General features: G+C 27.7%; 5 protein-coding genes across 10 annotated transcripts; 2 read left to right on the forward strand and 3 right to left on the reverse strand.

Annotated features, from left to right (window-relative positions):
- The first annotated feature begins 2,265 nt into the window (after positions 1–2,265).
- LOC111038698 (transformation/transcription domain-associated protein) lies at positions 2,266–34,600 on the forward strand. 2 transcript variants are annotated; one of them, XM_022321912.1, is made up of 57 exons: positions 2,266–2,500; positions 2,566–2,760; positions 3,259–3,369; positions 4,086–4,274; positions 4,354–4,548; positions 4,645–4,811; positions 4,878–5,113; positions 5,166–5,370; positions 5,443–5,640; positions 5,712–5,964; positions 6,103–6,309; positions 6,369–6,694; positions 7,154–7,460; positions 7,520–7,665; positions 10,459–10,606; positions 10,674–10,822; positions 10,889–10,980; positions 11,081–11,364; positions 11,427–11,624; positions 11,701–11,883; positions 11,990–12,188; positions 12,393–12,694; positions 13,813–13,996; positions 14,293–14,525; positions 14,626–14,746; positions 14,838–14,971; positions 15,045–15,206; positions 15,277–15,531; positions 15,605–15,881; positions 15,951–16,156; positions 16,565–16,735; positions 18,156–18,296; positions 18,372–18,698; positions 18,759–18,863; positions 18,930–19,280; positions 19,935–20,083; positions 20,243–20,481; positions 20,584–20,960; positions 21,064–21,336; positions 21,399–21,649; positions 21,709–21,880; positions 21,960–22,127; positions 29,392–29,640; positions 29,705–29,890; positions 29,973–30,069; positions 30,142–30,521; positions 30,582–30,726; positions 30,788–30,930; positions 31,660–31,834; positions 31,900–32,152; positions 32,229–32,322; positions 32,958–33,173; positions 33,251–33,433; positions 33,644–33,787; positions 33,875–34,016; positions 34,079–34,275; positions 34,340–34,552. In XM_022321912.1, the coding sequence occupies exons 2-57, from the start codon at positions 2,614–2,616 to the stop codon at positions 34,550–34,552; spliced, it is 11,355 nt and encodes a 3,784-aa protein (XP_022177604.1). In that variant the 5' UTR covers positions 2,266–2,500; positions 2,566–2,613. The 2 variants fall into 2 exon arrangements, with proteins under 2 accessions (XP_022177604.1, XP_022177605.1); XM_022321913.1 differs by lacking the exon at positions 2,266–2,500 and having other exon boundaries at positions 2,614–2,760; positions 34,340–34,600.
- On the reverse strand, positions 22,905–24,733 carry LOC111038699 (beta-1,4-N-acetylgalactosaminyltransferase bre-4-like). The gene has a single exon (XM_022321914.1). It carries the CDS (start codon positions 24,523–24,525, stop codon positions 23,536–23,538), a length of 990 nt encoding a protein of 329 aa, XP_022177606.1. The 5' UTR covers positions 24,526–24,733; the 3' UTR covers positions 22,905–23,535.
- A 1,455-nt stretch (positions 34,601–36,055) lies between the features above and the next one.
- LOC111038686 (vacuolar protein sorting-associated protein 8 homolog) lies at positions 36,056–46,505 on the reverse strand. 3 transcript variants are annotated; one of them, XM_022321890.1, is made up of 24 exons: positions 46,048–46,505; positions 45,504–45,626; positions 45,313–45,432; positions 44,959–45,132; positions 44,589–44,882; positions 44,269–44,487; positions 43,988–44,179; positions 43,558–43,794; positions 43,341–43,463; positions 43,170–43,283; positions 42,651–42,763; positions 42,319–42,487; positions 42,083–42,263; positions 41,777–41,975; positions 41,436–41,574; positions 41,142–41,365; positions 40,409–40,562; positions 38,823–38,950; positions 38,604–38,730; positions 38,416–38,529; positions 38,081–38,204; positions 37,890–38,009; positions 37,539–37,719; positions 36,057–36,240 (listed from the first exon to the last, which is right to left on the reverse strand). In XM_022321890.1, the coding sequence occupies exons 2-24, from the start codon at positions 45,579–45,581 to the stop codon at positions 36,159–36,161; spliced, it is 3,606 nt and encodes a 1,201-aa protein (XP_022177582.1). In that variant the 5' UTR covers positions 45,582–45,626; positions 46,048–46,505; the 3' UTR covers positions 36,057–36,158. The 3 variants fall into 3 exon arrangements, with proteins under 3 accessions (XP_022177581.1, XP_022177582.1, XP_022177583.1); XM_022321891.1 differs by lacking the exon at positions 36,057–36,240 and adding an exon at positions 36,370–36,588; XM_022321889.1 differs by lacking the exon at positions 46,048–46,505 and having other exon boundaries at positions 36,056–36,240; positions 45,504–45,581.
- Positions 46,506–46,995: 490 nt separating this feature from the next.
- On the forward strand, positions 46,996–49,451 carry LOC111038688 (transmembrane protein 65). 2 transcript variants are annotated; one of them, XM_022321895.1, is made up of 7 exons: positions 46,996–47,686; positions 47,901–48,026; positions 48,148–48,159; positions 48,271–48,312; positions 48,379–48,446; positions 48,539–48,742; positions 49,058–49,451. In XM_022321895.1, exons 1-7 carry the CDS (start codon positions 47,437–47,439, stop codon positions 49,169–49,171), a joined length of 816 nt encoding a protein of 271 aa, XP_022177587.1. In that variant the 5' UTR covers positions 46,996–47,436; the 3' UTR covers positions 49,172–49,451. The 2 variants fall into 2 exon arrangements, with proteins under 2 accessions (XP_022177587.1, XP_022177588.1); XM_022321896.1 differs by lacking the exon at positions 48,148–48,159 and having other exon boundaries at positions 46,997–47,686.
- A 225-nt stretch (positions 49,452–49,676) lies between these two features.
- LOC111038687 (synergin gamma-like) lies at positions 49,677–53,070 on the reverse strand. Of its 2 annotated transcripts, XM_022321892.1 has the most exons (7): positions 52,795–53,070; positions 52,484–52,564; positions 51,561–51,809; positions 50,483–51,301; positions 50,206–50,329; positions 49,994–50,136; positions 49,678–49,934 (listed from the first exon to the last, which is right to left on the reverse strand). In XM_022321892.1, the coding sequence occupies exons 1-7, from the start codon at positions 52,855–52,857 to the stop codon at positions 49,782–49,784; spliced, it is 1,632 nt and encodes a 543-aa protein (XP_022177584.1). In that variant the 5' UTR covers positions 52,858–53,070; the 3' UTR covers positions 49,678–49,781. The 2 variants fall into 2 exon arrangements, with proteins under 2 accessions (XP_022177586.1, XP_022177584.1); XM_022321894.1 differs by lacking the exon at positions 52,484–52,564 and having other exon boundaries at positions 49,677–49,934.
- Between the last annotated feature and the right edge of the window lie 10,532 nt (positions 53,071–63,602).

Here is a 63,602-nt window from a genome sequence, read left to right on the forward strand (position 1 = left end):
GATAGAATGGTTGAGCGACGATTCATACAATCCCACAGTACATTACGGCGGAAAAGTTTCTTATCAAATAAATGTTTTTACTTTTTACTCACTGACTGGATACTAGCGTTTCCAGTGCCACCATGGCCTATCACTAAATTATGGCGCCAAAAACAATAATTCTAGACGTCATTTTACTATTTACTATTTAGCCATACCACAGAATAGAAAATAAATATAACTCTATTCTGGAAGACTGTGAACATACTACAGAATGTAGCTATAGCCATACGCATAAAAAGAGATAAAGGATATGTTAATTCGCGCCAATTCTATTAACCATGATATTATAATAATTGTGGTTATTGTGAATTAATTATAAAATTGTCATACTTGTTTTTATATTAATTTAAAAATGCCAAGTTATTGTTGTGTACATGAGCCTCACGAGGCATCAAAATCTCTTTTTGGAGCCCCCAAAAATGCAGAGATTAAAATATTGTGGGAAGAAGCATTGGGGATGCAACTTAAAAAAAGTCATAGGGTCTGTGCAAAACATTTCTATGAAAGTGATATTATTAGTAGTTAGTACTTGGGACTCAGGTCAAGGATCCAGTAAATATACTGTAAATAAATTTTTTATAAATAATGTTAAGTTTTTGTATAATTAATCTTTTCTACATTTTATTAGGTGTGTTTAAAGAGATTGCAACTTAAAAAGGGTGCAATCACTGCAATCCCAATAAACATTAAAAATAATAATATTAATATTTGTAACGAAAATGTGGTACTACCACTAGGTCTTACCCACGGTTTAAATATTAATAAACAAATTGATTTTGGTAACGTCTCTAACTGTGAACAGACATTTATTGAACCATTTATACCTAGTAATGCATTGATTCCGCCACAACCTAAAAAAAGAAAGGTAAATTTCAAAAACAGATTACAAATTAAAATAGAATAAAATTATTCATAGTTAAATATTACTTTATTGTTTAAGCAGATTGACACATTAAACCCTTCAACTTCTTTATACCAATTGGTTTTAAACAACAGACAAATGATTGATGTACCAAAAAACTGGTTTCATAGTAATGAAATAGCTCTAATTGATATTGCTTTCCACACTCTGAGTACTTTCAAAAGCAATTATTCTAGATACATTGAAAAGCAACTCATTATTAAAAATGGTATATTACTATTTATTATATCAGTATTATAAAAGAACGGTATTAAATAATTAATTATACTTAAATGTGATATTTTTACAACTGGTTCTTATTTTTCTTTGTAAAATTAGTTAATACATCATACAGCTTGTATTAAATTGGAAAGCTATTAAAAGCCAAAATAAAATTGACATTTGTTAAAAAAAAAATACATTGTAAAGTACTTCTACGTTTTCAATCATAAAGTATTATGAAGTAGGTACTATATAATAATAATTATTTTAATTAATAATTATAATATAGTATTATTATTATTTAATAAATTTAAAGTATATCAAGATTATCGTTGTAATTTAGTAGATCGCGCATTCGCGCCACGGGGCAGTGAGTTTTTCATATTTTTGATAAGAAACTCTACCGCCGTAATATCAGACTTCTATCTTAAACCGTGAATAGCACTAATAGCATAATATTGTTCTGTGCTAATAGCAGGCATCAATCAAGGTTTATAGATAATATTATCTATAAACCTTGGGCATCAATGGCCAAATATGCACTCAATGCTGCATTTCTGGTTCCATCTTCCATTGGAACAACCAGTAACCACCATGGTTTAAGATAGATCTTAAACCGTGGTTCTTAGTTCTTTCTCTGTTATCTTCATATTGTTCTATGTTATCATCAACACTGGGCATTTAAATGATTTCAGCGCTACCGGTGGTTTTATACAGATGGCGTTGGAACACTCAATGCCAATTGTGCCCCCTTCCAACCACAACATAAATTGTCCCTTGAGCATACAATTTGGTGCCACTGATAGGCGACAGCTTGCCCTTTTCCAGCACATTATACATTATAATATGTGATTATGTCGATGAATTAAGGTATCTTAATTCGTACCAGTCGTGGGTATACCTAGTATACCTATCTTAAATCTTTTATCGTGTTCTACATGTCCACACATGTCCCAAAGATATTTACAGCACCATTTTGATAAATATATTATTAAACCTACGGCCCTCCCTGCAGCAGCTGTCCAAAAACTGTTCGTAGTTTTGTATTTTCCTTGAGATAATTCGAAGATTGAGGTTAATGTCTAAATTTTTCCGCTATTTGAAAATTGATAATAAATATTAAATTTTGTTTGAATCTTTGAGAATAATTCTTCAAAATGTAAATTATTCTGTTATTCAGTATTCTATGTTGCTATTTTCTTTATTTATTATTAAAATTAGTAATATTTACCATAAACATTATATAGTGGCAAGTAACCTGAACATTCTTGAACATTATTATTATTAATACTAATATACAACGAAACTACTCAAATGATGAAGTTATAATTAAAAGTTAGAATCATTACTGTTTATTGAAGTATATTTAATCTATATATTGTTATTATTTATTATTATAGTGAAGTAAATAAATTGGAAGTGGATGGTTATTTAAACAATCATTTATAATGGCGGCGGTTGTTAAAGTAGAGCCGACGTTGGATCATGAATCAACAATGGAAAAATATCGTTCAGATATTACATTGTTAACAGATCCAAATGTAGAAGATGAACAAAAATTAAAAATTGTTCAAACTTTGAATGAAAACTTTGAGGTAAAAAATTAATTTTGTACTTGATAAGTAATGATAATTATCGTTATTGTATTAGTATATGTTGTTACATTAAGCCCTATAACATATTTTATAGTGCATAATATGCATTATATGGATATTTTTATTTGTAATTATTATTTACATCTACAGTAAAATAAAATTGAATATTCACAACTAAATCGTAACTACACACATGATTTATTCTTAACTGCCTAGTTGACTACTATTTTGATGAATTTTTTCAATTGTTATAGGTAACTTATCTTTTAGCAGAGCTAATCATTTTCAAACTCAATAATTTAATTAGTTTCAACTTTGATACGATTTGGACTATAATTAAAAAAAATATAAATGTTTTAAAACACTTTAAAAAAAAGATTTTTGGGAGCTTCTACATTTACGTATTACAAATTTCATCTAATTTTCACTATAAAATATAAGTTCATGGTATAACTAAGAACACTAATGTATTTATTTTTATTATTTAAAATTGTTTAGATGATTGTGGATTCTCTTCAATATCCAACATTTTTAGAACATATGATCAAACATTTTATTCGCATTTTAGTTGAAGGAGAACCATATTTCATAGCGGAATATCATATATTTGTAAGTTTTGAAAAACACATGGCTAAAGATAATTTTATGAAGTTTTATTTTTGTATTCTAAGTGAAAATTCAACTTCGATAGTTATTAATGTTATGCACTTTTTATATGATGGATCTATAGGTACAATTTTAAATATAAACATTTCTTTTAGCTAAACTTGAAATTTTTATGCTACTCAATTTTTTTTTTTTGTATGTATAGTTAATTAAATATAAGGTGTTCCTTATGCATGTTAGAGGATTTGACATTACAGTTGGGCTACAGGTTTTTAGCCTATTATAATTTCCTATAGTCCATTTAGATCAATATTATTCTCAGTGGCTCATTTCAGTGCAAAGGGGTAGACAGTATACTTATTTATATGCTTAAAAATAATAATCTACCAGTAGGTAGTAAATTTGTTTGACTGAACCTGACAAAATGTGTTGCAGCCGAGAGACACTGTTAACTAAATATATATTATATATTAAAATTCAATGTAATGATATTTATTTAAAAAAAATCATTGTTGTATATGAACCAGTCATTTGATATGAATTTTCTGTAGATTATCTGCACTTAATTTTGCATTATATAGCAAACACTAATTGTTTAATGTTAAATGTATGTAAACTATCACTTGAGTCCTAATAGAAAAGACTTACTAACCTAACTAGATTATTACTACAACAATAATAAAATAATATTTTTATTTTATAATGTAAACTGTTAATAGCAAGTAAGAAAACTGGTATTAGAAATGATATATAGACTACCATGTAATGAATTTCTAAAACCTCATGTCGATCGACTTGTAACATTGTGTATGAAGCTCATTGAAACTGATAATGAACAAAATGGAATTTTATGTATACGTATTATTGTAGAATTACAAAAAAACTTCAGACCTCCGTATAATACTGAAGTAAGTTTATGATCATTTTTAATTAATCAAACACAATCATGTAATAGTTAAAATGTGTATTGTGTATATTATTAAATAGATAAGTCATTTCCTTCAACATACAAAAAAAATTTATTGGGACATACCTGACAACATGGAAAAAATATTTAGCATGAGAACCCAACAAAGACTGCGTATTAATGATCTGTCGACAGTTGATATAAGTGAAATTCTGGATAATACGTATTCAACAATCGTTATTAACTGTGGAACATCAGAAAATAATACTGAGACGGTAAATTTAGTATTATATTACCTATATTGAATAAGTAAATTGAAAATTAGAATCTATTTTATTTTGTTCATTATGGTATGACTATATTTTGTTTAGTATAATGTTATTCCCCGAAGTATTTCGTCATTGAAAATATTGCAAGAATTACCAATAGCAATTGTACTTATTTATCAACTTTATAAAGATAATGTTAAAAGAGAACTCAGTGAATATATTCCAACCATTATACGGATTATACCTCTACAACCATCAACTCTTTACAAGTATAAAACAGAGTATACATCATTGTTAAGTAACTATTGATTCATAATTGTATAAAATATTTACAGATCACAGTCAAATTATAACAAGGAAATTTTGGTTGAGTTGGTATCAGCCCAAATTAAAGTTTTATCTTATCTGGCATTTGTTATTAAGCCGTTTGCAGAAATTGTAACTCTTAATTCTACCCAATTAGTAGAAGGAATGATTGGAATGTTGGAATCATGTCCTATGGAAGTAACACATCTTAGAAAAGAACTTTTGATTGCATCAAGACATATTCTTAATACAGACTTGCGAATAAGTAAAAATAAATTGTTGTTATTTAAATTTAAAATTAATACTTTATTTTTTAGAATTTATTCCATATATGGACAAATTACTTGATGAAAATACTCTACTTGGCCAAGGATGGACTACTACAGAAAATTTAAAACCACTGGCATACAGTACTATTGCTGATCTTATTCATCATGTTCGAGTTCATTTATCATTGTCAACAATTGTAAAAGCCATTAATCTTTTTGCAATCAATGTCCATGACCATACTTTAACTCCTAGGTAAGAGAAAATAAAACAATTATCACATAAATAAAAACTCAAATGCAATTTAAAATTTAAAAATATTTTCAGTATCCAGTTAATGTGCTGTAAAATGTTAATGAATTTAGTAGACTGTATTAGACAGAGAAATGGTGAAGATGTTCCCAATTTAAAATGCACTCAAGGAGAAACGGTCAGTTTTGATCTTTTAATACGTATTGTTCAAGCTTATGTGCTAAAACTCAAAGTAGTTTCTAAATTATACATACCAGCAATAATTTCAAAAAAGTAAACTTTATTAAATAAAATGTATTTATTATCAGGTGTTAAAATATTTTAAGTATAAATTACTATTTTAGTGCCACTAAATCGTTGTTATCAGAATCATCACAAATTCTAGACATCAATGAGGGTGAAATTATTGACGACATTGTAAAAAAAGAACAAAAAGAGTTTACTAATAGTCCTGGTGGAAAAAAACTTCAAGAAAAAACAAAATATGTGTTTTCTTCATCGCCGATAGTTTTATTTTCATTGCCAGAGTGTAGAACATTAGTCAAAGTTATAATTTGTGGTATAAAAACAGCAGTGTGGGGTATTGCCACAGTTAAGGTACATTACAATTAAGTACTTTATTACTATATAACAGTTGAGATTAAACCTATACACAAATATCTCAATATTGTGGATTAGTATTTAAATAATGATATACCATTTATTTATATTTACAATTTGTATCTTAAATTTCAGACTAACAAAGAAGATGATTCAGGAAGTACACCAAAATTACCAGTAAAACCTCAACTTGTAAAAATTTATTTAGGTCTTATTAAATGGGCTTTACAAGCTATGGATGTGCATATGGTAAATCCATTAAATAATCAAAATTGCAATGCCAATGTTTTAAGACCACGATCAAAAGAAGAAAAAGAAGCAATGGACCATTTAAGTAGTATTGTAAGTATTATTTGAATTAAAATATTAATGCAATAATCATATAATTTTTTTTTCTTTAGTTTACCTTATTACCCCCAAGTACATTCAGAGAAATATTTTCCACTACAATAGCTTATTTTGTTGAGCGAGTAGAAAAAAATCATGCTTTGATGTATATTAGTGAATCACTTTTAAATAATAGCCTCAACACATCAGACACATCTTCCATATTTGCAACATTGTTATTAGAACATTTAATCAGCAAAATGGAAGACATGGGCAGTGGAAATGCGGAACGAAGTAATTTGTATTTAAAACTTTTTAAGCAAGTTTTTGACACGGTTAATCAGTATTCAATTGAAAGCGAACAAACACTTCAACCTTACTTAAATCAAATTGTTAATAGGTAAGTTTAAAGAGGACGTCGTTCCTGCATGTGTAATCTTCATCTTACACACATACAACGAACCTAATTTTTGTTTACCGGTTTCAATAGTGTACTGTTAGTTTTGATATTAGAGTGATTTGACTTTTTATAAAATTTAAAGTTAAGATTATTATCTATGGTCCCACTTTTACTAATATTATTTTATTGACCGTATTAAAAAGCTCATAACTTACTTAAAAATAATATCAATAAAAGTCTACGGGAGAGCTTAAATAATAATCTTATATTTAAATCTTATAATAGGTCGATACACTCTAAAATCAAAACTAACAGCACACTATTGAAACTGTTGAACGAAAATTTGGTAGTGTCGTATATGTGTTAGATGGAGACAAAACATGTGGTTACGTTGCTTTCTTAAAAAATTAATTTAATTTAGTTATATATTTAATTTGACAATATGTTATTAATTTTCAGTTCAATGAAACTAGCTTTAACTGCCAAAGATCCATACTACTATTTTTTACTATTACGTCCTCTATTTCGTTGCATTGGTGGTGGTGCACATGGAGTTTTATATCAAGAATTTTTACCTCTTTTACCAAACTTATTAAAAAGCTTAAATAGCTTACAATCAGGTTTACATAAACAAGATATGAAAGATTTATTTGTGGAATTGTGTCTTACTGTACCTGTTCGTTTAAGTTCACTATTGCCTCATTTACCTCTACTTATGGATCCATTAGTTTCTGCTCTGAATGGATCTCCATCATTAATTATTCAGGTTAATAAATTTTGTTTGTAAATAAGTTGTACAAATTTAATTTTCTTATTGATATTTAGGGTCTTAGAACTTTGGAACTTTGTGTTGATAACCTGCAAACAGATTTTTTGTATGAACATATTCAACCTGTAAGAGCTGACTTGATGCAAGCTCTATGGCGATCGTTGCATAATACTAATGATAATGTTTATCCAGTAGCATTCAGGTAATATTTTATTTAGATTTGAAAACATTTCAAAAACCAATTTATTATTATCTATCAGTAAGATAGGCATTTGTTGTCTCTGTCCTACACGGGTGTAACATACCATATTGAAGTTTCGAGAAATTACGTTTAGGTTTGTTAGTTTAAAAATTAGGGTGAATAAACCTAAAATTAAACTTAGTGGTAAGAACTTCATCTATATTTGTATAAGAATTTCTTCGATAATTCAAGTTTTTGACAGGTTTTGTGTAAATTAAAAATTGTAACCTACTTAAAAACTTAATTGTTGTAAAAAGATGCAGATAAAGTTTTTACCGTTGAGTTTCATACTAGATAAATTCACTCTAATGTTTAAAGTAATGATCAACTGAGTGTAAATGTTCATACTATACAGTTGTTAGCCGGGGACATAAAATGCCTACATAACGTCCTCTTAATTAATCAAGTTTGATAAAAAAAAAAACCAAGAAAGTCACACTGCTGTTTAATTTACACTTACTTATACTATGTGTACCTCATCTTAGGTCACTGCAGTGAGTTTACTTAAATTCTTGTGTCATAAAAATGTTTCTGAGCAGAGATATTCTGTCAATGTATATTTCCAAAAATATTTTATAAATTACTTATTTAGGTATATTATCTTTAGTAATTATTTTTCTATTGGTAATAATATGGTAAGTTAATCTAATTTTTTCCAACAACTAAACAGAATATATTATATCATTAACTATTATAATACTAAATGATATATTATTAACTTATAGGTTAACACAATAGAATGGTCCATAGTGGCTTACAATTGTCAATTATTCTATATTAATCTAATATTTTAGATTTTGCACTTTTGGTAAAAAAAACTCCACCTTTTCTGCCTCTGGGTTATTGTGACCTTCCTTCTCGATCTTTTAAATTTTTCCGTTTAAGGATTTCCGGTGGGCAAGACAGTGCTGAGCGCTGTTCGTATTCTGCACCTTCCAGATGACAGGATAGCAGCCTCGTCTGATACAGTGTTATCCCTGATCACCCTAAGTGCTTGGCTTACCTCTGAGGCCTTATTAGATTTGCCCTGGTCCTCATTACCGTAATGGTGGTTTAGGCTCATACTGAGAAGGCGTACAGCAGTTGGTTTTTGACCTCATTTGCAAGAAGCTTTCTCGCCACAATTAGTCATTAGTCTAGCAAGCTCCATTGCAGACCTAGATGTCATAGCTACTACTGTTCTAAAGTGCTAGTTGAACATTAACCAATCTAATGGCTACGGTATCTGATGTGGCGACTAAGAGTTATGTGATGGCCAGCTTTTGGTTAGTCAAACAGCCTTGCTCTTGCGGTGCCTTATCATCCATTCATCGACATGTCTGATAACTGAATTTGTTGGAGAAGTTTGCCAGTTTTGGCAACGCCCACAATTTGCGAGGTGGTCAGAAAAGTCAATGAGCCGAACGCGGACTGGAACATCCGTAGACAAGTACTTACCAAGAACTACGTTACACAAGGTCCGACCTAGGAGTCCTGAGGAATGGCACATGTGATCATCTTAGATAAATGACCTCCCCAACCAGGAGTATCCTATCTGACAGCCAGGAGGTGTATATACGGACGAGGTATTCAGGAATGAACTGGCTCCTGATGGCATCTTCAACTATAAATCACTTCAATGTATTAAATGCTTTTTATATGTGGGAGGGTTACCAGATGTATACATTTTTATTGACTGCTGCTCGGGCTACAATATAAGTAACGCATCAACTACAAACTCGGTCGACATACTCTGAATCCAAATTGGCTTGGCGCCCTCCTGTGACCTACCTGAGAGTCTTAAATCTTAATGGGTGTCTAGTCTCTCCAGGAGTTTACCTGTCGTGTCAAGCAAGCAAATCAGTCTGTAGCTAGACTGTGAATCAAGTGATTTCCTTGGCCCTTTGTGCAGGTGCACCAGTTTTTCCCTCTTCCATCCTCAGAGAAGCGTGTCACTTTAAGGCAGTTATTGAACACTTCTAAGTTGCGCCAGGGAAGTGCAGCCACATCATGCTTTAATACTTTTTTTGGGATACCTGAAGGGCCACTCGCCTTGCCTGCCGACAGCCAAGCGCATGCCTTGGTAAGGTGTGCAATGTATCTGAAAACAAGGTCGAAGGCGAGAAACGGGTTGAACACAGCGGTAGAAAGGAGTCCCAATAATTTTAAGTGGCTTCCGAAAACCGGTTGTCTGCTACAATATCATCTCTTCCCCTTAAGAGCCAGCTTGGTTGCAGAGTTTCCGAATTTGCGCGTATCGAAACAGTATTGACTGCCCACCTGTTCGCCGTTGTCCACCTTAGAGCCGAGTTTGCTCCAGCACTTTGCCTTGGGTCTCCTGATAAAAAAGTGGGAGTCGTTTCCAGGCCTAGTGTAAGCCACTTTAGTGTCTACGCTTCCATCCTTTCGTTCTTCTAAGACACCTCTGGTAATTCTTTCTATGACTAAAGACGGTATGGCATAGTTCAGCAATGTCCTCAATCTACCAATATGCAGGTTTTCTGTTTGTAGGTCCCAGTAGCCTTAGGGACATTGAAGCATTACAAGTGTTTGGGAAATACTCATCTAGAGACTCTGCTTAATAGGTACTTACATGCTTACAGATTTTGGCAGGTAGCATTCTCTATGAGTACCCCTATTTCATTTAAAAAAAAAATTATATGAATATGAATGAAAGAAAAAGTAGAAAATTTAAATGTCTATAAATAGCCCAAATATCTTTTTGTACATTTCATATTTTTGGTGATTAATAATTTAATTTTTATATTTACCCAGAGTCTTAGGGAAATTTGGTGGTGGTAATCGTAAGATGATGACTGAACCTCAACGACTGGATTATTCTATGCATAGACAGTCAACAAAACCAGCTATTATCATTAAGTTTAATGAACATACTGAATCAGTAACTTTTAATGTTGATATGGTTTGTAAATATTTATATGTGAATAGTTAAATTTAGTTTTTTAAATATATTTTATTATTATTTTAAGGCTATTGAAACTGCTGCAGAATCACTTAAAACATCAACTGATCCGTACTATCGTAAAAAATGTTGGGAAGTTATAAAGTCATTTTTAGCAGCATCTGTGTTATCAAATGATGATAAATCAGTTTTAATGAAATTTTTTTCTCATCCTAGGTGAGTACATTATTTCTAGAAATTAGTTTTAAAAGATCACACTAAATGTTTAAATTATCATTTAAGTTTCAAAGAAGGAAAAATATCAAACTTCCACTCGACAGTATACAAATATCCAGATCCAGTTGTAAGGAATACTTATGTAATGGCATTAAATGGTAAACATTTTTATCATCATTATTGTAAATTGTTTAATTTTTTCATAAATTACTTATGGACTAACTGATTCATTAAAATTGACTTATTTATTTGTGATAGGTATTTTTGTGAGTGCCGCAGTTAAAGAACTTAGAGACACAGCTCTTGGAACATTGCTTGATGTTGTTATGCGCTATACTATGGTGGCAATTTCTCAACAAGCTGGACCATTAGTAAACAGTGAAAAAAATGAAAAGTGTTCATTTGGTATGGATCCACTAGTATTAATTGACTCAATGGCAACTGTTATGAGCTATCAAGAAAAGGAACTCTTAAAACCAGCAAGACTGGCACTAACAATTATTTTAAACACTGCTACAATTATTATGGGATCCAAAGAAAGAGTAATTGAATGTTTATTATTTTTATATTGTTCAAAGGTATATTAAATTACTGTATTTTTCAGGCATGTCAATTACCTTATATGGAATACATGGTTGATAAGTTATGTGCTTTATGTTACGATCGTGCTTGGTATACCAAATTTGGAGGATGTTATGCAATACAATTTTTTTATAGCAGCATGTCTTCACAATGGGTGTTTGAACATTTATATTTATTTGTTAAAGCACAACTTTTTGTTATCATGGATTTATCTGGTGATGTATGTTGGATGAGAAAATAAACATTTTATGGAAATACTTTTTACTTACAAAATATTTAATGTTAATTTGTGATAGGTTTCTAATGGAGTTTTAGATGAAGCTAAAAAAAATTTAGAAAATATGTTAAGAAAAGCAGCATCCCCTTTAGATCAGAACTCTAGTCCTCAACTTCAAGCTTTACAGAAAAAGGCTATACATGAAGTTACTTATGAACTAATTCGTCAAGTGACAAGTCCTAATGATCTACTTAGAAATCATGTATGTATTTTTTATGCATATATATGTATTTACTATTTATATTCATGTATCTCAAATATTTATTTGATCATTATTTTCAATTCTTTATTAAATTATTGGTTTATAGTCCACGCATCTATTGGGTGTTATAGCATCTGCTCAAGGAATTACTGTAACTCAAGTTATGGAACCGCACAAAGAAGGATTATCAGAAATCATACCTTTAAGAAAGCATTTATTACGTCATCAAGGTTTTAAAGCACAAATTGGAATGATGGAAGGAAACACATTCTGTACCTCTTTGTTACCTCGATTATTTACAATAGGTAATTATATGGAAAAAGTGAATTTTATCTTATGGTATTGATTATGGTTAGTAACCAAACAATATTCTTTAGGTAACCCATTGATTTATGTAATAATAGAACATAATATAAATCAAATACCTTTATAAGTGATTTCCGGTTGATTATTTATTCTCTTAAATTTAAAAATGTATCATTAATTTAGATTTTTATTTTCAATAACAGATTTAAATATAAAAGAACACAATTTATTTTATCATGAAGTATCCAATCTTTGCGAAGCTAGTGATTCAGCTATGTCTAAGTTACCAGGATATAAAACAATGAATCCAGGACAAATGTTATTATTACGTCAAGCTGGAATGAGAGCTCTTGCTGCTTGTTATTATATTCCTCAACCCGAAGTTAAAAGTAGAATTTTTCATGCTTTATATGGTGCATTAGATAAAAACAATCCAGATTTACAGGAAACAGCATTTCAGTGTTTGAGAAAATTTGTTTCTACTTCTCAAATTGATATGCCAATGGTAAGAAACCTAATTACAATAGTTGATGTTCCTCCTGAACAAGACTGCCACCACTCAAAATTCACCAATTTGTATATATGACATTTTAGAATACTGAAAAAATAGCTTTGTAAAATGTAAGAACGCCGCATTATTGAATTAATACAAAGCTACTAAAAAGATGCGTCAGTGTTGTGTTATTTAATTTTTAGCTGATTTTCAAAGCAAGAGAGCCATACTTACTTTATGACAGTATGCCTATTTTAATGTATACAATGAACCACCCGAATTCAACACTTCCTTTAATTATTGTTTGAGTGCAAAACAACAATATTTAGAGTTGTGGCATTATTACATTTTATAATTTGTAATAATATTGAAGTTACAATATGCAATTTAATACTGCCATAGTTTAGTATATGACTCTCTTAAAAAATAATTTCTGTATGCAATCCAGCCACATTTACTTAAACAATTTTTAAAGGCCACTAGTCTAACTTTTTTGGATTTAAGAAAGTATTTCATAATATTTTAAAAAGTTATATTGTTAAGTATGTTGCAAGTATTTATGTTTTTAATTTCAAACACATAGATTAAAAACTCTTAAAAAATTCAAATCACTTTTGGGTTGTGGCAGTTTCGTTCTACAGGTGTGATAATATTACATGAACTTTATATTTTTGATCATAAAACTAAAGTTTTTGGTTTCTAAGCATAAGTTTAGCATTAGTTATCAGTCCATAGTTATGATTGTTTATATTAATATTCTATAACATCACTAATCAAGTAAATTCATTGTGGCTAGTATTAAAAAATATCAAAATATGAGTAGGTATTCAATATAAACTTATGGTAACCAATTTTTAAAAAAAGGTAACCAAATATAAAGGTTACCAAATAATTAATTTTAAATTTTATGGTATGGAATTATAGTTAGTTGTATTATATTAAAATATGTTTAGAAACTAAAAATTTAGTAGACTCAAAGAGTGAGTTTTCCTTGTGATTTTTTTAATAAAATAAACTTAGTTTACAGATTTAATTTGTGTAGTAATATTTTAACAGATAAAAAAATGTTCAAAAGCATAATTGATAATAAATTCAATCAGTCAACTAAATTTAAATATTATTTATTTTAGGTCCACGAATTGATGAAGAAACAATTAGGAGATTTAGGCGATTATAGAAACTTAACTTTAAGTGGAACAAGGCGTTTATGGTATTTAGTTCAGTTGTTTCCTACCAGCTTTAGTGATATGTTTTGTACACATTTGATGGAAATAATGAAAAAAATGTTTGAAGTTCTAATTCAAATGAAAAAAGGTATTTTTAAATAACTATCTAAGGAAAAATGTATATTTTTTACTATCATGTTGATTGATGTCTCAATTTGTCGCTACATTGTAGTTTTTACATTGAGTTTTTTCAAATTAAATTTGTGGACATCACTAACCAAATTTGTAAATGGACACATAATGGATGCAAAAATAAACTTGTACCTATATTTTTCCTTGGATAATCGTTTATGACCCATATAGTTACCATCTAGCAATCTTAGAATTTTACAAACCATAAAATTAATATTTTAAACTTATCAATCAATACATTTATTAAATTAGGAATTTCAAAGAGCGGGAATTATGAATCAATAATGGTGATTATTATTGAAATGTATAAACAATTACCTGTAGCCAATTATAGGCATATTGAATCACTATGTAGATTAGTTTTGGATAGTGAAAAAAGCCTTCAAGTTATTATACAATCTCCATTTCATACGCCACTTTTAGGATGTTTGCTAAAATATCCAACTCAAATTGTACAACTATTTTTACAAGATAATCACATAAAGGTAAGAAATTATTAATTAAATATTTAAGAGAAAAAATATCTTATTTTAATTATTTATAGACAAGAAGAATTAATAATATTATAACTATTTTATGATATAGGAACCTAATTGGATAAAATATTTACACATGATGATTGCCCATGAAAAATGCCAAACAATACGAGAAGCTCTTCAAGGTAGTGGGCGTAGGCTTAATGAGTTAATTACAACTTCTCATTCAGGTGACTAACTACTATAATGAATTTATTTTTAATTAAAATACATTAACAACTATAACTAATCAAGGAAATTTTTTTTGTTAAATTCTTTTAGATCCTACTAAAGTTATTGAATATGAAACTGTTAGGATTATCAATTCTATTGTACGATTAGATAAAAAATGGATTTCTAATCAAACAGATTTAATTATAGCATTGTCGGATCTATGGGCGTCTGAACACTACCAAGTAATATAATAAAATAAAATAAATAAATTATTAAAAATAATATAGATACAAATTAATTATGTAATTATTGAAGGAACATTTTTTGAATCCTGGATATCTTGAATTCTCTCACTGGAATGAGCCAAAAATGTTAGCAAAAGTGTTACTTCAGTATTTTATTCATAACCCTAATCAAGTAGATCTACTCTTCCATTTGATCAAAGCATTCTGTTTTAGATTTGTATCTGATTTTCAGGCAAGTTAAAAAATTAATAACTATTTTCTTTTATTCTATGTTTTTCTATATCAGTATTTTTTTTTTTTAGTTTTTAAGAATATATTTAGAAGAAACGGTTGCAAAAACCTTTCCTCCTCAATGGAAACGTTTAGCATTCTTTCGTTTTGCCGAAATATTTCAAGATAATAATATGAGTAATCATTTCAAATCCAAAATCTTGCAGTATATCATACTACCCTCAGTTTCGGCTAGTTATGAAAATGATGAACAACAAGCTTTAATTCATGGTACATCAGATCCATCAGATTCAACAGGAAACATCGTTACATCTTATATATGTCAGGTATTATACTATTATTTTGAAATAAGTTCAGCTTAAAATGTATGTCAAAATTAACTATTTACATTTTTTCTAGTTAATTGAACATGATGTACCACCAGGAATTGGTGAAGACTGCATACGTATTTATTTATTACAACTTGGATGTATGTTAGTTGATGATTTTCCTGTTAATAAAGAAAGTGCATTTAGTCCAGATGGACTCTGCGAAAATTTAAGACGAGTAATGAATTATGCTTGGCCATGCTTATTAGAAAAATCTTGTGTTGACCCAGTTGCTCGTTACACTGGCCATTTGTTATTAGCATACATAGTGGCTTCATATCATGTTAATAGTCGAATAATTTTACAAGGTATAAAAATAGAAAATTGTTTTGATAACAGATTTATTATATAGATTTTTTATATTTTGAATTTTATAGTATTTCATGAACTACTTAAAGCATATCATGTTGAAGTGAGATTTGTTGTTCGCCATGCATTGGATTTAATAACACCTGCACTATCTATCCGTATGAACAATGGAAATAAATTATTATGCCAGTGTACCAAGAAAATTATTATTGAAGAAGCACATTTGATGCAACAACTATTCCATGTATTGCATTTGGTTGTCCGACATTACAATGTAATTTTTAATTTATTTATATTAAAAAAATCTTTTTTTTTAAAGTCTTTTAGTCTTAAAAATATGTAAGTTTCAAAAATGAATGAATTAAAAAGTATATAAAATAAAAATTCCATGTTAAGAATCACAATATTTGTCACAAAACTCTATTGAAGCTTGAAAGGAACCTTGGTGGTGATACATTTTTGATGTCAGAGCAGTTTAGGGTGTAGCTATGTAGCAAGTAACTGATTTCTCTCACCAACTCCATTTGTAGTATGTTGTAAAGATCATTCCTTGTAAGATTTTTATTTTAACTTCAGTATTGAAACTAAAAATTAAACATGTAATACACATTTATACTTGTAATGAAAAAATATTATTTTAATTTTGTTTATTAGTATTACATGTTATGTTATTATTTTACAGATATATTATCCAATCAGACACAGACTTATTAAACATATGTTAAATGCAATGCAAAGATTGGGTTTTATGGCATCTGCCACTTTTGAACACAAAAAATTAGCTGTAGAAATGGCTGAAGTTATTATAAAATGGGAATTACAGCGAATAAGAGATGAAAATAATGCAGCCGAGGTAAATTTATGAAACCGTCATATTTATTAATACGGTCTTTACATTTCCCTTTTTTTGTTCGTCAGTTTTGTTTGAACTTTAAATTAAATTTTTTTTTTAACATCAAATAGCTATTATTTCTGTTTACAGTTTTTTTATGTTTATTTTACTGTATATAGTTAGATTTTTCTAATGAATTTTTTAAAATGTATGTACCACAATTTTAATATTTACAGAATTTTATTATAATTTTCATATTCGGCAGTTATTGTAATCAAAATCAATTAGCTATTATTATTATATTTATTTGTTTTTTTTTTAAATAATTAAGAGGACGCCACACCCATATGTGTTTTCTCGGTCTTACAAACACGTAACATACCAAATGTATGCTCAGTAGATCACATTTAATTAGTGTTGTCAAGTACTCGACTTCCAAAAAATATTCAAATTAAGTTCGAGTTCTTGGCTCGACTCTACAAAAATTTTTGTTATACTTGACCAAATTTGAGTATTATTTGTTTCTCTATTTTTTAAATTAAAAATACTGCAAATAATATTTTATTGAAAAACTATAAATAACAAAAAAAAACCAAATTCTAGTACAATTTAAAATATTCAAGCAATTCTCGGTACTCGATTCTATTTTTGAATACTTGGAATTTGTCAAGTACTTGACTTTTTTAATACTCGACACTTGCCGAGTAACTATAGGTATTTAATTCTGTTGTTTTAAAAATAACAGTGAATCAACCTGTTAGATCTGTGTTCCTATAATGGTTTTTATTAAAGTTTAATTTTTAGTTGAGTTGCGGGCGTTTTTAATTTATGTGATATTATATAGCATTACATGCTTAAAAATTAAACTATCATAAAAACAAACATAATAACATAAATAATATTCTTACTATCGGGTTTCATAATAGGTCTATTAATTCCATTTTAAGCTCAACAGATCATGTTTAATTACTTATTTTTTTTTTTACTCAATTGTTCAAGGGATTGCAAATGCCATAGCACGCAATAAATATAAATACTTAGTATATTATATTATTATTTTTAATAATTAATAATATTTAGTATTATCACAATATTTTTTTCTTTTTTATAAGTACATATAATATTTTTCATAATTTAATAATGGCATGTGGGATAAAAAAATTAGATAATTTTTGGCATCCCTGTTATACCATATTAACTACTGCAGTTTTATAATATTTAACTTTAATTCTTATTTTGGATGTTGTTTGTTCATCACAACACACATGTTTGCCACATTGTTTATCCATAGGTTATTTGACTCATTATATGTTTTCCAACTCCTCTTCCTTTCACATAACTAACTTTGTAGTAATTAAATGCCTTTTTTTATATTAAACTGTGTTTAACCTAATATTATACATTTATAGTTTACTTACAAAAATTATATTATATATTTTAGAATTCTATGGAAGGAATTGTAAAAAAAATTAAACTTGAACCTTCAGCCCTATTACAGTTAGATGATAATGACAAAGATATACCTATTAACAAAAACGATTTTGCAGTTGTTTTCAACTTTTTAGCCAAAATTTCTTGTCAGGTTTGTTTTTAATTTTTTTGATTTATTTATTAATTTTAATTATTTATTCATTTGTGAAAAATGTCATGTTTTTAGGTAAATGATGGTGTTGCCGGGGGTTTGGCAGAACTACTATCTAAACGATGTATTGCATTATTAAAGACTGCTATGAAATCAGAAGGTTTAATGTCCAGATGTATCGATATGATAAAATTAGCATGGATGGACAAAACATTTTGCGCTGTATCAACTTTGGAACCAGCTGCTAATAATCCTACTACTGCCATGTCTGTTGCAAATATTGCGTCAGCTTTTGACGTTTTAACATTTTTTTTAACTGCATTACCAAAAGAACAACTTTTAATCACAATTAAACCTCTTCAAAAAGCATTATATGAATGCATTAGTACCACTAATATGAAGGTAATTGCAATCGATATATAGTTTTTATTACATTTTTATTTTGGATATATGTTATTTTAGATTGGACGAATGGCGCATGCATTTCTTACACGTTTAATTTTTAATTTCCCCATGATAAAGCCATATCTTATTGAACTTGAAGAACTATATATTTTAATAAATGTGGTATGTTATTATGTGTATTACATTATGTTTAATATTATAAAACTTATTACTATCTATAAATTTCAGTTGATTGATGAAAGTTTAAACAATTTTGAGAAAAATATTTCACAAAATTATAATCGATTTTTAACATGTGTAATAATGTTAAAAGCTGCCAGTGCTAACAATGCGGCTTTTATTGATAACTTGTCTTCGCGATTTGTACATGTTCTACAAAAAGTATGTCGTGAACAGCCACAATCTACTAACACAGAATCTTCAATGGGAATAAGTGAGCTAGTTATTCAAAGTCTAGATTTGATGAAAAATAGAGTTACAAACATGCATATTGAAACTCGAAAAACATTTATTGGGACTATCCTTGTTGGATTAATTGAAAAAACAAATGATTCAAGAATAATGAAAACAATTTTAAAAGTATGTTTTATAATTTTTTTTTTTATTTGAAAAACTACAATCTGTACAAACAATCTACAATGAGAAATTTAATTTGAGAAAAAACTACCCATTGGTTGTACATGGCACACCTACTATCTACTGACATTTTATTTTTTTGTGTGGATTTAATTTTTTATCATAACATCAAAAACGAAAGAGTTCCCTTTAGCACAAATTTTGAGACAACAGGAGAAGTTAGAGTGGATTTTAATAGTTATGAAAGTTTTTATAAAAGAGACTTTACACACTGGTTTGTTAGGATTTTTAATAGTATTATCGAACGAAATAAAATAAATTAATATGTTTAATTAACATTTTAATTATAGACAGATGAAATTAATGAATTTAACGCTGAATATAAATATAAAATGTGTGTATAAAAAATGTATTTTATATAGCTCAATAACCGAAGAGTGCTAATGCATAAGAAAGTAAATGGGATTTATTTACACTAAATTATTTAATTAATATTATAAAAATAAATAACTTGGTAGTATTGGTTCATATTTATATTTCTGATGTTTGGTTTTATATTTTCATGTACAGCAATTAAATCAATCTCTAATAGAAAAATGTATAGTTTAATATTTAAGTATAACTAAAAAACTTTAATTATTATATTCTGTATTTTAGATGTTAGAAGAATGGATGCATAATCCTCCAAATGAAGGACCCAATTTGCGTGAAAAATCTATACTATTGGTAAAAATCATGCAGCATATTGAAAAAAAGTTTCCTGATCTTAATGCTCAATATTTGGATATTATTATTCACATTTATAGGTGATTTTATTTTAGCCATGAATTTTTATGTCCGAGAATTAGTTTATTATTTTATACTTGGTTGTAAATTTATAATTTATACCAACATGGCATTGTTATTATTAAATAGTACATAATGATCATCATAATAATAACTATTTTAATCAAAATATACTTTAGAGATGAAGAGTTACGTAATTCAGAACTTGGACATAAATTGGAAGCAGCCTTTTTAAGTGGTTTGAGGTGTTCACAACCTGCTGTTCGTGAAAAATTCTTCACTTTATTCAATCAACAAATTAATACAAGATTACCAGAACGCTTGTTATACATAGTGAGTTCACAAAACTGGGAACCAATGATGACTCATTACTGGATTAAACAATGCATTGAATTATTATTAGCTACAGTTGATCCAAGTAAGAAACTTTTGTTATAAGTTAAATTGATAAAGTTTCTTATGTCTTTATTTTTTCTCACTGACTATCTATTAAAATAAATATTACTTCTATGTGTTATAGATTTATCCGTGACGTTAAAAGATTCAAACTCATCAACTTCGTCAAAATTGCCAACGATTAGAGAACTAGTCAATAACTGTGATACTTCTTTCATTGAAGAAATTCTTAATACTAATGAAGATATTGGAGTCAAATCAGAGTATGCAATGGACACTGATCAAATAGTAACTGATAACATTGAAGTTGTCGAGGGTGGAAAACTAGAACCATTGATTAGCAGACACATTAAATTTATGGATAATCTAGAAGCAATGAAACTTGGAGATATCTGTTCAGCCATAGCCCAACTGTGTCATATGGATTCAAGCTTAGCAGAAAAAATTTGGCTTGTATTATTTCCCGCTATATGGGAGTCTTTAAATTCCACACAAAAAACTGTAAATACTCAATTATTTCATTGCTATAATACCTTTGATTGTGTCTTCATTTTAACATGTATACATGTATATTAGATCATTAAGTATAAATGTATTATTTTAGATATTGTTGCCTGAAATTAATCAATTTATTGTAAGTGGTATACATGTTGTTCAAAGAGATGTTCATCCAAGTGTTATATCTACATTCTTTGAAGCATTATTTCAATGCCAACCGAAAATACATTTTAAACCAAGTGTCATGTTGTATGTTGGTAAATCTCATAATTTATGGCACCGTGTAACTTTATCTTTAGAAAAAATGATGATAGAAAATAACTTTGAAGTAACAAAACAAGATTGTTATGAATTTGAACCAGAAATATCTCCTCAGAGAGTATGTTCTTACAAATAAATTTATAATTAAAATTTTACTTTATCCAAAATAAATTTTTATAGGATGTCATTGATACATTAGCAGAGATGTACAAACAGCTTAAAGAAGAAGATATGTGGGCTGGTTTGTGGCAAAAACATGCTCAATATCGAGAGACTAAAATTGCTCTTGCATTAGAACAACAAGGGTTATTTGAACAAGCTTTATCTACTTATGAGTCTTTGATTGAAAAATATCAAAGTGAATTTTCCAGTTCTCCTGCATCAGTCATGGTCTTAAGTGAAGCACGCCTATGGGAATCACAATGGATTAGGTAAGTTATTTATTTAAAATTATATACATTTATATACATTATAACATTGTATGTTAAAGATGTTCAAAAGAGCTCAATCAATGGGACATTTTACTTGAATATTCAAAACTTAATGGTCATCTCAACCCATTTTTAATACTCGACAGTGCTTGGCGTATACCAGATTGGCTTGTGATGAATGAAGCATTGAGTTGTGTTGATAATACATGCCCTAAAGAATTTTTGTGGAAGGTATTGAAAAAATATTTTGTTGTATTATGGTTTTTTTTTTTTTTTTTTAAGTACTTAACATTTACTTTTGTTTAATTAGATGTATTTATACAGAGGATTTTTGGCAATTTGTCATCCAGACGATCCAAATTTACCATATGTTACTCGAAATGTAGAAATGGCTAGCATACATGTAATTAGAGAGTGGAGACGATTACCACATATTGTATCACATATACATTTGCCATATCTTCAAGCTTCCCAACAGGTAAATAAAAAAAAAAATGAATACATAGTATCATAAATACTATAAGTTCAATGTGATCAATAATACATATAGTAGTGTGTGAGTAGACAATTATTAGAATTTTAATGCAATTAAGTAACTGATAATTTAAATGAGGAAGCTTTATCATTTATAACCTACTATGACTTTGAGATTTCTATTTTTATTCCGATACATACTTTACATTACTTTATAAATAATTGTCCTCTTCTATATATAATTAGAAACATATAAAAAAAAAACTATTGGTTTAAAAAAAAAGTTGATATTGAGTTTAATGAAAACAATTCTATTAAGCGATACTCATAAAAATAATATTTTATTTTATTTTGAGAAAGTTAAATTTTTGTAGGAGTGCTGCTACTAGATGTTTTCTTCTCAATCTCTTTTCAAATTATTATAATTTACAATATTATTCCTTGATTAAACAAATCGTACCTTTTTGTTTCATTGTATTTTTTCAAAATACCAACAAAAAAATGTATTCGAGAAAATGTAACAGGATTATGTTTTTAATTATACTACAGATAACTGTTCGCAATGCTATCTCTAATTTATTTTATCTGTTCATACATTTATAAATGGATTTTAAATTTATAAGATAATAATGAAAAAACAATTAAGTACAAAAATAATTTGTTTGTTACAAAAAAAAAAACTATAATTATGATAAATGTTTTCATTCAAACAATACAAATCATCAATAATAGTATTTATTTATTACATACAATACTATCAGTACAAAACAACTAAAAATAAAAATTATAAAATTGCTTATACATAAATTTTGTTTTGATTATAATTTATAAGTACAATTTTAAATTAGAGTGAAATATGAACATAATTACCTAACTAATGTGATATAATATTATGTAGTGTTAACATTTTTTATATTCTACCTCAATTCTCACTTTACTTCTTGCAATAATTACATTAATGTTTAAATTTAAGATCAGACTTATTTAATATCATTAAATTTTTTATTATGCAAACATACATTTTGAAGTATAGTAAATAACTTAATTTAATAATTCAATATATTTATTTAGAACTAGACGTGATAAGATCCCTAACTTAATTGCATACTGTATAATATTGGTTAAATTATAGTTAACATAACAGTTTCTAACCTTGTGTTAGTTGTAAAATAAGTAGTTTATTTAAATTATAATAATCAATTATATACATAGTTATCCCATCTAATACTTAAATAAATAGCTATATTAAACTAATCTAAAAAAGTGATAAGTAGTTACGATATAAAAAGAAAATCTTCTAATACATAAAGATTTCCATTGCCTAATATTATGATATACCGTTTGATAAACTAATGAATGAGTCACCCTCTCATTGTGGTTTTTTCTTGGGTTTAATCATTTCTATTATTATTTTAAACATTGACTAATATTCTTGTATATAACGGTAATTGTTCATATTTGATCAAATTGTAAGTAACTGAATCAACACCATCAGTATAAAATCGTTTTGGACCATTTCTTAAATATTTCATTCTATTTTCATTTGGTGTTTCTTTTTCATGTGTTAACATTGTATATCTCGATATAAATGATGGATATCGACAAACTCTATAACCTCTATGGTAAACTCTGTTAAACAGATCATCATCCTCGCCACCCCATCCGTAAAACACATTTGAAAATCCATTAATGTCATGAAATTGTCTTCGCGTCATTGCAATAGCACCACCAAATATATTATAATATGGTAGTTTATAATTAAAAACATTTATACTAGTACTCATGTGTCTTGGACAGGCTGTACAACCATAAATATTGTTTATATTTTCTGGCATTAGATCAACATCATGAAAAATAAAACATCCAGCTAGAGACCTCATTGTAACCTCTCGATAACCAACATTAAATAATTTTCCACGGTTAAATTCAGCATCGAATGTTTGTTCTATAACATATATTTGATAATGTATATTTTGCTTTTGTAAAAATGAATGCATATGATATAAAAAGGTTTGAAGTTGTTCTGTTCGATTGCGATAGCATACTATGATTGCGGTATGATGTTGAGGTATACAATGTTTTGGCATCCATTCCCCACCTGAAGAAACAAATTGCTTAATAAAGTCCAATTGTTTACTGCTGACAGTTTTTTGCACGTTTATTAGACTTGTTTCTTCGTTAATTTCAACTATTGGGCATGTACTAGTATTGAGAAGTTCATATTCACCAGCACTGGTCTTGACTAAAAATCTTGGAATATCAATTGAATTTATGTATATTATTGATGGAAACAAAATAATATATGCAACAATACCAATAACTAAAAATATACTTATCACACAAATTCTTAATATCCAATATAATAACACTTTTCTTTTAATATATTTTAAAATGAGATTCATTTTGCATAATTTATTGATACTATATGTCAATAGTCACTAATAACTTAACATTAATTACAATTCAAAAATCACATCATTACATACAATATGATAAATGCATTAACCATTTTTCTACATACCTATTTGAATTATACCACAGGATAACATTTTTCGGTTTAATATAATATTAAATTCATGTACATTGACAATATAAATAAAATATATAATATTATAATGTTCATGATTAAATTCTTAATTCTTATCTATAATTTTTTATGAACCATGATAAGAAAAAATACGTTTAAATAATTTATAAACATAACCTCAATGTTTATAATAATTAATAAACCCATGAAAACCATAGATAACTAATTTTTCTTTGTAAGTCTACCATTTCCCTTTTTCTATTATAATAAAAAAAAACTTCATAAGTAAACTCAATAACATTATTTATGCCAAAGACCACGGTCCTAGAAGATAGGGTCGGACAACTCTATCTTATCAGTGTTCCGCTTAAATGTGCAAATACGCTTAAAATGTTGCCACTGTAAAATTGAGCGCTGCCAGTTAAACATATTTTAGGTTAGGTTAAAACTTAATATCACGAAATACAGATTACAGAACTATATATAGTATTTACTATTTACAATAATACAATATGATACTTTGCAAGTATATGAAGTTCCTCCAAGTAACTCTAAGTCAGAAATTATTCCATTTTCATGTTTTTTTTCGAACTATTATTACTGGTAAGCTTGAAATTACCTAAAATAAATAATGTAGCACAAAAGTATGAAATAAGATCAAATGAAGATATGTACAATGCCTTTGGAGAACCTAATATAATTGGAGTAATTATAGCCAAAAGACTAAGCTGGCTATGTCACGTACTAAGGTCTAATATGATTGCAAAAGAGTTCCTAAGTTGGAAGCCACGGTGAAACAGGCCCTTAGGCAGACGTAAACAACGATGGTCTGATAAAGTCTTAAAGGATCTAACGTCGTTAGGAGTTGAAAACTACAGGGTAATAGCAATGTATAGAGAGAGTTGGAAGGAAGTGTGTGATGCAGAAATGGGCCTTAACGGCCTCTGAAGTTGTGAAAAAAATCAGTTACATTTTTGCTAAGTTTTATAAAACTTGCCAATTTTTTTTTTCTGTTTGCCTTATTCTGGCGCCGAAGTGTTTAAAATATAGTATGACATCGTACATCATCCCCCCATTTTTATAATTCAAGTATCAGATGCAAATCAAAGCATCATATTGCAATTTTTACATTTTAAAATTAATTTTGGATACAGTACTGGTTCGGTGGGGGCCTCCCATCTCAAATATCTATTATGACATAATATGTCGGATCAATTACCTGGTCGGCGCCACTGTTAATGTAAAACAAATATAAAAATAATATTATATTGTACAAATGCTTAATATCAATTAAAGTTCAAATCCCTATAATATTTGGCGGTAATTATTTGATAAGCCATTATTACGATTCCTAACCATAAAAATGTTAAACTATAAAAAAATAGTAGCGCTCTTTCAAAATGTGGTGACATTTTTAAACGTTTTCAACAAATAAGCGGAACAATGTCAATGTCTGACGGGGGGATGTTGTCCGACCTTGTCTTCTAAGACTGCGCTAAAGACCATGAAGAGATTTTCTAGATCAAGGTTAAGTATTTACGACACGGATTACGTACCGACGCATATCGAAAAGTCTATAGTTTGATACGTGCATATACGGGTTGCCGATTGATACGTTTCGCTGGTATACCCAGAATAGATAAACTTAACCTTACCATACTAATATATAGGCCAAAGACCTATAATTGTTCTATGCTATAATTAACTAGGCGTATATTAATATGTATATTACTGCATTGTATAACTGTAAAAATCATGATAGTGAGTTCCTAGTTATGGTTATACCTATACTTATATGTACTATAAAATCAAAAATTATTGTACCATCCCATATTTCTTGTGCGCATCTCTGGGGTACTATGTAATATGTACTACCTAGGATCTATAAGACTATAAATCTTGCATGCTACCAGGGTAAAATTGGTGGATATATATTATCCACCTTGTGTACTAGATACCTTGATCAGCATTCACCGCTCACACTCTTGGACGCCGGAATTACAACCACGTCCCGTCTATTATAATGTAAAATAGTTAAAGATTTTATGGTATATCCAGGGGGCGGAGTCAATGGAAACATTTTGCCTCAGGCCCCATTTTTGGAATATTTTTAGCCCCCCCCCCCCCCCCATTAAAAAGAAAATCGTGAGCATTTATTATTATCTAAGATAAATTGTATTTTTCACTTTATTTGGCAATACATTTCTAAGAAGTTAATGAAAATGTAGTGCAGTACAATGGTGTTCACGCGATGGGGGGGGGGGGGTCCTGTTCATTAGTGCCTTAGTTATGCCGTTTTATGATAGTCGAAGGGTCCTCACATATTAATTTCCCCCCGTCAAAAAACGTTGAGACGGCATTGGTATACCGCACTATTCATGTAACTTTTGAACACTCGATATTGAAGATTGTACCTATAGGGATCGATACTTTCCAATTTCTTTCTTGAAAATCCTGAAACCAAACGCATAGGCGTAGGGTGGTCAATTTTTTTGGGGGGGCTTTAGCCCTTCCAGTTGAAGGATGTATCGACTCGTGGGGGCTCTGCTCTCTCCCCCAACCGGTGTACATCTGGAAATTTATATAAAAAATACAAATAACGTGTGACAATCTCGTCCAAACTCGTAACTATAAACGTTCTGCAAAACGTCTCAAACTTATTTCCCCTCCATCTAGTTGGCGCATTCCGAAGATCAAAATTTAAAATTCCCAATAATTTACAAAAGCGACTGGAAAAACAAACAAAATATTAAGGAAAATGGGAATTTTTACGCGAAACCAATTTTCGACAAAATGTATTTTAGTTTTGGGAGTAACTCTAATACAAATGACCGCAGGTACATAACATTTCCACTGAATGTTTGTATTAGTATTTTCTACACACCATTAAATTTTCAAAATATTTCTACTCATGTTGAGTTATAGGCATATGCAATTTTTGATGATTATTATTTTTTTTTTTTCAAATTAATGTCCATAAAAATCCGACAAAAAACTTGAAAATGTAATACAAAGTTCCTCGTAAGTTGTTGTTAGTGGAAATTTAAAAATAAAGTCGAGCGGATTTCCTTTTTTTTAATAGGCGTCTGAAGTTAGACTTTTGACAAACTTCATACAAATCACGAAAATTAGCAAATTATATTTATTTAGAAATTCATAAATATTTTTCATTTTATACTTAAGATCTAAAAATGTAATAGAAGATTCCTTATAAAACCTTATCAAAAAGAAAATTACTTCCGGAAAGTCAAATTAAATTTTTATGACCGTTTGAAGACGAAATTTCTACAACATAGAATATTCATTCGAATTCTCATGTTGCGATTTTCTTATTTCATTGTAATTCAAAAATGAATAACTGTAGACACTTAAAATTTTCAAAATATTTTTACTTGTTTTAAGCTGTTGGCTGACCTTTTCAATTTTCTTTATTTTTCAAAAATGTCAAGCTCAATGTACCTTATTGAAAATATTTGTTGTTTTACTTTTAACATCCATTACAAACAGTTGCTTTTTATTATCTGTCTTATGTTTTAAAGCATTGCAGTATAATGTTGCATTAATATTTTGTACTATTTGATATTACTTTATGCGAATTATAATTGTATTACTTACCAGTTACCTGTCTTACCTAGCAATACACCACACAATCGCTGTCTACTGTTAAAACAATATCTTTTTTGTTGAATGGTCCCATCCATTGTGTTAATAGGTTTTTAAAATTGACTGATTTATTTAATTTGTTATTCTTAAAAACTAACAATCAACTAACACGTAAAAATATGTCATTTCAAAAGTTGAAAAGTGTATATCAAAATTTGGACATTTGAATTTTGAATAACTATTTGATAAACGTATACGTTATACAGTATGAAAACAACTGTAGATTAGCCAACATGTTTAGTGAATAACACGGAAACGTACGATAAACCCTATAACGATGCTTGTTTAAAAATAAAAATTTCCTTGGTATCTTAATATTAAAATTAATAATGAATAAATGTTTTTTCTCTAATTTTCAAAATATTCCGAAATATGCTAAATGTAGGGTTGACAGATTTTAAAATCACCAAACCGGGACATCCATATTATTATATTTTTGTTTTTTTAGTATAGTTAGTATAATTATATGGATGTATCTTGATAATAAATATTTTTATTTAAAATTAATGAACCAATACAATTTTTTTTACATAAACTACATTTATTTCATTTACATTTTACATTTATTAGTTATAACTTATAAGCTAATTTTGATATTTTAATGTTGAGTAGATTTTTTTCAATACATCTATATTATTATTTATATGTATTAAATAATACAATATTAAAGTTATTTTCGCTCGACTTTCATTAACCGGGACAAAATTAATAATTGGCCAGGACACTGGACATGCTGTTAAAACCAGGACTATCCTGGTAAAACCGGGACGAATGGCAAGCCTAGCTAAATGAGTTTAATATTCTCTAATGCATGAAATATTCTCAAATATGCAAAAAAAACTTTTTTCTACAAACTCAGACTTGAACGAATCGTCCCCTTTTTTTACTCTCATAAGACTCCATAGACTCAGTAACAATATGTAAAAACATAAAAATCCGATCTTTAGTTATAACTTAGAAGGTTTCAAAGTTATGTCCATTGTTGTGTATAGTTAAATTATCAATTTATGGTAAAGTACAAGGAATAACTTAATGATAGGAATCATATGAAATTATTTTTTTGATATTTTTATTTTAGATAATGGAATTATCCGAGGCAGCTCAAATACACCAGGGATTGCAAGAAAAAGATACAAATAATTCATTACATAATATGAAAGCAATTTTAAAAACATGGAAGAATCGGTTGCCAGTTGTCGCTGATGACTTAAGTCATTGGAGTGATGTGTTTGTTTGGCGACAACATCATTATCAATTTGTTATTGAATATTGTTCCCGACCCGAACAATCAACAAATGCAGTATTAGGTGTTCATGCTTCTGCTCAAGTACACACACATTATAATTTTACTTGTTCAAATAAATAATGAATAATTATACTCTTTATTTCAGGCTATAATACACTTTGGCAAAGTTAGCCGTAAACATAATTTAACTGGAGTTTGTCTTCAAACTTTATCTCGATTGTATACAATACCTAATGTACCTGTCGTTGATTGTTTCCATAAAATTAGGCAACAAGTTAAATGTTATATGCAAATGGCATCCATATCATCTAATAAACATGAAATTCAAGATGTAAGTGTTTGTAATAATATTAAGTTTTTTTTTAATTGGTCTTGAATATGTATTCTGAAATATTTATTCCTGTTTATTTTAGTGTTTGGAAGCTATTGAGAGAACAAATTTAAAATTTTTCCAAAGTGAAATGACTGCTGAATTCTATGCACTTAAAGGAATGCTCCTTGGCCAAATTGGTAATTTTTTTTTAATTTGATTTTACATATTATTTTATTCAAATAATAATAATTTTTTTATGAATATTTAAGGTAAATCTGAAGAAGCGCACAAAGCTTTTTCAGCAGCTGTGCAATTACATGATTCTATGGTTAAAGCTTGGGCACTTTGGGGCGAGTATATGGAAGAGTACTTTACTAAAAGTTACCCAAATCAGACAATGCAAACTGGTGTAGCTGCAATAATATGCTTTCTGCAAGCTTGTCGTCAGCAAAATGAATCTAAATACCGAAAATATTTAGCTAAAGTTTTGTGGCTATTAACATATGATGATAAAGAATATTCATTGCTGAGTACAGTTGATACACATTTCAATGGAGTTCCACCAGCATTATGGTTGCCTTGGGTGCCCCAATTATTAACTACATTGGCAAGCGATGGCGGTTCTTTATTACAAAACTTATTGATACAAGTAAAAAATATAAAATTTAAAAAAAACTTCTGGTTTATTATTGTTTTATATAACTTTAAGGTTGGAAGATTGTATCCACAAGCTGTGTATTTCCCAACAAGAACACTATACTTTACTCATAAAATTGAATATAGGGAACGTTGTAGAAATTCTGAATTATTAGCTGCAGCTAACAAGCAATCACAAACTAATGATACTACACAAAGTACTAATTAATATTAAATAACAAAATATATTTTATTTAAAACTTATTTAATTATTTATAGATTCTACTTCTACTCAAAGCACTGGATTAACTGATTCTTCTTTACGTGCCACACCTGCAATGGTACGTTTTTCTAAAGTAATGCATCAGCAACGAGAAGTTCATCCAACTATTGTACTAACTTTAGAAGGCATAGTAGATCAGGTAAATATTTCTATCACAACCTTTTGTATTAATGATGGTTCAGTACCCATATTTTGTAATCTACCGCAGCTAAATAATGCTTATATTGTTAATTAACTTGTACCTAACATAATTTTCTAAACATTAATACAGTGAAATCTTTAAATACCGGACACTCTCATCTCTGAAATTTTATCTGCTATTCAGAGCGTTTGGTTTGTAAAAATTAATCAAATTTACAATTAATATAATGATATATATTGTATTATATTTATATAATATATATAAATATAAAAAATGATCATAATACAAAATACAAACACTCAGATTAATGTCATAACATGTAACATTGGACAGCATAAAAAATATGATTATCATTCACTTATATATATTCCTATGAATAAATTAAATAATATATTGTTACTCATTATTCCATACATTACCTCAAAGAAAATACTTTTTTTTCCAACATATTTATAATTTGTATTGGTAAAAATAATTGCCGGAAATATTATTTGGTGACATTTTAGAACACATTACTGTATTGCCATTTTGTATGTGATTTTATAGTCATAAGATATGCGTTTGAAATTCATTGAGTATAAATGATAGTTATTAAAATAATCTTTATTGATCAAGAAAACATGTTCATGTTATTGAATTATTCCAAGTATTATAAATAAAATACTATAAATAGTTTTGTTCAATTTCAATTTCAAAATAACTAGTTATTTTATACATCAATTCTAGATGGTTTGGTTCAGAGAAAATTGGTATGAAGAAGTACTGAGACAACTTCGTCTTGGATTAGCAAAATGTTATAACATTGCTTTTGACAGTCGAGGATCTGTTGCAGATGCCCAAATAACACCTCATACATTAAATTTTATTAAGAAATTAGTATCAACATTTGGAATAGGAATAGGTAACATTTAATTTGAAACTAATTTATATTTGAATCACATGTTCAATTAGATAATTTATTTCCAGAATTATTAGCAAGTAATATGGCTGCCAATAGTGCTGCTATATCTACTAAAGGGTCATTCCCAGGTTCAGGCTCTGAAAGTTTAGCTAAACGAGCTCAAACAACTATACAAGATCCAGTTTTTCAAAAAATGAAACAACAGTTTTCTATTGATTTTGATTTTACTTTGCCTGCGGCCATGAAATTACATCATATGATTTCAAAAATGAAAAAGTGGATAAAAATATTGGAGACTAAAATTAGACTTTTACCAAAGTAATTTAATATTTTAACAATTACCTACTACTTTTATGTATGCTAATTATATGTATTGTTTTTATTTTATTTACAGATCGTTTTTAATTGAAGAAAAATGTAGATTCCTTAGTAATTTCAGTCTTCAAACTGCTGAAATTGAAATTCCTGGAGAATTTTTACTTCCAAAGGTATGAATTTTTAAACTTAAATTATGTGTTTTTCTTATAGAACCTTCTAGTTTTAAAAATAAGACACCTGAAGCCTGAAATCTATTTAATTGTATGTATAAATTTGTTAGTTAATTGGTAAAGAAAAATAAATCTAAAGCTTATCTTAATGATTTAATGTTTAAGACTTATAGTACGGCCAGCAAAAAGTGAGCCGCATACCAGTGCTCCGGGTTACCGAATTTCATCAGGGCTTCCACAATTGTATGCGATTACGCTTAAATACACCACTAAGAACGTAAAGGTCTTGGCTCACTTTTCGCTGGCCGTACTATAATTAAGTGCCTATATACTAAAACTATGAAATGTTGCTTACTTTAAGCTCTTGGAAAGTCTTCCATCCAAGAACAAGCAACCAAAGTAATAACAGGTTTAATTGGTAACTGGTATATCTTTTCTATCACACCATGCCAATAGTCTAATAATCATTTTTTATCTTTTTATTTTATAATTATAAATCCAAAATTATTTAATTCTTTAAAACATTTTTTGTTTTAAAAAAAAATTAACTAAAAAAAAAAAGATTGATCATTAAATGTTAGTAAGTGTATTGAAAAATGTTTATAATGTAATATTTATAATTATATATTTTTTAGCACTCACATTATTATGTGAAAATTGCTCGTTTTATGCCAAGAGTTCAAATAGTTGAAAAGCATAATACATCAGCCAGAAGATTAGTTATGCGGGGTCATAATGGTAAATTATATTCTTATCTGGTAATGCATGATGCTGGTTTAGGTGATACAAGACGTGAAGAACGAGTCTTACAGCTATTAAGGATGTTAAATCATTACTTGACCAAACAAAAGGTATATAAACTAACTAATTAATTTTAATTGTATATAGTTGACCAACAATCTTAAAAAATAATATCTTTTATTATTAGGAAACATCTCGCAGATTTTTATATTATACAGTACCCAGGGTTGTTGCTGTATCTCCCCAACAAAGGCTGGTTGAAGACAATCCTTCATCATTATCATTGCTTGATATTTTCAAGTCAATGAGTACATCTCAACCTTATGATGATTGTATTGAACATTATTATCAACGTCTAGCCAATATTCAAGTAATTTATTATTTTTTAAATCATTAAAGAAGCCTATCAGAAATTGTTTTCTTTGTGTTACATAATATGTAACATAGCAAATTTATGTTAACAGCCAAATGTAAATTTGTTATGCTATTATATGCTTGTAAGATAGATTCAATAAATTCGGGTGGGATATTATCTTAATTTGACAGTGATTGACATTTTTCAAATCTATTCATTTTCTAGAATCAAGGAACTCAAGCAAATATTCAAATGCTTTTGGATGTATTTTTAGAAGTTCAACAAAATTATTGTCAAAGCCATATATTGAAAAATTGGGCAACTCTAACATATGCTTCACCAACAGATTATTGGACGTTTAGAAAAATGGTACAGATAATTTTTTTGTTACATGTTATTAAATATTAATTTTTTTTATACTTATTTAATTCATGAATTGATAATTTATTTGTCTAGCTTACCCTTCAATTATCATTATCATGTTTGGCTGAGTATGTGTTACATCTTACCAGGCTTAATCCTGATATGATGTATATACACCAAGACTCTGGATTGCTCAATGCTTCATACTTCAAGTTTGATGTAGACGACAAAAAAGGTTATTTCTACTATTAATTAATATTTGTAAATTTAATAAAATAAATTTAATATACATTTTAGGTGAACTAGTTTCCAATCGGCCTGTTCCCTTTAGATTAACTCCCAACTTTGTTGAATTAATGACTGACATCGGTAAAAATGGCCCTCTTACTGCGAGTATTATGGCCACAGCTCGGTGTTTTAATCAACCTAACAACAAAGTTCAAGCTATTCTTAGAGCTATACTCAGAGATGAAATGATCACATCTTATAAAAAAGTAAATCAATATATCCTTTATTCTGTCCTGTAAATAATAATCATTTTTGTACATTTATTTGTAGAAATTGGAAGATGAACTTTCGACTGATAGAGATGAAATATCTGGTGATATAATCATTAGCATGGTTACAAAAGCAGTTAATTCCATTATGCACCGACTAAATAGTCTTGCAAATTTTGATGGCACTGATAATAAAGTAAGCACAATTGTAAGTGCAGCATCATCAGTTGACAATTTATGCCGAATGGATCCAGCATGGTACCCATGGCTATAAACATTTTTATGAAAAATTTGTTTCTTAAATATTATAAATGCTAATACATATTTATCAATGGATCTCTTAGTTTACATTTACTGCTAATTAAGTAATCAGAAGATTTCTGTTAAACTTTTTCTATTTTAGCAATTATATTTTCTTATGTATGTATAAATAATAGTTTAAGTATATATTTAAGTATATATAATTTACCTATAATTTATTTTTACCTTTAATATTAAGGTATTGCATTGTATCTCAAACTATAGTTCTTTATGGTAACATTTTAATATATTATAGTAATGTATTTGTGTCATTATGTATGTATGTCTGTATGTATATATGTATTGTATTATAAATTATTCCACGTTTATCAATAATATTATCTTAAATACAATTTAAAGAATTAATAAAAATTTAAATAATTATTGATGTAAGTTGAACAAAATAATTTGTTGAATAAAATGTTCTGTGACAAATGTATACATTACAATATTCTTTCAAGAGATGTCATTGGTATGGTGTATAATATTAATAATTGGTGAATATTGGGAAAAATGTTACAATTACATAAACATAGAGCTCCTATGTGTTGTTTAATGTTGTAGGAAATTTATGATTTGATTTCAGTTTGGTCTGTTATATTCTTAGAAGATGAATCATTATTAAACTTTATTAAAATTCATTATTTCTCGGAAATATGAACTTCAACCGCTCATAAATATGTAATGGCTTCAAGCTAAACTTTTAAATTAAATTCCATTAAAAAAAACTTTTGAGAAATCTTGTGTTTAATTTTTAAGCCTTAGGTGTTTAAATTAAAAACTTAAAAATAGCAATTTGTAACTCCAAAATAATTTATATAGTTTTGTGATTTTCTAAAAGAAATTACTCCCCCTCCCCCTTTTACTGCTTCTGAAGATGTGCACTGGTATGTTTTTTTTGCAGAATCCTTTTACAAAATAATGTCGTCAACAATATATACAAATCATCATATAATATAGTGCACAAAAATGTATACAAAAAGGTCGTAATTATATTTAAAATTTTAAGATTCTTTCACTTTATGATTATTTAGAAAATATTGGTAAATTCATTGTATGTTTAATTGTATGTATACTACATATTTTAGCAAATATTACTATTTTTTATTGCGTATGAATCCTAGCCCTATGATACCGCAAATAAACACACCATCGTTTCGAATATAAAAATATAAAAATAATCCAAAATGATTAATCAATCACAAAATGTGTATAACATTATTTGTCACTTACATAAAGTGCACAAAAACACTAGCTTCAAAATTACTGTTTTTTTTTTTAAAGCTATGAATTATGAAATATAAAGTTTATGGGTTGATCTATCACTTTATCTCTCTCAAAGTAAGCACGTCCATACACGATTATATTATTTTACACCATTGTATCATAAAAAATACGGTTAAATCAAAAAAATGGACAGAGTATACTTTGTTAGTTTGTGGTACCCAGAAATGGTAAAAATACTAAAACAACAATATACATTATATTAATTGACTATATTTTAATAATTAAATAAATAGGTAAAGAATATTTAACAATGGTTAACATATAAGATATACATAATAGTTAAATAATTAATACTATGATTTTATATTAGTGAAGATGCAGTATGTGCAAGTTGTATTCAGACCCAAACAATCAGAATGAAATCCATGACCACATCTATTAGAATAAAGAAAATAAATAAGTTTATGTATATTATCATTGAGTTTATAGTATAATCAAGTTTATCAGTATTGAATACTTGTGGTGTTACGAGTAAGACATTACATTACCCTAACCAAAAATTACATTTTACAGTTCTAAGGCTGAAGGCCTAAACCAGGCATGTCAAACACGCGGCCCGCTGACCTTTTTTTGCGGCCCGTAACTGGGCTTATACAATTTTCATTTCTTTTTGAAAAATAGTAGAACATTTATTTTTATTCAATAAATACGGATGTGCGGCCTGCATAGTGTTCTATTTAATATATTTGGCCCAGTTAATATTTTGAGTTTGACATGGCTGGCCTAAATAGACAAAGATTTATTCAATGGCTGATATAGTTGTATATGTATCATATAGCAGGGTGGTACACCTTTTTAGGGCCAACATTTTATATTCAAAGTATTTTTTAAAAATGCATGTGCTAGTAAGTAGTAATATATGTTTATAGGCACCAATGAACAATTTTTTCTCAGGATAAAGAGAGGCACTAAAAAAGTTCACTGAAATTATTTTAATTATCAGTTGAGTGTGTGCTATTAGTCTTAAATTTGTAATGAAACATAAGCAGTATAAGCTTCGATAATAAATTATTATTTTTATTTGAAATAATTCATTCAAAATTGTTGTCAAAAATTAAATTTCACATACTAGGTTTATATGTTGATGCAAATATTTAGTTAATTTGGAGAACCACTTTTTTCCCAAGTGCAAAATATTGTCTGGAAGCAGTAAGATCCAAAATTGTATAGTTGATTTCTTTATTTTTAAAAATAATAAATACTACCGTTTACTATTATTTTTACTCACAATGAAATAAAAATATTTTATTTATATTTTATTTATTTTAATGTTATGCGTCCCTGTTATATCATGTACTAAGCATATGAACAACTGAACAAGGCAGCAAATAATAGCTATTTGTGGACAGTATTGACATTTGTGCTCTCAAACATATTTTAATAGGAGTCATAAAATCAATCTATACCATTGAAGTGATTTAACTGTAAGAGGTGTACTAATACTTATTAATGTTTAGCCCTGGCTAAACAAACGGATCCCCGCGTAACATGTTGTGACCTTAGAACCTTATATAAATTAATATATTGTGCAAGTTATTTTTTTTAAATAAAAAGGAATCACGAAAGTGAGATTTGTGATTAATTTGAATATAAAATCTTGAACCTAAATTTATAATACATCCATAATGTACACTTTAAACTATATTTAATTATTATTCAAGGAAAATACACACCTGAAGACAAACATTGGCTCCATAATAATTTTTTGATTACATGATGAACATACTATAGGATTACTAACGCCCTGTTTGGCTACATTTATTGCTTCAGCTAACTTGCTGTGTAAATCACCATGGAGCAATGTTTCAAAGGTCTTTAATACATCTTGTTCATACTGACATTTATCAATTAAACCTAAATTAAATAATATTTTTTTTGTTAATTATTAAATAATAAACAATATCTATAAATAATAAACAATATCTATAAATAATATGAGCTTTTTTAAAACTAAATATTATTTAAGATGTTAGACAACAGTATTATTAAAATGTTTAAAATGCAATATGATCTCAGCCTCTCACCCATTATAAGATTTCTGAAATGTCCAACAGTGCCCTGAACCATTGTTGAACTATTCAAAAGCAAATGCATTTCAGTGGCTAAATTAAGATCACTATTATCCAAAACTTTTTGTAAATGATCTAAATAATAAAAAATCTAAATTAAATAAAGTTAAATTTAATAAGAAAGAAAACATTAAAAACAAAAATACCATGTGATTGAAGACTAAGAAGACACTGTAAAATTGGTAACCATGTAGTTTTGGGATCAAGTACAGCAGATCCTCTTTGAGCTAATGCCACTAAAACTTCAGTGCATTCTTCAACAGCGTTTGCCTAAGAAAAACATTGTAAAATTACACTGACAAACTTACTATGTGTACAGTTCCGTAGACAGAAATTTAAAATGAGAGGAGGGTTATCATAATGATTACATACTATAAAATAAATAAATGTATGTACTTCCCACATGTCACATGGATGGGGGTTTATCCCCTCTGTGTCTACGGACCTGTATGGCTGTATGTGTATAAAATAAAGCACAAACCTGCAAAATGGCTTCTTGTAGCTTACTAAACAGTAAATCAAATGCTCCTTGGAAATCTCCTAATCTTTCCAGAAATATAGCTGTAACATTATCTAATCCTGCTGTTTTTGTTGCCTAATACACAATAGAAATACAGAATGTGCAATTTAATAAAAAAAACCCCAATACAATAAGATAATAATTCTCACAGCCATTGCTTCTGTTAAATGTAATGAATCATTCATTTTTACAAAATCCATCACAGCATTTGGTTCGTATTGACATAACAGTTCCAAATAACGAGTGCATAGTTTCACATCAGAATTTATGTATGGTCTAAAAATATTATTTAATAAACATGTTAGTAAATTAAGAATTATTTAAGTATTATCATTCAAAAATAAAAAAATAAGAAATATTTTACTTACATTGCACCTTTTAAAAAAAGGTATCTCTGATAATTTGTTTGTATTTGATTAGAAACATCATGTACAAGATGTGGATAAAATGTTCCAAATATTACTCCACATTGAACTGTATCTATTTCCAGTAAAACCTATACCTTATTATTATTAGTTTTTATTACATTTTAGTTATAAACAGGTAGTTTAAATGACAAAAAAAATATTAAAAAATAACTATTTATTGGAATTGCCACTTTGAATCTATAGGTACTATACTTTTTCTTTATCCTAGTAAAATTAAGCTATAAAAAATGTGTTAAAAAATACTAAATTAATTATGAAATTGTATATAATAATAATATTTTCACCATGTATATAAATACGAAAACATGAAGTACTACAGCATAAATAACATCTGTTTGTAGATACTTAAAGCTAAATAATTTTGAGTTGGGTTACTTATTCTAGTTTCTTAAGATCTGATTTGATTGGTATAGAAAAACAAAATTTACTACACAAGAAACTAGGGATGTATGAATCGTTTAAAATACAACAACTTCCAAGTCCTATTTATGACCAGGAAACTTGTATTAATCTGACATAATTAATTTTCATTCCTTTAAAATACCTTTTTTATTATTTATGTTTAAGTTATATGATTTTGAATTTTTTTTGTTTTCTTAATACATTTTGTTCAAAAATATGTAATTATATTATTTAGTATACAATTATATGAAATAATTTAAATGAAAGAAAGTATATCACACATATTTAAGTTTTTTTAAATTATTTTTTATAATTTTATTTATGTAATATGTTAAAATACAATACAATCTTAGGGTATATGTGTTAAATACCATTTTAAAAAATCACACACGACATTAAGAGGATGCTACATCTGCATGTGTTGTCTCCAATAAAAAACAAAGCAAAAACAGAATTTTGAGGGTAAGAACCACTCAAGCCGTAGTCCAAGCTAAGCAACCAAATTTTCACATTATCAAGAGGAAAACATTTACTGTAAAACATTGTTTTTATTTTTTTGATATTCAAGTTTGAAAAACTAAAAAATAATGAATTTTTATACGATGAGAAAAATTAAAAAACGACTTTGCAGTCAATGTTTTTCTCTTTATAGTCTAAAAATTTGGTTGCATATCTTGGAATACAGCCAGAGTGGTTCTTACCCACAAAATAAACAGTTTTTGTTATGTTTCGTATTTGCAAATTGGAGACAACACATGCAGGTGTCCTCTTAAAGCCAAACTGTGCTTAGAATATACATTTTGTTACAAACAAATTTAGATAACTTTGTAAAGCCATATCAAATATTAAAAATGTATAACAATTATACTGTGCATATTTTATGAATGCAACTAGATCTTAATAAATACATTTAAGTCTATTGACTTTTATTTTATCATCATAATATTAATGTATTATGCAATACATTAGATTTTATGAATTAGTTTATTAAAATATCATGGTAACTTACAACTATTATTTTTCTGACCATACTTGACTACTTTTTCTGTAACCTTTTTACTATGGCCATTATTACTGATAACCTAATCCAACATTCAATATTAAACATAAATTGAAGAAAATACCTTCAGATTATCATAACAAAGTTGTTCAAAATATTCTGGTTTAGAATTGATAAATGAAAATATTTGATATTTGTTTGATTCATCAAGTATATAATATTTGAACATTTTTCTAAATTCTCCACGTTCTGAACAAATTTCTCTGCAAACGGTATAACTGAAAAAAAAATTTTAATTGAATCTACTAAAATCTTTAAGTATTGCAAATTTAGATCTTCTCTGTTGAGCCACATGGCACATACTGATTTGCAATGGTCTTTTTGTATCAGTCATCACCTTTTAGAGCAATATAAATGGTAGGCAAATTGAAGCTGATTTATACTTTGGAGAAGATGGGGAAAAAGTATAAATTAAATAAACAAAAATAGAAATTGTCATGGAAAATTTGATTTTGACAAATTGATTTTTTCTTTCTATCCAAAATGAATAACTGTAGGGACTTGAATTTTTTATCATATATTATTATTTCATCATATTTTTATAAAAGTATTTTAACATGCCATGGTAACTGACAAGTTTTTATAATAACTTATAACTTTAAAGTTAATATCCCTGGTTCATTCAATAAAATAATAAATTATATGCAATGTTTTTGGAATATAAATTTAAATTCTGCTTAGAATCATTTTTGGTAATGAATGATTATCATAGAACTAGAATATAACACAGTGACAAAGTAAATTCAAAGACTACTATACAACTGAGCGTCTTCACCGGGTTTCAATTTACAACTTACAATTTTGCTTCTTCTGCAATTCTCAACAAATCAGGACTGTTGTCAAACGCTCCAGAGCGTATTAATTGTATAAATGCTTTTTCCCTATCTTTAATAGGTGTTGTTTGTTCTGTTGATATCAACATTGATGTGACAGTTTCAAAAACACGTTTATCAGGTTTCATGAAATTACCATCTTGTTGACAACGTACTATAAATGCGTAAACTAAACCTATCTGATTGGACTAAATGTAAAAATACTTTTAATTTATGAAATTGAATTTAAAATATATCAGAACAAATTCAAATGCTTACTTTTAAATCTTTACTGTTCATGGTAAGTGATGTTAAAATACAACAAATACGTTGTTTTTGTTGACTCATAAAACGACAATCAGAAAATGCCATTGAAAAGACGTTTAAGAACTCGGTTGTATTGAACTTAAGCAAAATTCTGTAAGATATAAACATAATTGTTAAGATAGTGTGTTGAATTAAATAAAGTATTAACATATATAATATATTTCAAATTAAACTAATGGAAATAAAATATATTTTATGTATGTTACTAAGGACTCGAAAAGGTTGAGAATCGCTGTTATAGATGATACCAACTGTGGTATTTTATAACAAATATTGAAATATATTATATTAACCTAAGATATGGATATATATCTTCATCATCGTTTGCTTTAATACTGTGTTGAGAGCACAGAAATTGTACAATATTATTCCTAACTGTGTCTTGTATATGTTGAGGAATATAACCTCTATTAGGATATGCAATTCCTAGTAAACACCCGCTTAAATAAATCAAAATTTTGTTTCCAAGTTTCATTGTAGTATCTGTATACTCTGAAAATATAAAAAAATATGTAAAATAAATACTGATGTTATTTAATATTTTGGTACTAGTATTTTATCAGTATACTGAAGATACTGGACACCAATTTACAATATACCTCCATTCGGCAATGCAACTATTTTTGGTATAAGTTCTTGTAAGGGTGCTAAATAATCTTCTAATGCCCTTGTCCAAATACTTATGAGACCATCATACAACACATGAGCTCTTGATAGGTTTAAAGATTGTTCTATATCTAAACATTCAACTTTTACATTGAGCATACATTTTTCAAGTTCCTGTAATAAGAGAAATTATATTTGACGCTCAACAAATATTTTGTTAATTAAGTACCTCTAATTGATTAGTATGTGAAAGGTATGTGAATAACTTTTGAACTATGATTGTTGGTACTTCATCAAATTGACCTTCAAGTAAATAGTTTTTTAAACATTCAAAGTAAATTTTGCAAGAAGATTCAATTAACTCTACTCCATCCCATAAGCGATTGAACAATAAACTTCTAAAAAAAAGAAATTACTAATAATTTAATGCCGTATTATTAAAAATTGACTTAAGAAATAGGTAATTATGTCGCAAGTATATTGTAGTATAAATTATCTACTAATAAGTGTTTGCATAAATATATTTATAAATATTTTATATCTACATAAAGTAATACTTACGTTTTTTGTAGATGTACACTTATGTCAAATACAATAGGAATGCCTTCTTTATAATTTATTGAGTTATTCATATCTACCATGGAATCAATGTATAAAGCAACAATGTTTATAACCTAATAAAACAAGATTTTGAACATAAAACTTATAAATATACAGTAAACCTACATTAATCCGGACTAATTGGGGCTCTAGGATGAGCAAATCAAACAAAATAACAAATGAAATGAGCCAAGGTACATATTTAAACACTGTCCAGTAAAAAAAAAGTATATTATAGATTTAAGAAGCACAAAAGTTATTTGTAAAATAAAAAATATTATCTGCAAAATACAAAACAACTAGATCTAGTTATTTTTCTGATAGTACTTCTAGTATGTATTATTAGATGGCTGTCCAAGTTAAAAAAGTCCGGACTAATGGGGTTCTATTGTACTTCACTCATTAATTATTATTATATTACAGTAATTTGTAATTGTTATTATTAGTTAAATAATGTAATAACTGAACAAAAATAAATACCTTATCTTTAACTATTTTATGTCTATGTGCTCGTGTACCTCTAAGACCAAGAACAGCTTTTCCTCTTTCTTCCAAAAAATCCACACCTAATTGTAATGCATCACTAAATAGTTTCTATAAATAATTTGAAAATTTTAATTTATCACAAAGATGTAACATTAAGATTATTACTTTATCAGTTAAACTATCTAGACGTTCAATCCAGCTCCTAATACTAATAATATGAACACTCTTCTTTCCTAACAGTACTAACTGACTATTATAACCATGTACTGAACTATAGCAACATTTATCCTAGAACAATCATAAATTCATAAAAATTCATAATAGATTCATTATAATATGGTTAAGTAGTTATTCAAATATAGACTATGGATTAATTACTAACTAAATGTTGACTATCTGTGCCATTGTAGAAGTTAGATGTGTGAACTAAGGAAATGTTTAAAAGATCTGACTGTTCCATTTCATCTCCTGCACGAACATCAACAAGATAAACTTTATCTGATGAATCCAAAGTCAATAGAGTGCGAGCATTCATCCAGCTGCATGCTAGTATTGTGTATGATAATTTTATTTTTTGCAAAATACAACAACACAGACGATCTTGATCATTGATATTGACCTAATATTGTTGAATAAAAATATTTATTAAGTAAACATTTAAAAATCACAGTAAGGCTGGTTCTTACAATGTTCGATTAAGTTTCAGTTAACACTAACTGGCTGATAACAGATTTTATTACCCCAGAATTCTGACGGTTAAGTATCCATTAACTTTAACCGAACATTGTAAGAATGACCTTAAAGAAGGTAACCTGATAAAAGTAGACTGTATCATCTCGTGTGAAAGCTAATACTGGATCCATAATTCTATGGCTTGAATTGGATGTTTTATTAAATTGTATAATGACAAACTGCCAAGATAGTAATGGTAAAGATGGACACGATGATGTTATATTGTTTGATAATAGTAGTTCAGTATTTGGTCGAATTGTAACAATAATCACCTTAAAATCAAATTTAAAATCATTTTTTTTAACATAATATACATAATTTATTGTTTTTGCAAGTAACCAGCAAATAATAGTAAGTATACTTTAGATAGAGTAGCCATTGCAATTATGACATAGCCATTCATAGGATGACTAGCTAATTGATTGAATAATAATGGTTCAATACAACACACTCTTCCACGGCCACCAGAAAATAAACATTTTGATTCGACACTACGTATACCAAAATTTCTTTTAAAATTTAACTCAAACACAGAACCAGCACTATTGTTCACAATAGCTAAATTTGGCAAATCTGAGAACTAAAATTCAAATTTATAATCAGAATATAATTTATAGAGACTTTAAATTTATCAATAAAATTAAGACAAAATTAGCAAAAGTAGTTTTATTTAATACTCACTTTTATGTGCAACACTGTAGTACCTGGAGTATGTGCATCATTCATGACTCTCAGAGTCTTACAAGTAGAAGAAGAGGAATCAAACACTATTATTGTTCCATTTATATACCCGACAATGAGTCGAGAACAATCGTGATTAAAATCTATTGCGGTTACTGCACCACAGTTTACAGCTTCATGATACCATTGGAATGTTTGTAACGAATCAAATAAAATTATAAAACCTTTGCTTGTACCAATAGCAATTAGAAGTGAAAACTTAATAGCACTAGGTTGTCCAGCATCAAAACGTTCCTAATACAAACATTTAAATACTTCAAATGCATTTAGGCATATTTTTTTAAAGAAGAAGTAAACTTAATAAACTTACACAAAATGAATGCATTTGATTGGAAACAGGCTTTAGAATCGTATGCCGTAAAATTCGTCCGGGATCGGATTTTAAGTTTAAACATTTTGGTAACTGTTTTGTGTTCATGTGACTACTACTTGAGCTACCTAATGAAGCAGAATCAGCTCCTGAATCATACCATGGTAATTTTAACTAAAATAAAATATGAATTAATTATTATACTACTTACTTCAGTTATTATGTATTGCTAAATTAATGTTTTAAATGTTTATATGTGTATCTACATTTCATTAAATGCTTATTGATTATAGATACTAGATAGTAATAATTAGTAATATTTTAACAATGTATAAGAGATAGCACATAATTTACTTTGCTCTGGTAGACAGTTGCGTCATCTTCACTTAATAAAGAAACATCTTCATCATTTAATATACTTTCTACAGTAGGAATATCATTGACTTTAGGAATATTGAACTCAGTGTCATCAATCTAGGTAAGAATAATTACAAACTATAGTAATTTATATAATATGTATTATAATCATTGAAAGTAATAAATACTTCAGATGAACCCAGATCTAGTGATTCTAAAACGTTAGTTAAAGATTGTTTTTCTTGATTTATTTGGTATGCTTCCATTTTAAATAAAATGAGTCAATACGGCAATTAATTTTCATTCCATAACTAAATAAAATATTTATCATCAAACATACAATAAAAAAATTAAGCATATGATAATAGTTTGGCTCATAACTCAGAATAGACCAATGTAGTAGTATGAAACAGTTACAGAAAATTATATGATAGGCATCAACGATTGGAGAAAATATAAATGAAAGACTCAGTTAGTCAGTTACAAAATGAACATAATTTATTTAAAAATATACCACATCATATCATGAAAATGTAATATGATGCAGTCATACATATTTTAGCACATACAAATTAGAATACTATACAATATGGCTATCATCTATAACAGCTCTACTAAGGCAGTCATTCAGAGTCCAAAAATAAGAAATTTAAATTTTGTTCAATTGAAGAAGTTATGAGCCACACCTTGATTGCAATAATGCCAATAACGATCAAAACGTATTTATATTACATATTAAGTAAGTAGTGTCTTCTGTTTTTGCTGGTGCTACGTAGTGGGTGTCAATGTCAGTCTTACTGGTTTGTTTTATCATGACTGTTCCATAATTACAATTATATCTGTCGCTTGTCATTGTGTAATAAGTTTTATGGTACTGCATAAACATAATACACATATCAATACGTCATGCTTAGCAGTAAAATTAATATAGTAGATTGTAAACCAAAAGTAAAATGAAAATTGAAGACACTCGACCGACCGATAATTTGAAAATTTTGATTTATCGAGGTATGAGTTAAAAGAGTAAACGAAGCAAAAGTTATAAATGCAGGTAGCAATGAGCGACAAGTGATATAATATTTGGCGTTTTGAATATTTAAATGTTTTGATAGCAATAATGTAATCTAAAAGTCCTCGATCACATCACAGTAAGTTATAGTTGTAGAATCTAGTATCTACTGAATAGATGGTATTTTATATATTATCATGAACATAAGGATTATGATAAAGAGATAGTACTATCACAGAATATTCTGTGGTACTATCTATCCAAACCACAGAATCAAACTGGTGGATTGATCCCATCATTGAACTATATCTATATCCGTGGTTGGAACAGGTATATTGTGGAACAAATAGTAGCTGAAAAAAAAATACTTTTGTTCCAAAAAAATTATGATCCAGGTTTTTTAAGATCCACAAAATAATTGTTCCGAGAGAATTTTTTTCACAAAATATTTGTCCCGGAAGACCTTAGTTAGTACAACGGCTTGGTTAGTTCAAACGTGGAACAAAAGTCTATTAGAACAAGTGTTTGGTGGAACAATATGCAATGTCCCAATTTTGTTACTGAATAAAAAAGTATTGATTTAAATTTTGATGTGTCGGCCGTCCGGGTGTGGGTTGGGCTGTGGGCCGTTGGTATAATATGTATATATATATTATATAGTTTATACTTTATACTATATTTATTATGTGTACTATGTTTATACTTGTCTATGTGGGTGGGTATCGGGTGATGACGATATGAACTCGTTTCTTTTTACTTAATTATCGTTAGTTATGACATAGAATTCCATGGTTATAAGTTATAACTTCTAACTACTAAGATAATAACATACCTATTATGATCTTAGTTCATACTTAATAGTGATTAGTGAGTAGTGAACTAGTGACGATTATATTAATGTTTTAATATCGAAATTTATTATAATTATATTATATAATTTGTAATATTATAGTTACCATTTTATATTTAGATACTATTGTACTAATAACCACTTTTTACTGAAATTTATGCCACAGCCCAATTAAACTTCAAACATTTTTTTAAGTTAAATTTATTATTATTAAAATCCATATATCTGAATTATTAAAAAAATTGTTGAGTATTAATTAAAAATGCGTTCAATATCAAATAAAATGTGGAAAAATACCATATATGTGTGGGAGTTCAGCCAAATAAAAAACATTCCTATGATCAGTCGACTATGTACAGCTGCAATAACAAACTCTGAAGAGGATGGCGATAAATCGTTATCTAAAGAAAAGGCTCGGACACTAGTAATGAAATTGACAAACGAAGAAAGAGACAATTTGGCATGGTGCTTAAATCATTATGAATCAGAAGAGACCAAAGCAGAATATCGAGGTTCAGTACCTTCTAAGGCTATCATGTTTTGGACTGTGCATGAAATCTTTATTCAATACTTTCAACATCTATTCCTTTTTTTTCCTATTTTGAAGCTGAAATTAGAATAAAATTTTTCAACATACATAGACTTATCTACTATACAGTAAAACAGTTGTAACATTAACTTGCTATATGTTGAAATTAAAAATAATTTGTCTATACTGACCTATAGGTCAATTGGCAGGGTTCAGATGGCGTTCAAAGTTTGGACGCCCCAGTAAAGTACCTGAACTAGGAGATGTAGATCCAACAGGCTCCTACTGTCCATTGCCAGAAGAATGGCTATTAAAAAAATACGGTACCTACCTACTTAACTTTTTACTAAATGCATACTATAATATTAAATTATATATTACTAATTCATAATTTTAATACTAATATTTTTGTTCCAAATATTATTTATTTCTTACAATGGACAGAAGAAACTAATAGTAAGATAACTAAACTATCACTAAATATTAACCATTACACTACACTTATGAAAAAAATTTAATTAGTGCAATTATTACATTTATATTTTAATTCTGTTTAATTTGAATTAGCGGAAACTGTACCAGAACCCACTAGAGCACAATTATTTAGAGGTGTGTAAATGTTATTAATACTTCTTTAAAATTAATGTTATTTGAATCAATTTTTTTCTTCAACAGTGGGATTGCAAAATGCTATTCCTTTCATTATGTTTGGATTTTTGGACAACTCAGTGATGTTAATATGTGTATGAAAACATTTAAATAATTTTTAGTATAATAGCATTACTATTATTAGTATACAATATTTATATGTTTATGGCTATACTTCATTTTTTAGGGTGAATCTATTGAAAGAACGGTTGGTGCTGTAATTACTATATCGACAATGGCTGCAGCTGCAATTGGTAATACTTTCTCTGATATTCTTGGAATTGGCTCATCATATTATGTGGAACAATTGGTAATCAAACTTGGTCTAAAACCTCCAAATCTAACACCTATTCAATTGGATATGAAATGTAGTAGACGAGCAGCCAATTTAGTAAGGTTTAAAGTATATTAAACCAAAAGTATTAACTGAGTAAATAAGTCTTTCATTTAATCACAAGTTAGAAAATATTATTTTGGATTTATAATTGAAGCATAATTTTATTTAAATGTGTAAAAGTATTTTTTTTTTTAAATTCCTATAAACATTTATTGGCTGATAATGAAAAGTGTATAGGTACCATGTCATTATTATTTTTAAAAAATAAGTTATTTTCTTATTTATACTTTGGTTTTCTGTAAATATGACAAATATTACTGTTAACTTATTTGAGTTTTAAATATTTATACTTATTTTTATTATTTTTAGGGAAGAACACTTGGAGTTACTCTAGGTTGCTTTTTAGGGATGTTTCCATTACTATTAAAAAAAGACGAAGAATCTAAGGATGAAAAGTCTGAGGAGGAAGAAGATGAAAAATAAAAAAATGTTTTATTCTGACTGATTCCTTTAAAAGATTATAATGTAGAATACAGTATAATATACCCAGTGTAATTATTAGCACTCATTATATTCTTCGATATTTTCTTATATCTGAGTGTTCAAAATTAATCTTATTTTAGCATCTATTCAACTTAAATAAATGTACTGCTTTAATTAAAATAACTAAACTGTATTGCTTGTAACATAGTTAAATGTCTATTTTGTTATTATTTTTTAGGTGTTTAATATTTTATACCTAGTTAATTAATAGTTATTTATTTGTAGTTCCTACCATATACTAATTATTATTTTATTACTGTTTACCATTTATTTAAAATTATTTATACTATTAATTATTGTACAATGTTTTTTTACTTGAAAATTAAATTAGAAATATTGATTTCTTCAATGAGTATAATTCTATTGAATATAATATGATAGAATAAACATATTTATGTATAATAAAAATCACATATTCTTTAATAAAAATAATACAATAACAAATCAATAATTAAAATAAAAAATAATTACTACAATTAACATAACTGTAAAGCTAAGATGTTTGTAGAAAATACATCTTTTAAATAAATATAAAAATAATAAGTATTATTTACTTAACAGAAAGGTGGGAAGTTTGAACATAATTCATCAATAAATTTATACAAGATGAGTGGTAGAGATTTAACATATATTCAGTAGAATCTGTACCGCAATTGCATTTGCATAAGTAACATGGTATGGAATCCTGTGTTGAACCTAAAACCTAGTATTTTTTGCTAGTTAAAATTTGTTTTCTATTAATGTATGAATAATTGAATTTACCTCTATAGTATTAGTTGGTTTAAAGGTACAATTATTTAAGTATGCTTCCAATTTAGACAACACATTGTTTAATCTATCTTCTAATGACGGACAATAACAGTTCTTAAGTATTCTTTGACAAATTTGACTTATCAAATTTAATTCTAAAACATTTAAATCAGAATAATTTAATAGTTTGATTTTCAGATAATACAAAATTTTGTTATGCATACGTGTCATGTAGTTAATCCCTTTATCGTGATTTATAACTTCCATAAGTACTTTCTCATCAGATATGCTTGAAAATGTAGTGAAACCTTCTAGCAAAAACTCCAAACATTTATTTATGCATTGTACCTGCACAAATATATTTTATAAATGAAAGATGGCACAACAGATTAAAAAACATCATTTTTATTTTTGTAAAAAATTAACTTAATTTCATCCCATTCACAAGAAGTTATAAAGAAATGTATCAGTACTTCAGTTATAAAAATGAAAAATACATACTTGTACATTTTTCCAATCCACTTCAATGTCAGGTTTATTGTTTGAAACTTCCTCAACACATAAGAAATCTCCAAATTCATCATCATAAACATCATTTTTAACATTATCGTTAATACTTTCAACGGATTTTACTTCCAAAATATCATTATTATTATTTTTATTTATGATATTTTCAACATCATCAGTTTCTGCTGCCAAAGTCCGAAATACTTCATATTTATCAAGAATATCATCTTGGCTAGCTATCACATCTTGTTGGTTTTCTAACAAAATTGAAACAGCATCTGCTGATGTGTCATTTAACAGTTCAGCAGTTTTTTCAATAATCTTAGTGTTTTCATTAAAAGACAGTGTATCAAAAGCTGACTGGAAATCAGTAAACTCTTGATTATTTTTACTGTCAGTGGTCGTAAATTGAGCACATTGGAAATCTGAAAACTCATCATCAAATGTCTCAAAACTATCATTAACCGGAGCAAAGTCTAAAGATTTTGGTTCAAGATTAGTAGATAACGGGGACATCATTTTTGACATTTGATTTTTTGGTTCAATGAATGTTACTGCTAAAGGGTCGTATTCTTCAGATGGAATGATGTTACAATTTGGCTGTTGAAAGTTTTTGGTATAATCATGTTGATGCTCATTATTAATTTTTGATATGCAACTAGCCTTGCTTGCTAGTTGTTGTGGCTTATGTTCAATATTTGATTTCACTGTTGACACATTATGTTTTTTCTCGATAATTGTATAATTTAATTGTGGTATTATTGGTTTATGAATATGTTGCAACAATGATACATTAGACACTGAATATCCATTCTAAAATTTTAAAAAATATCATTTATCAAATTATTAGTTTTTATATAAATAGAAAATATTAAGTTATTTATTATATATATATTCGGCTAATTTCCATTCAAAGAATAGGACAACATTTGACAAAACTTAATATTATTCTATGACTTTTGAGTTATATGCTTCATTTTATTCTCCTGATGATATATTATAGGAGGCAATTGTCCGCTACCGTTAAAAGCCTATAAGTGCAATGAACCTATATTAAATTCACCAACCTTACCTGAACCAGTGTAATTAAAGCCAGAATTATGTAAAGTTCTTGTTGAGATAATGATCCTTCAACACCAACATTAGCCATAGACCATAATCCACCCAATACATCAACAGGTAGACCACTAGTCATCAATAACTGTGAAACTAAATGAGTATCACATGTTCTATCCCGTCTATCAGATTTCACATACTGCCAAATCTGTTCATATAATGGGTGAACAAAACCTGATTTTGGTATCATCCATTTTGGCAAATTCTGTTAAAATATAAAAATAACATAGATTGAATCAATTAAAAACAACTGAAGACCATTTAAGTTTACTTAAAACTTCAATACTTTTTAAGTAAAATCTTTACATACATACACAAAATGCACCATTTTTAATACTCATGAAATAAAAATAAGTTTATTATTTAATTATCAAGTACAAATAACTTTATCATTGAAATGATCAAACCATTTGTGTTATTAATTAGAATTCAGTTAGACAGTTTGATTTTCTCATAACAATCAAGACATTTTTATTAAAAATTCTAATGAGAATGCCTCACCTGTTACGAGCATTTCTTGTTTATGTCTTACAGGTGAGTATATCAAATTTACGTTTTACCTAATAAATAACCATGGATATTTAATATCCCCGAAAAAGTAACCGTATAATAAAAATGATACGTATAAGGTATACTTACTAAATAATAAATTTGTACTACAATGTCAATAATATATAAATATGAAATAGTCAATTTTTTCAATTGTGGTAAATTTGTTTTAAAATGTTAAATACTACCTTGAAGTTTGATGATGGCTAAATTTACACTTATACTAAAACTAAAACAGGTACATCGCTTATTGTAAATTTGAGATGTTATGCACTTGTAATAAGTGTTCTCTCCTCTTAACATTTATTATGATTTTAATAATTTTATTACCGAATACAATTGATGATCTTTATTTACAACAAATGTGTCTTGAGAAATGATGTTTTTAATCATAGAATCTGCATCAACACTCTAAAAATAATAATGATATTATTTTTTTTTAATTTATATAATTCCTAAACAATAGAATTTTGGTGTCAAAACTTTACTTTTGACATAACTTAGATTATTCAATCATTGCTCTTTTCATAATTGGCTAAATATAAGCTATCTTTAGATAAAAAAACAAAGTGTAAACACAGTTTGAACACAATTAATGAATAACCGTAATGTCATAATGATTAAAGAGTATCAAGACTTACTTTTCCATTGGAATTTTTTTTACTCGAAGAAGCAAAGCTCTTAGCATCGTGAAATTTATCCATTCGGAAATATATATTAAACAATATAAAATAACAATTGAGCAAGGCTTTAAAAAATCACAAATTATGTCAAAGTGTAATTGTGTAAGTTTGTTTCAACCTTTCAACAAAATGAGGAATACTTAAGTAGTTTATTACTTAAATGATCATATAATAATATCTTATATTATTCTATATAGTAATTACTAGTTAATATTTAGTAATATTTCATATTACTAATTAGTAATTAGTAATAGAACATAGTATATTATTTATTTTAATATTGTTAACATAGATAAGAATATATGATAGATATAAATATATAGATTGTTAATCAGTAATCACGGAGGTCCTTGAAGTTGAATTATTTTTAAAAAGTTATAACTAATATGATAACAAGCGCTAGGTGTAGTTTGCAACAGCTGTTGTGGCAAGTCAGATTGGGTCTAGTCTTAGATCATATACATAGGTATATCGTATATGATCTAAGGGTCTAGTTCACGATTTAAGATAGTATCTAAAATACTATCTTAAATCGTGGTCTAGTCTAATAAAAATTGTTCTGGAACCGAATTAAATGATAAACGTTATTTTTTGTATAAATATTCAATTTTTTCCAAATTTAAACTTAAAATGTCTGTAAAAAAAAACTATATTTATACATTTGTTAGATTTTTTACTTGTGGAAAAACCTTCTTAAGTGGAACCTTTTTTTACATTTTTAATCCTTAACTATAAAAATTGAAAATTGTATACATTTTTAACTAGAAAATCATTTTTAATTTTCAATTTGTTAAATAATGTCAAAATTTGAACTTTAAATGCTAATCAAAACAACAAATCATGACTATGTATTTTTAATATTTTTCAACTGCTATTGTAACAATATATCAAGAGTCTTGTATTAAATTTTTATGCTTTTTGACAAAACTAATAAAATTGTATTGACATTTATAGACAAAAAATGAAAGAAAATGAAAATTGAAAATGTCCGTCGATAGCTTAAAACTAGTCGAAATATTTTGAAAAATTTATCAAGTATATAAATTGATAAAATAAACATATGGTTTAAATTTCAAGTATCTACAGTACAGTTTATTTTTGAATTACAACAAAATAAGAAAATCGCTACAGAAGAAATCGAGAGAATATCCAATGTTGTAAAAATTTTATTTCAATTTTTTTTTTTTTTTTTGATTAAGTTAGACAAACTCATAATCAATTTTATACTAAATTTTTAAATCTTAGATACAAAAAGAAAAATTTTATAATATTTCTAACTAAGTATAATTTGCTAATTTTCGTGATTTTACGAATTTTGTCAAAATTCTAAGCTTAAACGCTCATAAAAATTATTGTGGGTTTACGCTCAACTTTTTTTACAAAAATGTATTGCAATTTTTACCTTAATATATGACTAATTTATAATAAACGTGAATTATATATGGTATAGTTCGATTGTTATGCATAAATATTAAATGTATAAATATTTAATATCTTAATATAAAATAGGTAAAGATCATTTTAAATAGGTAAATTTCATTTTAAAACTAATATAATACAAAAATAGTCAAATTATATCAAATAAATAATTAAAAATGTACGTAATGAAATGAATAAATAAAATAGTTAAAAATAGTTAAATTAAAGTAGTTCATTACAATTGTTTCCCTTGATATCGATTTTACATATTAGGAGTGTCAGCCGGATGATTTTATCCTTTTGAGTCCAGAACTTTTTTTTTTTCTGAATTTGAAAAACAAACACAGTGCAATTTTTGTCGAAGATCAGCGCCACTTTAAAAGTTGATCTATTTGCGAACACCGACAAATCAATGTTTATAGCCATTAACAACAGCTAGTTCCTTATTCTTCTCTGACACAATAATACGAATTTCGGAATTATTCATTTTAAATTATAAACACACAAAAAAAATATAAGTCAACAGTAAAACACAATAATGCGATCGCAATATACGTACGAACGGGTTATGGGTATCGAATAGGTACCTAACTGGTGAGTTCAGATAAAACGTATGTGATATACACTGCAGGTCTGCAGACCATTCAGATAAGTTAGTATTTGGAGAAAAACCAAAATAATGTTTTAATATGACATAACATTTTATGTAGTATAATGTCAACCTTTTTTATGTTTGAAATAATTTTTTTAATTTAATCGGCAATGTCGCAAATTGGTTTTGTGCGGAATCTAGTGAATGAAAAGGTAAATGCGGAATCGTGAATTACCGCTATTTATATGTACAGTAGTCGACAAATGGACATTTCTCCTCGATTGTTTTTAGTGTACCTAGTAGGACATCGCCCCCTTCCCCCGGTACCTTCCCCCATACCTATTTTTAAAAGTTTATTATTTTAATTTATTTTATTAATTTTTAATGATTAATAGTTTTTTTCAATTAATGTTGATAAAAAATTGTACGCTCGGACCAAAAACTTGAAATGTAATAGGTACCGACCGGAAAGTCAAATTACATTTTTATGAGAGTTTGAAATTGAAATTGGTACAACATTGGATATTCATTCGATTTCTCATATAGCGATTTCCTTATTTAGTTGTAACTCAAAAAAGAAAACTTGTAGACACTTGAAATTTACAGTATATGTTTATTTCATCAGACATCAATTCATATATACTAGATACAATTTTCAAAATATTTTTAGCTGTTTAAGGAAATTTTTTTTTCTATAAATTTCAATTAAATGTTAAAAATTTAATACAAGGTTCCTGATATTAGTTGATATTGGTTTCAATATTAGTTGAAAAATATTAAAAATACATTTTTACGATTTTGTTTTATAAGTATTTTACTTTCAAATTTGTACTAAATTACATATTGTCATATAACCAAGAATAATAATGATTAAAGTTATTTTGTTGTAATTTAAAAATAATATTCATGGGTACTTGAAACTTTAAGAATATATTAATATATTTTATACACTTAACGACTTTACAAATATGAGTTTTTTTTTTTAAATGAATTGATCCTACTGTAGTACGCTAATGGTAAAATTAATTACTTTTATCACAACTATATCATCAAATTAGTAATTATTAAGTAACATTATAGACTGACAGACCGTCTTCGCTCAGAATTGTTTAACGAACATCGGAACATTGACGTTTGAAGGTTTTTTAAATCTTTAAGTATCAGGGGCGTACCCAGGAATTTTTCAAAGGGAGGGGGTTCCAAATTTTTTAAACGTCTAAAAATATTATACAATCAGTGGTTTACACTTTAGACATTTTAAATTCTGTCAATCCATGGGGGTCCAGACCCGACCCCCCTCCCCTTGCGTACGCCCCTGTTAAGTATAAATACCTATTTCATATTGCGTTCCATGTCACTTAACATTTATAGAATGTTCGTTGATATCCAATTGATTGGCAATACATGTAGGTACTAAGTTAAATATTGCAGATTTTCCTACTTTGATTTTATGTTTATTTAATATTTACATACTTTGCATGCAAGTTATAGAAAAATTTAAAAAAAATATTTTATAAAAAAACGGGTAAGTAGAACAATTTTTTTTCTACAAGAATTTTAAGATCAAATTTTGACTGTAAAATTCAATTAATTTAATATAATTTGCAATATATTTCTTTAATACTATCAATATTTTTCCAATATGTTATTCCTAAAATAATACATTTTACATTTTCTAATAACTTAATAGTTATTTTATGTTTAAAAAAAATATTTTATCTTAAAAACCAAGTTCTATAAAAAATAGTTTCACCAACTAAAGAAATGAATGTAAAATGTCCTTATGTGCCTTAAGTTGGATATTATAGAAAAAGGTAATACTTATAACTTATTTAACAAAATAAGAATTTTTTATTATCTATTTCAGTATTTTAGAAAACATGAATCATACCAAACTTCAGCATCAGAATTATTGTTCTAGCGTTTTAATACTAGTCTAGTAGTCTCACTTCAAGTAATTTTTAAAAAACATTCGGTTTGTATCAAATTAGCATTGGAAGGTAGTTATGTGTTTTATTTTGATAACTAGATTATGGATTGTGGCAACAACAACAAGTAGATTTAATTTAATTTTTAAATTCATAATAAATTATTTTACTATTTTATTATTTATAAATAAACTTACAACTTGGATTTGATTGAAATAAATAACCAGTAACGGCTCGTGAGTAAATATTCTGGTGAGACTTTAATTAATGTCTACAATATTATTAAAATATGTAATAAATTATTTAATTATGACGGAGTACAGTAACAACGGCGCGGCGGTATGGCAATGCCATAATGGCATTTATATATAAATATACTATCATAAACTATGTTTCAATTGCGCCTATTATAAATAATTTATAATAGGTATCGTGACTTATTTTCTTTGCCCCCTCCGGCCGCCAGCGATAACATTACATGTTAAGCCCCATCCACACCAAGAAACATTTATCGACAACACATTTGGTTTTTGACATTATTGTCAACAGTTAATATATTATATTTTATATTATGTAACCGCTTATGATGAGATATTGGAAACATTGTTGACGACAACATTTTTCTTTGGTCAGGACGAGGCTTCCCGATTGAAACTGTCGGGCGGTAGTTCCACTCTTCCACTTAACCGTCGTCCAAACACTCCAAACTACTAAAAATGCTCATCGAAATAGCTATAATAGGCTTTAGATTTTTTGGCCTTCAATAAAAATAAATAAAGAAAATACTTGACGAGCCGCTTCTGGAGATTGAAAGGGGGACGCGTATAATATCCGAAAATAAAACGTCAGAACAGTATTTTAACCGGAAAATATTTTATCCAAAAAATATATTTTGAGAAAATATTTATAAAGAAAAATATTTCTTCCGAACCGTATTTTAGTAGAAAAATATTTCATCCGAAAAATATTTTAGTCAAGCATATACTATCCGAACCGTATTTTACCCGAAAAATATTTTAGTCGAAAATTTATCAATCGAGCATAGATATTAAAGAATGGTTAGGCCATATTTTGTACTTATCATACGGGAACGAACATGGAAATATTTTGAGGTTATAGAGGTCCTTAGATCATAATGATCATATACATGTATATGATCTAAGTAGAGGTCTTACCACAAATAGATATATGTATAATTATTGTATATAATTTATGAGAAGACCTCTGCCGGAATAAGAGGCAATGATAAAAAACAGTCTATCGCTCTTCCCCATTCCGGCACACTTTTCTCTATTTTATTAATGTAGGTATGGCCTATCCCTTCTTTAATTTATATGCATTTTGTACAAAAAAAAATATTTCATCAGAAACGTATTTTAGCCGAAAACGGTATGTAGGTCAATGGGTAGTCAAAAGGCGTCACATTAATAAACCAAAGTTAATGTCGCTTCGGAACCTATATTTTAATTTCCATTTTTAATTTGTTTTTAATTTTTTCAATCCCCAACTTAAAATAATTTGTATTTTATACTAAAACAATACTTTATGTGGTTACCCTAGTTATCCCAATGATGAAATAAAATAAGAAATTTAAAAATATATACATAGGTGTATAATTATAGACAATATAGTTACCTAAATAGCCGTTGGATTTTGATAAATCAATTTTTACCTTAGCAAATTTGTATTACTTTCTAAAGACGTCTATATAGTGGTATACTACCAAAAAGTCCGAGGTAAAAAGTCCGAGGCATAAAAAGTCCGTGATTAAAAATTCCGAGGCATAAAAAGTCAACGGTGAAAAAGTCGAAATATAAAAAGTACGTGGCGAAAAAGTCCGCTACATATAATTAGGTAAAAGGAAAAATACCGTGTGATGCATAATCAAACTTCCAGTTAGTGTAAATATACATTGGAATTAAATTATTTACCTGACAAAATTAATAAACAATCTTGTATGTACCAATAACTAGTTGTTTGGACTTTGAACACTGCTTGACTTTTAGTTGCATGTAGTAATCACTAATCAAGCACTATTTCTTTTATCTCAATGATCATGGTTTGTCAAGTTGTACTCGTACCTATATAGTCTATATTATACCTTGTTCATATAGATTTATTATCTATAAGTGGTGGGTGATTATGTCCACTTTGTACATGTCGTACATGGGTAATTGAACAGTTGTCATTTTTGTCAGTTTATAACAGTAATTACTCACTTTAATATATTATTTCGATTTATTATATATAGGTTATACTAAGTACATAATTATTATCATTGAATTTTTTTTTAATAAATTATTTTAAATATTGTTAGGCATATAATATAATATACCGGACTTTTTAGGCTTAGGACTTATCTACGACGGACTGTTTATGCCTCAGCCTTTTTTTCCTGGGACTTTTTTACCGCGATTCCTATATTGTGTATGTGTATATTAAAATATTTATCTTAAGGGGAAAAACTAACTTAAGCATTATAATATTATGATATTTACTAATTTTACAGACTAGTGTCTTATCACAAAAATGTAAATTTGGCTTTTGAGTCTTTGAATATGTAATACCTATTGTTAGTTTTGTTTATTTATGTTAAAACATTTTTTCTTAAATTCGTGTACTTATAATTGTATTATTAATGTCATGTTTAAAAAGGACACGATGGGTTGATATCTTTGGTCGCATTCACATTCGGAATGGTTGAGAACGTCTGTAATAGAATATTAAGAGTAGTGAGTAGAGGAAAACATACTAAGAAATACCTAATAAGTAATAATGCTGCGAATCATGCATTCAGGAATGAAGATGTTGGTTTTAGTACGTATGTAATTTTGTAAAAATTTGAATTTAAAATGTTTGTATACAATTACTGTGTTCATATATTTTTTAGATTTAGGCACCTAGTATATTATTTTATATTTTAAATTTCAGCTGTATAATTTTTTTAAAATAAATATTTGAAACCTTAATTTTATAATTTATACATTACTTACAGTTTGTATGTTGTATAACTACGTACCTTATATATATAAAATAAAACATATTATATAGATTTTAGGCAATTAAATGAAATTTTTAAGTTTTATGCGGCTTATAAATTCAGATGAATTTACGACTGATATTTATGTCGGTATGTGTATTTTTAAAACTGCATTTAAAACAAAAAACATTAAACATAAGTAATAATTGTTGTTGAACATAAAATTGGAAAACATTAGAACATTTTATCACTCAATCGTGTATTTCTTTAACAGCGTCGTAAATTGCATTATTATATAAAGGAATACAAATGGAAACATTTTGTCAATAAATAATCAAGAGTAATTAGAAAAGTTAATATTTATAAAAATCAACTAATTAAAATTAAGAGTGATGTAAGAGAGTAATTTTCAAGTGTTAAAAGAACATATTAGGTATTATAAAACATAGTATACATAGTGCATAAGTACGCAGATATTACGCTTCCAAGTAAAACAACCAACAAGTAACAAGCCTGATGTGGGTAGGCACATAATATTGAAAAAGCAACGCCTTTTTAAGTAAGTACCATAAAATATATAATTACGATCACCAGAATTATTTTAACCATAGAGTAAGAATATAATAATTTTAACACAGATATAATATATCAACTCATTCACCTGAGAAGAGATACGGTACAAAGGAATTCGATCATGCGATTTACGATCTACGTAAACTTTGACGTAATATAATTGTAGGGTATTTACGTCGGCTAGATGTGTGTTAAAATAACCATTAAATCGTGTCCGTTCAATGATGACTTATGATATCATTTTGACATTAAAATATTATTAGAGACATCATAGGTAACTAATAATCGTTTACTACTGTTCGCCACGCCGATGTAGCCTCGACGGGAATGAACGCTTGCGGTGAAGGACTGTGAATAATTGTGTTTACCTATATTCGTACACTATAATACAGGATTATAGCGTATTTTTATTTCCGTACGCGTGTTTTGAAAATCACTCCGACGGGCATGTGTTTAATAATATAATATTGTGCGAGGGTTATTTTCATCATTGCTGTTGCACGATTTTGGTATCTTACGAATAATGATGATAAGCGTTGATACTATAATGTTGCAGCTGTGCATAGCGGCGGCATGGCGGTGTCGCGGAGGAAATATTAATAATATGGCTCAATGCGCCAATACTGCGCAGACACGCCAGTCGTTAATTCCGCAGCTCGGGCTTATTCTATACTCCTATTTTAATATCTTTATTGCATATTTTGTGTATAATAATATATTATAGTATAAAAACATGTAGGTATAGTATTATAATGCGATGAACTGGAATACACAATATGTTTTTCGATTTTTCCTTATTTATTGATATAAGTTAACTCAAATAGTAATAAAATTAATGTTAACGGTAAAATAATTGAGAAAATAAATCATAGTGATAATTTTAAATTTTTATGTAGTTGTATGTGTAAATTTCTTAATTGTTATTATACTTACGGTCTATTTTTAATTTGTATACGAATACAACGAGTAAGTAATACCTATTGTATAAAAGCACATATTGTATAGATAAAATACATTTAAATTATACATTAGCGCAACAATATAGGGGATTTCTTAGCTATAATTTAATTTTAACAACCCCGACCAGGGGTAAGGGCGCAAGGCCCCAACTAGCTAGTTCCCAAATATATCATTTATTATTTTATCGACTTTAAAATATAGAATAGTTGCTTTGTATTTGCTGTACCACTTAAAATATGTAATATTGCACTGTATGTGTAAAGCTAAGATTAATATTTAGGGCCCTATGTAGGTCCTATTGATATTATTATTTTTAAGCAAGTTATGATCATAATAAAATGTACAGTTTCAAAAAGGTCATAACTCAAAACTTACTTAAAAATAATAATATTAACAAAGGACTACGTAGACCCTAGATAATAATCTCATACCTTTAAATTTTAGAATAGGTTAATTAACTATGATAACAAAACCAACAGCACACTATTGAAATTGTGAATGAAAATTGTCTACGTCGCGCGTCGGACGTGTGTAAGACGGAGACAACACGCGGGTGCGACGTCCTCTTAACTCTGTAGACAGCTAGTAATCTGTTATGTTTAATAATAGAGTGAATTGACCTATTATAATGTTTTATAACTTATAAGTAAGAATATTATCACATGAATTTCATAGATTTTTTTGTAAATTTTGATTTTAAAGCAAATCATGAGAATTTTAAAATTATTATCTCTCGCTTTAAAATTATAGCATAAAAAAAACCTATGTGATTCTCTAGATAATACTTTTACTCCTAAATTGTTCGTAGGTCAATTCACTCTAATATTTTAATATCACAGAGTTAAATGGATCATTCAGAAAGTATAATTTGCTGTTTTGTGTTTGTGAGACGGAGATAACATAGCGAATTGCGAATAATAGCGTTCTCTTAACCATAGCCCATAACTCCTAACTTAGGAACCTTAATCCTATACTATTATACATTTATTTTAATCATATTAAAATAAGTATGTATTTTATTAAACTCAGAATATTAAATAACATATGGCTGATAATTCAACAGTGTATAGATCATGTTATTCTGTCGTAATAAAATAATTAACATTGCATATTTATATGTATTTACTATTTTCTATCTATTTATTTATATTTTCTACTTTTAGTGTCAAAGATCATGACGTATTAATAACTAATGTATAATTTATTTTACTTGATACGTCAACTATGGCATAAAATATATAAAATTATACTTATTATAGTCAAATTACTTATACAGAATCATTTTTTATTTTGCAATTGTTTTATCGCTAAAGGAAGTGAAATATAGGTCCGGTTGATAAAATATGTACACTGTGATTTGTCTTCATTAAAAATATTATAAAAAAACACTACATAATGTGTATACTGACGTTGAAACAATAAAACAAATATATTCATATACCTAATTGAGATCACACCAACAACTACACTATGTATACGTAATTTCATAATTATGCGTAATATATATTATAAATTTATAAAATAATAATAATATACTGTTTCAATTTTTTTTGGTGCCTAAATATATTTAATAGAATATCCTTATAATATATTTATATTGAATGTGTGCATACATTTTAAACTCACTTTGAAAATAAAATTGAATTAGTTTTAACTTTAATTTGTAATCTAAACATTAACATTTACTATTATTTGATGATAAAAATGTCTTGATTTTAATTGTGTGAGTGATGTATTCAGATACTGGTCTATATTGCAATATGCAAAATTGTATTTATAGATTTATGAAACTCAAATAAATGTTTACATATCTAAACAAAAGAAAACGATTTTCGTTATTTTATTATAATCCAAAAAATATTATTCTTAAGGTCTTGGCAGAGATGGCTTAAGGCACGTGCAAGAGGTGAGTGCTCACGGGGTGGATATTTTAAGTGAATAATTAGGGGCGCATTTTAATTTTAGATAGTATGGAATATGTTTAAAGGCTTAAATTAAAACTTGAGTATTGTTACTACAATGATTATAAATTCAATCAATTTCACATACATGATACATCATTTATTTATTCTAATTTAAAATACTTGATACTCGAAAGAAACCATAATAAATCATAATATTATTATCAGACCATATTATGGCCCTTATCTCAGTATATATTACCGACATACATTAACCCGCACACAAGTATATAATAACTCACACAAAGCAAAAGATTATAAACTATTCCCATTAATATATCGAGTACCCGAGTATCCGGTACCTACAACCTTAAGTCCTAAACGTTATAACACCACTGGACTTTTTTTAAGTA

This window comes from Myzus persicae, unplaced genomic scaffold, assembly GCF_001856785.1.
Source record: "Myzus persicae strain clone G006 unplaced genomic scaffold, MPER_G0061.0, whole genome shotgun sequence".
Lineage (NCBI taxonomy): Eukaryota > Metazoa > Arthropoda > Insecta > Hemiptera > Aphididae > Myzus > Myzus persicae.

Bases quoted from the DNA above. Each gene is read 5' to 3' on its own strand.
- LOC111038698 (XM_022321912.1), top strand. From the start codon at position 2,614: ATGGCGGCGGTTGTTAAAGTAGAGCCGACGTTGGATCATGAATCAACA. The intron at 14,747-14,837 runs GTGACTAACTAC...AAATTCTTTTAG, and splicing joins AATTACAACTTCTCATTCAG to ATCCTACTAAAGTTATTGAA. The intron at 21,337-21,398 runs GTATGTTCTTAC...AAATTTTTATAG, and splicing joins CAGAAATATCTCCTCAGAGA to GATGTCATTGATACATTAGC.
- LOC111038699 (XM_022321914.1), bottom strand. From the start codon at position 24,525: ATGAATCTCATTTTAAAATATATTAAAAGAAAAGTGTTATTATATTGG.
- LOC111038686 (XM_022321889.1), bottom strand. From the start codon at position 45,581: ATGGAAGCATACCAAATAAATCAAGAAAAACAATCTTTAACTAACGTT. The intron at 42,264-42,318 runs GTACTTAATTAA...CTCTTATTACAG, and splicing joins CACATACTAATCAATTAGAG to GAACTTGAAAAATGTATGCT. The intron at 41,366-41,435 runs GTAAGCATTTGA...TTTTACATTTAG, and splicing joins TGAACAGTAAAGATTTAAAA to TCCAATCAGATAGGTTTAGT.
- LOC111038688 (XM_022321895.1), top strand. From the start codon at position 47,437: ATGCGTTCAATATCAAATAAAATGTGGAAAAATACCATATATGTGTGG. The intron at 48,447-48,538 runs GTATGAAAACAT...TTCATTTTTTAG, and splicing joins ACTCAGTGATGTTAATATGT to GGTGAATCTATTGAAAGAAC. The intron at 48,743-49,057 runs GTAAGGTTTAAA...TATTATTTTTAG, and splicing joins GTAGACGAGCAGCCAATTTA to GGAAGAACACTTGGAGTTAC.
- LOC111038687 (XM_022321892.1), bottom strand. From the start codon at position 52,857: ATGGATAAATTTCACGATGCTAAGAGCTTTGCTTCTTCGAGTAAAAAA. The intron at 51,302-51,560 runs GTAAGGTTGGTG...TTAAAATTTTAG, and splicing joins CTTTAATTACACTGGTTCAG to AATGGATATTCAGTGTCTAA. The intron at 49,935-49,993 runs GTAAATTCAATT...AAAAAATACTAG, and splicing joins AACCAACTAATACTATAGAG to GTTTTAGGTTCAACACAGGA.